Consider the following 72,089-nt stretch of genomic DNA (forward strand, 5'->3'; position numbering starts at 1 on the left):
CCGCAGATGGTGTTCAAACCCAAGTCACAACGCATCGGAACCAAATACATGGATTCACAAGAAGATCCACACCTTTTGATTATGGGTACAAGATTCGACATCAAACTGAAACAGGACCATTTCTTCACTGGTGAGTACTGACACCTAAAACTAGTACTGTGTGGTGATAGATTGTGTACTATCCCTCATGACGACTGGGGAAAGTAGGTTGGTGGATAGTCGCTAGTTCTCTGTATTCCATTAATTTTTTTTATCTCCGTAACAGTAGCAAAATTACTATCAATAAAAAAGTGTAAATTTTTCAGATATACAACCTGTTTGTATCTCAAAGTGGTGTTTTAACTTAGGTATTACTAAGAGATGATGTTAGGCAGCGTGATGCAACAAGGGGTAACAAGAAATATATTTTGGGTCTTGTTGTGGAGGGGAAATAACATGGTGGAATACGTCTATCACAACAGTGGGGTTATAGATGAAGGGAGGGTCTGTGTTTGGTCCCGGGCAACATGCATTATAGCGGGAAAAAGACTTGAAAGGTTTTGAGGGTCGTGTGAAAATTAGGCACCCTAGCTTATTTTCCCTGATGATTTAATACCCTAACCTAACCCTCTGTGTGGTTTTTTCCCTCCTTATTCTTGTTTATTTAATATTCGTAGATGATTCGGTAAACTGTGTGCGTGGGTCTGATACAACACCGTGTGGACTCGAGCTGTCTCAAGGGTTGTGATCTTGGGATGATAGTTATGGGGCAGTGGTGTCAGTCTCGTGTTTACCTTCTGAGAGCCCGGATCACCCACCAACAGGCTAGGTTAGGTTGGGTTTGGTTTGGTTTTATGATGTGTGGAGTTGTAGATCTTAACTAATGTTTCGTCTTGTAGGTTATAGGTAGATGTGTATGTGTGGATGTTTTAAAGTTCTATTTGATTCGAGTAAACACACACACACACACACACACACACACACACACATTCTCCATTATCAGTTAATCACACACAAACAACCAAACCTTCTCCCTCTTACCTCCTCACAAATACCACACACACACACACACTGCAAATGCATTCACCAAACACTGCACTCATCCCTTCCTCTCTCCCTCCCTCCATATCTCTCTTCCATCCCTCGACCCCCCACCTCCTTCCCTCCCACCAAGCGGCAGTGTGTCATCAGCATGCAGCAGCACGACTCAACCCAGCACTCATCTGATCCATAAATCATAATAATTCTCCCGTGTAGACTCTTGGCCTTTTAGCTAACCCCAACATTTCCACACCCTTGGAGTTATTCTTGCGAGAGTTTGGTTGTAAATTTGTCTAATGGCTTTCAACTGTCCTTCTCCTCCTCCTTCCTGAACATTGATGTGCAGGTGTTATCTCGTATGTGTGTATGTATGTGCTTATATCGAAAAGTTAAATATTTGTGATGTGTAAAACTAAATCAGAATATGATTATGAATCCATGTTTAAAGATCGACTACACAACAACAGTATGAAGGTAATAACTGAGATTTTTCACCTTCCACCTTCGTAAAAGAAAAATTTGAGATTTTTGTGATAGTTGATGTACTTTAGAGTTATCTTTTAATGTGGTCAAAGCTTCATGTTATATTCTGGGTCGACTCTTGTTCTCACTATCGCCAAATTTGATATACAGTATTGAGTGATGATCATAATTGTGCAATATTAAATGTACAGAGCCAAAAGATAGACTGTCAGGGGATGAAAATGGAGGTGTTTGTCTCGTGGTCAGAATTATAGGTAAATAGCGAATGGCCAGTGAACAGTTAACATAATCTTGTGGGGTAATTGGTCTACGGACTAATTCTATCAGGTGGTGGAACGAGGTACAGTATTTCATAAATAATGTTACCCAATTCACTGGCGAGTCATGGAACTGTTATGAAATATTGAATGTCTAGAAATATTTAATAGCTGGTCATGGCTGTTTTTATTGGGAAATCTAAGGAAGAGATGATTGGTGTGTGTGTGTGTGTGTTCAGGAGGCTAATTCTATTCTGTGGGTGATTTTAATTCATATTTAGGTGTTATTAATATTGGCCGTCATGATTATTTGGTTTCATTGAATTTGTATATAATCACAACTGAAATTACGTTTTTTGTTTGTTTTTTGCACTCAGTCTCCCTTGAAATTATCTAATCCTAATTTAACCCAATTCGTAATCGTGGTGATTTCATGCAGGATCACACAGTCTAGGTTAGATTCATCAGACTCAGTATTCAAAGCAGTTCGTCACATTTAATATTTGCTACAATTCGTCCTCTTGAAATCAGTGAAGCGTAGTGTAATGCAGTCCAGTTTGTAATGTTAATGATCTAATGTACTGTACTCTATGAGCACAACGACTTTTGTATGCAGTATTTATCAAAATCACTTATACAGCAGAACCCGACATTAATAAGTCGGGTTTCACATGTACTGTACAGCGTCCTGTCATACATACAGGTGAATATTAATATACAAACACCTAACCTGTAGTAAATTATCCCCTTTTCGTTCAGTCAAGTCAGTGGGTTTATCTGTTGTGGCAGCCAGACTATTAAATGTTGTAAGCCATTGTGAAAACTTCATAAAGATAAGGCTTTGATTAATGAGGATTAGGGTAAAAACTGTCTTTGTCTTTAAAAAAGCTGTAAACATTTTGAACCTTGAGTCTACTGTAATAAATCCAGCGGCGTCTTGGTATCGATAGGATAGTCTTAATAGGTTTAATCTTAATAAATTATCAACTTTTAATCTGTAAAGTTTGTCCTCAGTATTTACAACAGTCGTAGTCAAGACATTATGCTGTGTCAGTGTGAATGTTTCGGTTATAATACATTAAGGTGTTGTATCTATACCAGCATCTTCAAGCACCGTTCACCAAGACTTAGTTTCTCCACTAGACAGCCAACCACTTGAAATTACGGGAAGGTGTTGGGGATATTCGTTTGTGTTCTTCCTTGAATTGCAGTTTTTCCCCGCGTTACCATGTCGACGGGTATCCTGTAAAAGGGTAAATCAGGCGAGGCCATAAATCCTGTTATGACAACCAACAGCCCAGCAGGTCTCAGGGATCCATTCTAACCACAAATGGTGAGATAGAAGGCAAGATTATGTTGAAAGCGTCTTCCAATTATGTGGTGTTGTGACGGGTCCTATACTAGCCTCCTGTGATTCATTAGTTCCAAGTTCAGGTTAGGTTAAGTTAGGTTATGCAAGGTTATGTTAGGATTAAGTTGGGTTTTGTAAGGTTAAGTTAGGTTAGAGTAGGTTTTGTAAGTTTAGTTTAGGTTAGATTAGGTTAACTATTGTAAGGGTATGTTAGATTAGGTTTTCTAAGGTTATATTAAGTTAGACCTTCAGATTAATAAACCGTCGAAAATAGACCGGTAACCGTTGTGAAGACTGACAATATTTGCGGTACTAACCAAGACTGACGTCACAGGAACAGCCGCCATAAGAGGGGTTAAAAAGTACCCAGCCATCGGGCCGGGTACAAGCTCTAGTATAATTAATTTTCATGGGTTGAGGTTACTGTGTGGAATCTCTGAGTCACAAGTTGCGAAAGCTGGCTGAGGAGGTCTGCCTTAACCATTACTTGCAGCCGCTTGAGTATATAGAATAATTATATTTTTATTTGTTTTCCTGTTATTTTTGAGAGAATAATTATATTGTTATTAGTTTTCCTGTTATTTTTTTGAGATTATATTGATATTTTATTATTTATGGAATCGTATTGTTTTTCAAGGTGGTATGCTGAAGGTTGGCGACCACGGCCCTCCAACACAAACGTTTTCCGATCTTTGTCTCCCAATCCTCCCAAGTTTTGTATTTCTCCGGGTCGACAGCTTTTAATTTTAATCATCTATCCCATTTTCTGTCTTCTCCTAGCCCACCTACCCCTAATTTTACCTATTTTTATGAGTTTTAATCTATTGTAACTCAAGTAAATTAGTATTTAGCAGATAAGAGATAACCCAAATAATCTAATCTAATGCAAATAATTCAAACTAATTCAAACTAATTATAATTATTTAACAAGTCCTAATAACTTAAACCATTCAAAATAACTTTACTTAACCTAAATATCTCATCTACGTAAGCTCAACCTGAATGGCGAAGGATTTAACAGTAAGATTGTGTAAAGTTTCTCTTGGTGGTGTGTGAGGGAGGAGGGTTGGCACGTGACTACTGTACTGGCTAGACACAGTATATCTACCATACACTTCCGTCGGGTAGAGTTGGTTCCTCTCTGTTGTCAACCTCTCAACCAGTACCGTCGCCAGCCTCACGTTGTCTTATCTGCCGTCTTTAACATCTCTCTTTATAACCAGAATATTGCCTCACGCAGGACACGGCGCTGTTGGCTAGGTATTATGTTGGGGGTCTGTTAGGTGTACAAAACGAGCCCAGGTGTTTTGTTTGGTGGAGTAGCCCGTATAGCAGGTGGGGAACGTTGGTAACTGTGAGACGGAGTGCAGATCCCCCAGCCTGTAGCAACACTGAACGACCTGGTCAGCACAAGGCTGTCTCCCACACGCTGCTCATATATCTCCACTTTATTTCGCAACTAACATTCTTTTTAACTGCGTCCCCATTTTAATTAAGTAACAACCACTTAAATAGATGAACTAATCATGTGGTATTGTGGTAGATAACTGGGTTAGTATTCTTAAATTTATAGACTAGGCAGTGTATTGCAACCCCGTGAAGCTGGACTTGCATCATCATTGCCGAGTCGTGCCCAGTGTCACTTGGGCAGCGAGCGGGTGAGGAAGGCAAGGTTCGGTGTGGCCGCTCTCTCCACCACTTGCTCCAATAATTGTGTGTGAAAATAAATTGAAAAAAATTTATAACCTTGGAATTCGACTGTTGTTGAACGAGGTGAACTGTTATGAAACACAAACAGTGCTCTGTGATAATGCTATTCGTTTCTGCCGAACTGTTGATGGATTTATGACTAATGAAGCGTTTTTTGGGAGTAGTGTATAGCCTATGCCTTGACCGCACATGCCAGAGAGGTTAGCTTCTTGGTAGACGTGAGGCGAGAGCTGTTGAGTTAACATGTTACCGTCCTCTCACGTTACAGTGTGAAGGAGGACAAGGTGCAGTTAACCCGTCCGTCTGAGGTTAGTTACGTGGTGTGACTTCACCGATACCCGTTTTTTTTTTTTGCTATTGTGTCAAAAGAGAGAACAGCTGTTTAAACAGTGTAACATGTGCACAACATTACATCCTCTCGTGTCAGTGTGAGTGATGTTATTGGCATAGTGTTGTTGAAGTTCTCGTGGACGTGTTTGCTCTCAGCTGATGTTGAATGTTATGTTACACAGAAAGTTTGCCTCTCGTTAGTATGCAAGAGGTGAATTGGTTCAGGGAAAAAACAGAATTGCAAAGTCTGTTTTATAATGATAAACAAATCGAAATCACTTATGTAAATTTACGCTTGGCCCTCACCAGGAAAGTTAACTGTTGCAGTGGGAATCCAAGCTGCATATTTCACCCCCTTGTATGAAATAACTACCTCGCGTATCTTAAAACCTTGAAATATAAGGCATAGAAACATTTACCAAATATAAAGCATTTAAACATTGTAAACAACAGTCCCTCGTGAAACTTATATGACCTGACGAGTTTTGTTGACATTTGCCCCAATTTTTTTTGTTTCCGGTGTGAGAATTACTGTGACAAATTCTCATACATGTTGGTGAGACATATCCATTATAAACAAGAGAATTATGTCATATTTGTTCTACCAGATGTCTTAAGAACCAGTTTTAACGTTAATTGTCCTGAAGAGTCATTTTAGTTCGAACTATTTTTATTTCACTTCATGTTTTGATAAACCAATTATGTTATTAATTTTATCTAAAGTCTTGGCTGTAATTTACATATTTACATTAATTGCTTTTAAGAGTTTATGTTCTTGTTCTTAGAAGTACAGTACGTGAAGTAATGACGTGTGATATCTGAGTGAAAAAAAAGTTAAATTACAACCACGAACACGATCTAGAAACCATTATTTTTTGGGGAAGCTGACTAATCAACTACACGTCATTAGGTTGGCTTAGGTTCGGATGATCAGCTAAAAAAAAAGTTATCGGTTTTAGTGGTCATGTTTTCCTGAAGTGATGGCACAGCCTGGCCTGGAACGTGAATCGATTTACCATTGTTTACACTTGGTCTTGGAGGTTTGTTTATGGTGGAGGGAGTAAACGGAGGCTTTGAACACACCCGTTATACCTCAGCTCATGTACCTTGATGTTTAGTCGCTTTTCTTTATATATAGAATTACATATATCAGTTATTAGTTCGATTTCTCTAGTACTGTAACTAATCTATCATAGGGGAGTGTACCCTATATTTGATCTGCTTTTAAATGTTATCTTTGTAGGTAAAACAACATCTCTTGTAGTAATCTTATCGTTAAAAAACATAAAGTTATTAAAATATTATAATTTTCTCAGAATGGTATGGGAAAATGTACTGTAGTAGTGGACCATATGCGGTTTTTTAACTCATCATTGCGTGAACTGATGGATGAGGGTTAGTCATAGGACTGGACACTTATTGCGGGTTTTTTTTCAAATTACACTCGAGAATTTCTGGCAAATGACCCGGATTTCACAGTTTAACCGCAGTCGTTCAAGCTAAACCAAGCGTCGACGATGTAGCCTGGTGGTGGTGTGTGTTGACAGCCGTGGAGGAGATAGTTGACGTCATAGATGCGCCACATTTTCTGTTCATCTAACATTCTAACGAGAAATGGGAACATTTTGGCTTTTTTTTTCCTACAATTATTCATTCGTTTAGAATACTCTTTTTGAAGCCTATGTTAAATTTATATATATTTTATTAATATCATTTAGTAGTCTAGATTTTTGGTGTTTTAAGTATGAAAAGAAGGTGTGGAAATACGTTAATTTTTCCTCACGTTGTATATGGTACCTTATCCCCTCTCAGAAATTAATAACGACACGGGAATACTCAACGACGTAGCCCCCACGAACGATTCTGAACCACACGGAGGCACTGACGACCCATCCTGGCGTGAGGCTGCTCCCAACACTCAGGATGTGACGACACTTGACTTGACAGGTGTGGGCGGCAAATGTTGTCGGTTTGGTACGTGTGTGAGGGAGACTCAGAGCGTACCAGTGAGAGCCTTGGTTGTATATAGACTACTCAAGAGTTCACAAGTGTCAGCATTGGAACATTATGATAAACGGAATAATCAAATCAACTCAAAACATTCGAATTCTATAACCAAATTGATTATAAAAGGCATCTGTGTGTACAATAATATATAACAAACAGTAAATTATAACACCTTTGCAACCAAGAAACATCGAAGCCAAAATGTTTATGTATATGAGTGAGATATAAACATGTTATCGAGTTCCAAAGACCATCAAACGTGACAGAACACAACACGCATAAAAACTTGTGTTCACACCTTCGTCAGCGCGTCAGGAACCAACTGCAGACGAGTCACACAGTATAAACCGTCGCCTACATCCACCAACGACAGAGGTAAGACTAACGGGTTTTTGATTTATGACCAAACTTTATCATTGTGGTTTTTTAAGAATGGCGACTCTCCGTTCCTCTTATATGTTTATTTTGTGAATAAAAGTGTCGCCATTTTGTGATGGTTATGAGTTGTAGTGATTGATAATGGAACGGTAATAGCATTTGTGAGTTGCAAGTAACGATATAGAGTGCTCAAGTAACGATATGAGTTGTTAAGTAACGATAGGACTGCTTTAGTAACGATATGGGTGCATAAATAACGATTATGATAACGATATGAGTGCTTATGTAAAGATTAAGTAACGATATGAGTGCTTATGTAAAGATTAAGTAACGATATGAGTGCTTATGTAAAGATTAAGTAACGATATGAGTGCTAAGTAACGATGCGAGTACTTAAGTAACGATACGAGTGCTTAAATAACGACATGAGTGATTAAGTAACGATTATGATAACGATATGAGTGCTTTAGTAACGATTAGGATAACGATTTGAGTGCTTAAGTAGCGATATGAGTGGTTAAGTAACGATAGGACTGCTTTAGTAACGATATGAATACTTAACGATTATATTAACGATATTAGTGCTTTAGTAACGATATGAATACTTAACTAACGATTTGGATAACGGTATGAATATCTAAATAACGATATGAATACTTAAACGATGATGATAACGATATGAATGCTTAAGAAACGATATGAATGCTTAAGAAACGATATGAATATTTAAGTAACGATTATAACTATAATATCCCATGCAAGACCATTCATTGGTTAGATTAGGTAAGGTAAGGCTAATACTCACTATAAGTCGGGTTAAATCAGAGTATAAGATGCTACCTTACTCAGTGGGTTATACTGTACAGGTGACTTAAGTTAATAGGTGATAATAGATTTTATCGTGGGATTATGGCGGCGTGTGGATGAATGGCTGAGTGTAATAAAATCTTGAGCTTTATTGAAAGTTTGTTTACATCTTTGTGTCTGTAAGTTAGTGGCTCTGTAAGTCGTTAAAGAGTCTATTTTTCACTGATTGTGCCTATAGGATGTTGATAATATTGCTTATAGTACAGCTGAGTGTAAAGTGTATAAATGATTCAGCTTTAACTCGAAAGGACTAGGTGAGGTGAGGTGTGTCTGAACTCTCATCAGTAATTAAGTTGCACCTGGAGAACATGAGTGACTTCCTTATTCAGTTTAGTGTTGCCGTGTAATTAGTAACACAACACGGTGGGTATCGGCAGTAAAGAACACCACTTAATTGTTCTTAATTACCATAAGATGATATATAGAGTGGATTAGCACTTGGCATAGATTATTAAAGTCAATTAGAGGTTTACCGTAGCGAATGGTTTGTGTGCGTGTGTGTGTCGGTGTGTGTGTGTGTGTGTGTCGGTGTGTGTGTGTGTGTGTCGGTGTGCGTGTGTGTGTGTCCGGTGTGCGTGTGTGTCGGGTGTGTGTGTGTGTGTGTGTGTCCGGTGTGTGTGTGTGTGTCGGTGTGTGTGTGTGTGTGTCGGTGTGTGTGTGTGTGTGTGTGTGTGTGTGTGTGTGTGTGTGTGTGTTACAGTATATAAGGACAGTGTACATATAAAGTCCTTCAGCTGTCATCATACATCATACTGAGCGAATGATTCATCACTTAATAATAATAATGTATAGTATACCAATACACTCTTCACTGTATCCTTGGGTTATACAAGTCCACTTATTCATTGCAGTTGTATCTCTCAACCTATTATTTATTGAATGATGATGCAGTGAATAATAATAATGCACATTTAAATTTGCACTTCGAGTTTGTGAATTTTGCAGCTGTCATCATCATCTTCTTCATCAGTAACACGCCTTTCATGTCTTGACCTTCACTACAGGGTATTATTGACGACCTTTTGTATTGCAGTCATAGCCTCACCTACCTAACACTCCTCCTTCGTGACTTATTGCTGGTTTTTTAGCCTCGCTTACTCGACGCCTTCCGACACGGTGAGATTTGAATGAATGGTGCATAAATTTTCAGCGTGATTTTTTTTTTGGGGGGGAGAGGTTATATTGTGATTTAAATTGTTCCTGGCCTTAGTATTTTAAATTATGCCTTTTTTTAACACTAGTATGAATTGATGATATAGCTCTCTCTCTCTCTCTCTCTCTCTCTCTCTCTCTCTCTCTCTCGAACATTATGATATGATACAAGGTTAACTTTCAACACATAGGCGTAACCGAGTGTAGGCCCCATAAAAAGGCAATCCTCATTAAGGTTACCGAATGTATAGACCCAAGCAAGCAGTAAAATGCTCCAAGTTTCATCCGCATAGTAATTTTCAGTGTAATTACTTCCAGGAAATCGTAGACTATCGTGTCAGTGTGTCAATGTGTGTGTCATTATGTTTATTATTATTCTTGATGTTATTTTAGATCCTGGTGCTACTCAAGCAAGGAATTGGCTAACTGGTTTGTGTATAAAACTCTGAAGGAGAAACAGTGGTCCACGCGCCCCACTTCCCTTGAATTAGAATGAATAAAGTAACAGATTAAATGTGAATTACAGTAGTTAAGAAAGACGAGTGATATTATTAGCTGAAATGAGATACTGTAATTGGATGAGAGGGTGTTACAAAAGGCTAATATGGAGTTTTAAGTTGTTAGTGTGTGTGTTTTGTGTGTGTGTGTGTGTGTGTGTGTGTGTGGAGTTTTAAGTTGTTAGTGTGTGTGTTTTGTGTGTGTGTATGTGTGTGTGTGTGGTCTAGGATAGTGTTTAAATAATTACCAACCTCTTTTGTTTATTTATTGTAATATTACAGAGAAGATTAGTAGCTAAATGTTGATACCTATTATTGATATTTTTTATTTTTCTATTTCGTTTCGTTTTCTCATCTGGACAGTAAGAGATTAATCTATCAGACAGTACGTAAAACCTCCCCAGTTAATATTTCCTCACTTGTTTCAACATAACTCCTAACTCAACTTGGAATCTCTTCATAAATTTCACTTCAAGTTTAATTTTCCAAGCTTCTTAACCCTTTGAAGACGATGGTTTAACCCTTTGAGGATGGTGTTTTAACCCTTTGAGAACGACGGTTTAACCTTTTGAGACCAATAATTTAACCCTTTGAGGACGATGGTTTACTACTTTTGAAGACGATGATTTAATCCCTTGATAACGATGATTAACCCTTGATAACGATGATTTGACCCGTGATAACGATGATTTAACCCTTGATAAAGAAGATTTAACCCTTTGATGACGATTATGTAACCCCTTTGATGACGATGATTTAACCCTTTGAGGACGATGATTTAACCCTTTGAGGACGATGTTTTAACCCTTTGATGACGATGTTTTAACCCTTTGAGGACGATGTTTTAACCCACCAGCCATCGTTTAAACTTACTTACTCCTCCCTCCTCTTTATTATTTTGGTGTGACCTTCAGATAAGTTCCTCATCATTTGTCCACTTCGCCGCGGACCTGACCAAACAATACCTCATTCCTCCTCCCATTATCTTCACAGCTCACAGTTGCTTCCGATGGAGGTGTTGGCTTATGTCGTCTATAGTGTAAATATCTCTTTTCTGATTAATATTGTTATCAGTTAAGAAAATAAGATAACAGTAGGTAATATTTCTTTTTATTTACTGGTGATCACTTTCGTTTATGTGGGTAGTGATTCTGGCAACGTTAATCAGTTGCCAGTTGGGAATGACATTGAAAATTAACAATCATAACAGGATACATTTATCAACATGTAATTTGATAACTTTGAATAGATAAAAATGGTTCGCTAGTTATCAAAACATCCAAAAACTAAACTTTGTCAAACTATTTTTTTTTAATGGAAGACGTTAATGTGTATTTTGTTATCAGTGGATTTTATTTGCAGTATTAAAGAAACTTCAGACAACGGCACATATCAAAAGTTTCTTCTCTCATTGGTTCAGGTAATTGTCTGTTAGCCATGATCTTTGAATCTGATTGGTTAAAAAAACAAAAACATTGAAGGTACGAGACCATATTTAATATTGTCCATGACTGCGGGTCTCGATACATGGGATTTTCAAATCAACTTTTCATATAATGTTAGACACTTTTGGATGACAGAACTGAACCCCGAACCTAGAACTGGATACGAATATTTATACAGTACTAATTTTTTTCCTTAGTTATGTCATATTTGGATTAGATTAAATTAGTTTAGATTAGATTAGAGGTACATTAAGCTGAGTTAAGATTGGATGAAGCTTATTTCCGGCTCCGTGGATTAGTTCTTTTGTTGTTGAATTATCGTGTTGTGGGTTGTGGTGCTTGACTGATATATAATTCTGGTTGCGTTGTCAGCCTGGGAATGACACACTTCAAACTACCATTCCCAATTTTAACTCATTTTATTTTTTTACATTGTTTGTGATGTAGCGTAGGTTAAGAAATGATATAGTACTGTATTTTAAAATGTGGTACGATATTATTTAAAGGTAATAACGAGTGTTTGCTGTATCGTAACCTCATCCCACAAAAGATTTTCCTTGTTGATCACTCACGATCTTGGAGACTTGAATGTAGTGGCAATGAAGAGATATTGGGACATTCCTGTGTGTCCGGGTTATATTTACTGATTCGTATTGGGCTATCAAGGTCCAATCATCTTTAAATCATGTAAATATCAAATGCACTTTCATAAATATTGTCGTTAAAATTATGCAGTATTTTCAGTGGTGTGTAATCGTATTTTCGTGTGCTATAAATTTTAGTGTATCATAATTAAAGTTTATATTTACGGTGGGAGATACGTACGTTTGTCTCTCAAGTGTTTATTGTAAAAGTTCATGACTTTAAACATTTGTCATATCTTCAACCTGTAGTTTCATCTATGTGTGTTTACTGTGTGCGGTATTGACGTTCTGTACAGAGTGAATTCCAACCAACTCCTGCTTTAAGTTTTTCTCATCTCGCACTGTTTGGTTGGTCTTATAGCTCGCCGTATATATCGTCTCGCGTCTATTTTCTTTACAGATATTCCTTAAGGTACTCTCCACGACAAGTGAAATGAGGACTTTCTTACTCATGTTGTTGGAGTGAATGGAATGACCAATCGGATATTTTACGAGAGGGTTCATTCTGTGGACGACCCCCGTATCTCATGCTAGGCCACTCCCGACCGTGTTAGGATGCTATCATGACCTCCCGGGGCTTATTAGTAATCGCTGTGCTGACTTCATAACTCTGATACACTTCCACCTCTTGGTTTTAATTACTCTTAATTACTGCGTGATAAAAGTTAGAGGAAATACTTCAAAGGATTCAATTTGCTACGAACATTATCAATTTCTTAATGCTTAAACCCTCTTAGCTAGCGTTTTGCTCTACACCTTAACGTCTTCATCAAGTTTTTGTATTCAAAGTCATCCATAACCCAGCAGTCCAATTAATAATTTTGCTGTCACTTACCCCAGTGATCAGTTCTCGGTAATGGGGAGAGTTGTGTTGAAGGGAAGATTGGACCAAGCCTAGTTTGGATAGTTCATATTTCACCTCGAGATTTGTTACCTCAACAAAAAATATCCCCCCAGTTGGGTGCCTGTTGGCTGACACGAAATGCAGCACCAAAATCTGTTTCATAAATCTAATAGATGTGAAGGAGAAAAAAATTAAGGATATCAAAATCTGTCAAGGGATACAATATGTAACATTAGAATCTATTATAATAAATTTTTTTTGTAGGTATAACTGCGAAGAATCAGGCCAAAAAGTAGTGATATATGGTGGTAGGTGGTGGTGGGAGAGGTGGCGTACGACGTAGCAGCGCAGCAACCGGTTCCTGGGTGTAAACAAACAGTGAATACCAGTAGGACCTGTCAGCCGTGTTAAAACCCGCGACACAAAGACTTGCCCCCGCGCCCTTGGACTGAGATTATGTTACAGACAATCAACCTTCCTCTTTGTGCTCCAGCGGGACTTTTGTTCTGTAGAAAACTCTCAGAGGACGTCCCGGAGTCTCATATTCTCTCGAGTGGTTTCTAGTGGTCTCTAGTCTGCCACGAGTATAGTCCAGGGCTACCTCTGACACGCTCTGGTAGTCTTTGTAATAAGTGTCTTTCACCTGAGGAGGTGGAGGGGGTGTCATTTTAGTTCTAGCCATGTATGTCTTTCATCGTTGTCTGCTTGCTTGAGCCTTGTTTGACCGGTAATTCACGGCTATCTGATCGTTTCAACAATTTGTCTTTATTTTTCATCTCAGTTTTAGCATTTTCTCCACACATAGAGACAATGTTTATGCTCAGTTTACTCAGCATCAGCAAGGGTTGCAGCTGAACGTACACGGAATATATGGTAGGGGGGTGACGTGTCCTTGTGAGAAGTACTTGAGTGAAGGTTATGTCACACAGAGGCCATGGAAATAGGACCATAAAATCCCATAACTCGACGGATTAGACAGTCGCTGCCTGTTATCACCTCGATGTACTCTCTCTCTCTCTCTCTCTCTCTCTCTCTCTCTCTAAGTTCTCGTATTACAGCGGGTTACAGCGATACGTTTACAAGGGTACAGGATCGATTTACAAAGCCACCTCATTTACTGTACTTCAGAATACATAACATTTCAAAAAGGTAATGTTGTATAGCTCTTTAGAATCACGCGAAGATTAAGCACCCCAGCTTACCTGTAATTCACCTAATGATTTAACACTACCTGGGAGTGTTATTATTATTATTACTACTACTGTTATTGTTGTTATTATTATTATTATTGTTGTTGTAGGCAAGTTATAACAGAGATTCTTAACAGTACATATATACATATAACTTCTTCCTAAATGGAGACATAAGAGTGGCCATAACTGACCCACTTAAGCTATGACATGAAGATGGCGGACGAAATTATCCCGAAATTGCACCGAGGCAACCCAGACCAAGTACCTTCTGTGACGCGAACAGAACCCGCACTACGATACACATATCTCTGGGCCAGATTCATCTATGAGAATATGGTGAAACTTAGGCCTAGTTTATATCTTAAAGTCTTAGAAAGTTCTGATGATAAATAGGCCTATCGTAGTTAAAATTATAAAGTACCTAATTAGTTGACTTAAAAAAAAATATATAGCTTTCAGAACACAACTTGAGTCCCTCTATTAACTAGATACGTTCACACAGCATCAGTTAAGAGGTGAAATTAATATAGAGTTTTTGAAGAAGATTCTGTATTCTGATTTCGTGGTGGTAAGTGAACGTATCTAATTATAGTAGAGTCTTAAGTGTAATTTTTATGCGATTTTTTGTGCATAAGCTTAAATTTAACAGTTAAGTGTAATCTGACAGCTGAGATTACAAGGAATATCTGGACTCTGTTTACTTGGTTTAACTCATTGTTTTTGCTTCTTGACGGGCTTTTGTGGGTTACCATGGTGATGATTATATAACGGGTGGCGCCCTCAAGTGTTGGCCTGAGGCACTAGTCACTTTTTTGTGTGTATATTTATTTTGGTGGTCCGACTATGTATGTAATAATTCCATACTATTCTATTTCTTCGTTAATTTGTGTGAAATAATAAGTTAAACCAAAAGAAAGAGTTGTAAATACGATCACCTAAATAAATAACATTGTTTCTTGGTCATTGTTGTGGCGCGGTCTCTCTCTCTCTCTCTCTCTCTGTGCTGTCAGATGGTCGTGATGTCACTAAGGTCAAAAGTCAAGTAGTTATCTCTAGAATTACTCACGTTAATGGCCTATTATGGCGTCGTTACCTGTGTCGTCACCTTGATTATACCGTTACCTGGAGATGAGATGACAGTTTTTTTAAATGTTGCGTATGTTGTGGTGGTGATGACGTCATGGTTGTAAACAGCATTCAAAGCAACATGGGAAGTCTAAAGTGGCAACAACACCTACCTTGCTGTCAGTCAACCAGTACCGCCAGTGAGTCAGTACCGCCAGTCAGTCAGTACCGCTAGTGAGTCAGTACCATCAGTCAGTCAGTCAGTACCTGGTCAGGGCATCGAGAGAGCCAGCGAGGTGGTGTGAAACTTGATGCTGTGGCTCTTCCTCACTGCAGGTGTCAACATGCCCGTTACGTCACCCCTTCCCCTGGCTCAGCTGGGAGTTGTGTTGCCTGACATGAACCTTTTGCGTCAGGTTTGGTTAGGTTTGGTTTGGTTAGGTTAGGTTAGGTTAGGTTAGGTTTGGTTTTACAGGCGACACAGGAAGACATTTTTAATCGTTCAGGGTTTCGTTTCGTTCGTTTTAACCCAATGATTAATTCGTCTCCGTACTACCTTAAGAGGTTTGGTTTGGTTTGGTTTAACTAGTGAGGTCGATGATTTAACCCTTGAGAACATTAGGTTTAATCCCCCTGGTGAGGATGATTTAAACTTAATCTACTCTGGTTCACACATAATCCAACTCTTTCTATAAAAATTATCTTCAATGCGTCATTTAAATCATGGGTTAAAAATAAGTAGATCACATTGCCATTTAATCTCCCTCATCGCTCTTGTGTCTGTGTGAATGTCTGTAAACCTTTAGATCCTGTTGTGCTTGTTCCCTACCTTAACATAACCACTCGTGCTTCGGCAGTCAGACGATTATGTGCTTGTGGGAACGGTGGTGCTTGGTAGAATTGATCAAGACTCTGTGTAAACACCGACTCCCTCGTTATCATGCCGATCGTCGAAGCTTCAGGTGTAGTCTCAGTTCTTTTCGTATTTTGAAACATTTACTATATAATTTGTGTTCTTGATTTTGTCTCAGTTTATTTGTGTTCTTGATTTTGTCTCAGTTGATTTGTGTTCTTGATTTTGTTTCAGTTGATTTGTGTTCTTGATTTTGTCTCAGTTTATTTGTGTTCTTGATTTTGTCTCAGTTGATTTGTGTTCTTGATTTTGTTTCAGTTGACTTGTGTTCTTGATTTTGTCTCAGTTTATTGTGTTCTTGATTTTGTTTCAGTTGACTTGTGTTCTTGATTTTGTCTCAGTTGATTTGTGTTCTTGATTTTGTCTCGGTTGATTCGTGTTCTTGATTTTGTCTCAGTTTACATTAATCTCCCCGTTATTAAAGTATTTGAATTGAACTACGATGTTTTGATTAAGTTTTGATATTACGGTAGTTTTGAATCCTGGCAGTGGATGGCAGGTGTTATGAGTGGCAGTGGATGGCAGGTGTTATGGTGGCAGTGGATGGTGTTATGGTGTGATGGATGGCAGGTGTTATAGTGGCGGTGGATGGATGGCAGGTGTTACAAGTGGCAGTGGATGGCAGGTGTTACGAGTGGCAGTGGATGGATGGCAGGTGTTATGAGTGGCAGTGGATGGATGGCAGGTGTTACGAGTGGCAGTGGATGACAGTCAGGTGGTACGAGTGGCAGTGAATGACAGTCAGGTGTACCGTCGTGGCTAGGTGGTAAGGAGGACCCGGGGTCTTATCTCAGCACCTGGAGGGCATGGGATCGAGTCAGGCAGTGGGTCCTTGTTGCCCCTTATATTATCAGGGGTGAAGTTCAGGACTGAAAATGGCTGTGTTGTGTTGATAGTGCGGCTTGGTTGATGTGGTGATGGTATTGATGAGGTGGTGGTGGTGGTAGTGACCTGTGGAACTTGGTATACACGCATGGAAATGTATATGTACTCACTCGCTAGACTACACATATGCCTGGTACACACACACACACACACACACACGAGACCTGAATAACAATTTGGCCATTATGGAATACACAAACATTTTTCACTCTGTAATGAAGATAAGGTTACATTGGTAGAGGAGGGGGGGAGGGGGTAGGAGGGGGGGGGAGCGAAGAAGCGGGACTAGGGAGGGATAGGCAAGGGACGAGAGGGTTGAGATATGCTCAAACAACGAAGAACAAAAAGCACTATTCCTGTCATGCTCAACACTATACTAATTATATACTGTACAAATACCTTTAGATCACATGAAGATTATGCACTCCAGCTTAACCTAACATGACCTAACATAACTTAACATGACCTGACTTGGCCTAACCTAACTTAACATGACCTAACCTAACTTAACATGACCTGACCTGACCTAACCTAACTTAACATGACCTGACCTAACCTAACCTAACATGACCTGACCTAACCTAACCTAACTTAACATGACCTGACCTAACCTAACTTAACATGACCTGACCTAACCTAACATGACCTGACCTGACCTAACCTAACTTAACATGACCTGACCTAACCTAACATGACCTGACCTAACCTAACCTAACTTAACATGACCTGACCTAACCTAACTTAACATGACCTGACCTAACCTAACCATGGTGATAGTGTGATAATAGTGGTTGTGGTGGTGACAATAATAATAGTAGTAGTTGTAGTAGTAAAGGAGATAATGGTGAGATAGTACTGGTGGGATAGTGGTTGAGGTGGTGGGAATAGTAGTAGTAGTGATGGAGATAATGGTAATGGTAGTAGTTGTGGTGGGGGATAGTGGTTGTTGTGGTGGTAGTGGTTAGCGCATCAACAACTAGGGCCCACACTTGTTATGTTGGCATTTAATGACCTCATGGTGGTGGTGGGGGGCATGTGAATCACTTGCCTGGTAGGTGGTAATGCTGTTGTGAGCTGATTGTGTGTGTGTGTGTTGTGCCATACCTGCCTATTCCTGCTATCCATTCCCATTCCTTTCAACCATCTCCTATCCACTCCCTACCTATCCCCTCACCTCTCTCTCCTTATCCTTTTCTCCTCACCCATCCCCACCCAACCATTACCTATCAATTCCCTATCCCATATCTTATCCCACCCCCATATCCATACCTATCCCATCTTCCTATCCATAATACCCCCCCCTCCCCCACAACAAAACGAGTCTTAATCACAAATAAAATACTCATAAAAAAATCAACCTGTTTCAGAATACCTATACAATTTTATTCGTATTTAAATCAGAGACATTTTTAGGAAGGCATCTGTGTTATGACTCAAGACGTGGGGAGTCAGCCAAGGTATTGTAACCGGGATAACAGGGTCTAATATACATACGATGACTGACTATAGTGATTTGAGGAGGTTTAGGATCGTCTTGGTTTTGTTTTAAGGCTGGTTTGTTGTGGTTTGGGGTGTGAGAGTTGGTGGAGGTGTGAGGAGGTGGGGGTGGGATGGGTGGGAGGGTGGGTGTGGTGAGGGTTGATTAGGTCAGTTGGGCTCCCCAGTCCTAATTGGTTTCAGTCCTAATCGATCCAAATTTTTTCCAACCTAATGATTTGGATTGGGGCTTTTTAAGATGAAGGACAGTACCAGCAGGTTTTAGACAGTAACAACAGGTAGCAGACATACACACACTCCAGCGAACTGATATACCTGACGCAGAACTGACAGGTGACGGGACACAGGTATGATGGTGATGGTGTGGTGTTGGGGATGGTGGTGGTGATGATGATGGTGTTGTTTAGGGGATTGTGGTAGTTTGGTGTTGTTTAGGGGATTGTGGTAGTTTGGTGTTGTTTAGGGGATTGTGGTAGTTTGGTGTTGTTTAGGGGATTGTGGTAGTTTGGTGTTGTTTAGGGGATTGTGGTAGTTTGGTGTTGTTTAGGGGATTGTGGTAGTTTGGTGTTGTTTAGGGGATTGTGGTAGTTTGGTGTTGTTTAGGGGATTGTGGTAGTTTGGTGTTGCTTAGGGTTGTGTAGTTTGGTGTTGTTTTTAGGGGTTGTGTAGTTTCTGGTGCTGTTTAGGTTGTAGTAGTTTGTGTTGCTTAGGGATTGTGTAGTTTGCGTTGCTTAGGGATTGTGTGCTTGGTGTTGTTTAGGGATTGTGGGTAGTTTGGCGTTGTTTAGGGATTGTGGTAGTTTGGTGTTGTGTTTAGGGGCTGTAGCTTTAAGTTGTTTAGGGTTGTGTGCTTCTGGTGCTGTTTAGGGTTGTGGTAGTTTGCGTTGCTTAGGGATTGTGTAGTTTTGGTGTTGTTTAGGATTGTGGTAGTTTGGTGTTGTTTAGGGGATTGTGGTAGTTTGGTGTTGTTTAGGGGATTGTGGTAGTTTGGTGTTGTTTAGGGGATTGTGGTAGTTTGGTGTTGTTTAGGGGATTGTGGTAGTTTGGTGTTGAGGATGATGGTAAGTTTGTTGTCTTGGTGTTAACAGTAATGGTTGTTGCTATGGTGTATAAGTAAGATGGTGATAACATGTGGTACTCAGATGGTAGTTGTATGGTATGGTAGTTACATATATAGTACTGGTAGAACATGGTGGTACTAGTTTGGTAGTGAGATAAGAATGACATGTGATATGGTAGCAATGGTGTGGTGTTATGGCAGCGAGGGTGGTAAAGATGGTAGTGTAATGGTAGTGTGTGTGGTTGATGGTATCTTTCTCCCTGTACGTTGATATGGATGGCTATTATAGGAAGGGGTGGGGGGCGGTACCATACCACCTTACCATAATTTACCTGTGATTACTCATTATCTCACCTGCCAGTCTGCTCCCGTGCTAAAAAATTACTATAAACTTACTAAACTCTTATTCTCTCTTCTCTCTGGTGTGATAATTAGTATCGCGATGAGTTTGATAATTATAATTCATTTGGACTTGTAGTGATCTGATAATTGGGTTAATTTGATATGTGTAGAACGTGTGAGAATTATCATCATGAAATATCTTACTTGCTGCTGACACTTGCTGACACTAAACAGTCTGATCTAAGCTCTCCAGTGCAAAGGTAACGTTGGTAAAGTTCTTGATCGTCTATTCTTCCACATAACAGTATAACACTATGTAGCTTTCATATATTAGCATTTATATATAACGTGGATTTATATATATCCAGATAAATGTGTGTAATAAAGATTGTATTTATTCCCCGTTCCTCTTAAACACACAAGTGCTTTTATAACTTAATGCTTATTTACATAGACGTCAAGAACATCTCCGTCAAACACACACGACCAGACTGATATTTTTGTAGTTGTTTTTGGACGCTATTCCATCTCGTTCCAAGAACCAGATTGCATGTGCAGACGCTGAAGATAACCAATTTAGTATAGTCGTAGTAGTGGGAGGTGGGGTAGGAACATGACGTGTACCTAGTGTCTCCTCTTCCCTCCCCCTCCCTCGCTTGCTTTTGTTAATCTAGACAGGTATTCAGAGTCGTATCTATATAAGCCAGTGGGATCATGCAGTGTTCTCCAGTGCACAAAGTCCTCCACGAAACTAGGTTTGAGTAGTGTAGTTTTGGGTACGAAGTCTGTATCTGAGCTTATTCAGTGCCCAGTGCCATTTAGGGGAATCTCATGCTCGAGGTTCAACAAGGTCAACATTAGAGGTTTCAGATGGACCAGATATGAATTTTATTGGTGATGTGTGTAATATCTCACCAGGACCTTGCGTGGACACGGTGCCCTCAAGGAAGACTTTTGGTATAGTCCATTCTGAAGTACCTACTGGTTTACCTTCATGTGTCCTTTGAGAATAGGAATAAGTTGAGGCTGTAGGACTCTGCTTAAGGGCGTAATTTGATGTTTGTCATAGGATGTACTGAAGGATGTGAAATCCACTTTTTAAAGGACTCGCTACAGGGTTTTTCTGGGTGATTCATCGACTGTGTATGAGAGGTCTTGAAGGTTCTTCCAAGGTCTTAACACAAGGTCGTCAGGAAATGCTCTCTGGGTAATTATCATACATTCTCTCAGGCAAGTCTCAAGTACACAGTCGTATGTGAAGTGTAGGTTGAGTCTCACAAGCAAACAATGTCATCTAATCCTGCATAAGACTTCCAGGTCCCTCCCCTCCCTCACCCCACCCCAGCCCAGCCCAGCCCACTCTGTGATCTGTTATATAAGTGACGTATGAAGTCCTTGGAAATGTGAGCATGGTTTTCTGGTTCATTTGCATTTGATTGATCCAAAGACCTGACGTCGGAACCCCCAAGACAACTACATGGGTCCTTAAGGGAGAGTTTAGGCAAGGTGTTCCAGATTCCGAACATGATTCTTGCCCAATGTTTGTCTTCTCGACTGTCTGTGTTGAGGCTACCAGACGCTTGAGATGTTGTACTAGTTCCAGGAGCAAATGAAGAATGTTTTTGATGTAGGACATTTTTTGCCGGGCCAGATTAGGATATGCCAGGAACAAACGGGAACTTTTGAGAGTGAACTAAATCCATAAGCCAACGAAGACTTTGAACATGGTACAACACGTCATACATGAACAAAGGCAGACGGACTAATGCGTCATACATGAACAAACACAGACAGACTAATGCGTCATACATAAACACAATGACACAATGCGTGATCCATGAATAAGCGAAAATATAATATAAGAAGACATATTAATTATCCAAGAGGTGGCAGGGTTGAGGGTCAGTGCAGACAGTTTTAAGTGAGCGTGTCTTGGAATACGAGCCGTCGCTCCCAGTAATGGTACCGCTGGAGTCCTCCAAGCCGCCCGCTGTCAGCCGCTTGACAACGGTTCGCCGAACTGTGATGCAAATCTCGCTCTTTAAGGTAACGTGCGGATGCTGGCCTGTTTTTTTCCCGCCAGATAGGAGTATAGTTTGTCGATTACATCAATTTTTCCGTAAATTGTATCATAATCGGTATACTAATTCCTGTGCCTTATAGTGAGTAGGTGTAAAGATTTGGATGATAGCGAATTTATGATGGTATTTCTCGAGTCTGACGGGGATGCAAAGGTGAACTTATGTAAAACCTATTGCTGATGCCGTGGGTGATCTGCCGCAGGACGTGGGATGAGTACCAGGGTGGCGGTCGGGAGGGTCGAGTCAGTAAGATGTCATATATGTTCAGGAGTAGGTCATTTAGGGTCACAAAGGTCGCCCTCTCTCTTCGGGGCAGCAGCGGGGTGTCTCCAGATATGCTCGGGTAAGACACTTCCAAAATATTACGATAATACTGAACGAGGCGAAGGTTTTGGTGCTGCAAGTAGAAGAAGCTTATACAAGGATGTGTGTGTGGTGGTGGGGGGGGGGGAGGTTAATGGTCGGGGATTGGTTGGTAAATAACATAATACGATTAACTAGTGACAGAAGTGACCAGTATCTTAATATCTTGGTGAATGAGTGTTACAAAGACTCTACAGGATGGTCAGGCCTCTCAGGTACGATAGAACGGTTACACCTTGTTATCAAACGCGACCATCATCAGTATTGGGTTTGGTGTCGACCTTGACGGGGTTTGGCCTACACCTTCCATAAGAGATAAACTTACCCTGCTACCTGGGAGAGACAGATAAATCTATACAATTATTTACGAGTTTTAAGTTAGATAAGCTTATGTGTCCATGATAAAATATTCATATGACTGTGCAGGAGCAGATTTCATGGTCACGCAGTCCTTACATATCAGATCAGTTAGTCAAAGTGTCACCAGTTTTGAGAGATTGGCCTTCCTTCCACTCCAAATATTTTCTGGATGTGTGTGAGTCAATCCACCCAGGGTATATTTCTCTCCAGGGCTCCGGCTATTGGACCATACTTATAAAATGACTCAAAGGGCTTCCATTAAGTCGATTAAAGAATAACTGTGTTGTGTATGTTGATATTAAGTTACCGTATGATTTCTCGTAAGGTAAATCTACAGCCAAAATTCCCTCAAAACAAGACCCTATCGCTTGTAGACTTGTGGGTCATATGACTGGATTATAGCTGATGAATCCTGCTTTTTACGATAAGTTATACCAGATTAATAACAAAAATAAAAACTCAAGTAGGTTCCAGATATTGTCAAAAGTGTCGAGGGAATATTGTCCACTAGTGTTCAGTACATAATAAACTACCAAGGTGATCCAACTAGCTGTACATCCCTGCTAGGTGTACGTGATCATCGTGTCGAAGTGGTCAAGTAAACAGGACACTACACCACCAACACGGAAAGCATTCTTGGATCATGTAAGGTGAAGACGATGAAGGAATGATAGCTCAGGTAGCCTATGATTTGCCTTTGATTGTCACAGTGGATATAAATGCCATTGTCAGAGTGAAGGTTCCCGGCAGGTATATGATATTTAGTCTACTTGATGGTTGTGTTGGTAAAGGTTAGGTTAGGCTTGGTTAAGTTAGGCTGGGTAGGTTAGGTTAGGCTTGGTTAGGTTAGGTAGGGTAGGGTTGGTTAGGTTAAGGTTTGATGGGATGAAAGTTCTTCCTGCAGGGGCTAAGTATTGTATACCTGAAGCAGATTTTGGACTTGATCAAGGCTGTACCAACAGGAAGAAGCTCTCTCTCTCTCTCTCTCTCACCGATATAAATTCCTTTTTATATCTCCACGTCTTTATATCTCACATTAAGATTACAATATTGATATATCTTGTGTATCATATAGATACGTATTTGGTATTGAATATATGAATACGTTATAGGTCCTTATATATCGAGAAATATTTCCATGTTGATTTTATTCCTTATAGTTTATAGTTGTTTCTTTATAATTAGTAATATATCCTTATATCTATAGTTCTTTGAGTATTAAATGTCTTTTTTGTCTAATACATTCACGTGATTGGTGTTGAATATAAGGATATGTGGCCTTATACCATGTTTTAATTGTTTTTGTAATGAAAGCATATATAAAAAAATCGTAGGTAAATAATAGCGTTCTTTTGTTTATAAAGTTGCAATGTAATTTCCCGAACGTTCAGAAACACATTTTTATTTTGTGTCTTTGTTTAAGTAGTTTTTTCTTAGGGAGAGGAGAGGATGATAGTATGTTGGTGTTCGTAAATGGATAGATCCGCATTCTCCCTCACCGTTCGTTTTTGTATTATTGCCAAACGATGTCATGTTTTTCTATGTATGATCACTGTTGGGTTCTTGTCACATTAATCTAACCAGAAGTTATTATTTGTTTACACATAATCAACAGGTTCAACAAGTCGTTATTTTAATGTTTTCTTAAAAGGGACAGATGTTAAAAATATGTAATTATCTTCCTTTGTAGATTTTCCTTGATTTTTATCATATGAGTGTCTGTACATACGTCAGTCATATAAGATTAATTCACTTATGTATAATTCATGTTTTTTTTAGCCATTTGTTACCTGTTTTTGTTTTTTTTAATCTGTTTAAGTGAATTAGTAATTTTTTTTATATTAAAAGGTGGACGTTGGTATATAGTTGTGTATTACAGTATTATTATTATTATTGGATATTACTGTATGTTATTATTATTTTTATTATTATTATTTTCGTATTTCAATCAACCCACATAAAGTTAAAAAAAAATTACAGCTTATAGAATAATTTTATATTCTGTAGGTATAAATAGACATCTTAAATATATAAAATTTTAAACGTTTTAGATCTCAATAGGTTAATATAGAGGGTCAAACTGGTAGCTAAATTGTCAGGCTGTTTAGATCACGATAGGCAGGCGAGGCAGTTAATTTGCATATACGCTTAAACTTATCTCAAGCTTATCTTCAACCCCAAAATGGATTAGGGTATTCAGACAATGTGGCCGATATTATACTAGTGAAGCTTTTTTATACGTGTGTGTGTGTGTGTGTGTGTGTGTGTGTGTCAAAGTATCATGTGCGTGTCTGTGTGTTGAGCATGTGTATATTTGAGAGATAAGTGTACGTGTGGCTGTGTTTGTATTTATCTATAAAGATCTATGGTATGTATGTTATGTATAAGTGTATGTTATATGAAGACGTATGTATACCATCCGAGCGTATGTATGTATGTATTCTAAAAACACACATTTCATAGACCTCAGGATGACTATTGACAGTATACAGTAGACAGTCTTGGGGCAGCTGACTATCACAAGTACATATGAGAAAGCTATAATTATTTGTATATTTTGTTAGAGAAAGAGAGAGAGAGAGAGAGAGAGAGAGAGAGAGAGAGAGAGAGAGAATTCCCTTACTGGGTTCTTCAGGGATATGAAACTTAATGAGATAAAGATGTTGGTGATGTAAATAATGGTGATGCTGACGTGATGGTGATAGTGCTGATCTCTCTCTCTCTCTCTCTCTCTCTCTCTCTCTCTCTCTCTCTCTCTCTCTCTCTCTCTCTCACACACACACACACACACCTTGCACGTCGACGTCTGAGTGTTCCCAGGTCATGTTGGGCAATGGTGACCTTTGACCTGTGCTCCGGTGTGGTGTTGGTACATCCTTCCGGGTGTGTGTGTGTGTGTGTGTGTGTGTGTGTATGTATGTGTGTACGTAATTGAGAGAGGGGGGAGACTAATTGTGGTAGAGATAGTGGTAGCGATAGTGATGATGGGAGGCTAGTAGAGAAAGATGGTGGTAATGAACTGGTAATAATAGAAATGGTGGTTGATTGTGGTAGACTGGTAGAAAGGGACTTGTTGGTACGGGACTGGTGGTATATGATGGTAGTGATGGCGATGGTTGTAGTGGTGATTGTGGTAGGGAGAGGAAGGAAGTGGGGGGGGGGAGGGTGATTTTGTTACCTGGTATTTATCTGTAGTGAAAGCGAAGGTAATTGTTAGTAGTAATTGATTGCTTAACTACCCTGTATTACGATTTCTTCTTCTTCTTCTTCTTCTTCTTCTTCTTTCTCCCTAACACTAGAACCCCTGAAAGATATTTGTTTGTTTATTGTTTATGAATTTTGTTTATTGCCTTTATTGTTTAGACGATTAATCTCTCTCTCTCTCTCTCACACGCGCGGGATTAAAATATCACATCTTGACAGGCGTTAATGAGATGCACGTTAACGAGTTGATATCTCATTTTTAATAAGCAAGATATCTAGATTAGCGTGGATGAACTGATGACTGAACCCTAAGGCCCAAGAAACACGTGTGTGAGATATCAGGTGTCGGTGAAGTTGGTTGAGGATATCGTATTTCCTCAAGCAAGTAGGATTTTATGGTATCGGTACTAAATAGGATATCATTTTAAAGCAAGCAGGGGCGAGAACTATAATTATGATATCACTTTGATGTATTTTACGTTTGATATATTACTCTAGAATTATTATATCACTTGAGCATTGTGATATCACTTGAGCATTATGATATCACTTGAACATTATTATATCACTTGAGCATTAAGGTATCAGTTGAGCATTATGATAACACTTGAGCATTATGATATCACTTTGCATTAAGGTATCAGTTGAGCATTATGATATCACTTAAGCTAACAAAACTAAGATATCAGCCCCCAAAACAACTTAGGAAGATTACATATATTAATTAACAGTTCAGTATTAGGTGTCTTAACGCTAAGCGAATCTCTCTATGTGACCAATTAAGTTTATACAGGTAAATAGTATTAGGGGTCAGATATATTTAGCATTTTATAATTGAACTCACCTGGTTCGGCAGGTATCAGGTGACAAGGTAAATAATCTCTCTCTTTGGGGATGGGGTTAACCAATCTTCCTTGTTTTGGGGGTTAAACTAACCTCTCTTTTGGGGAGGGGGGGTTAAACTAATCTTTTTCATAACCCGGGACGAGACTCAACCCTAATGGCACAAGTCAACCTGTGGTCTGTGTACGTGGCACATTGTTCGTATCTATGACGCCTTAAATATTAATGTGAATTATAAATGGTAATTATGAACATTTTAGACCAGCCATCAAGAATCTTTATGGCTTAGCTTATATACCTGGGTGAGTTTATATACCTGGGCGAGTGTAACAGTAAAGTGTCGTCATCTTTCACTAATGTTTACAAACAGTGTTGAACTATTAAGACTTACCTTATGCAGAATTGCTTTATGTTAATTAAAAGTTTAATTTGATAATTTAATGATTTTGTAACTAATTTATGATAATTATAACTAATATTTGATAATTATGGCTTGTTATATAGTTTACAAGTACTGTGATAGATAGCAATTAACTAATACTTGTCTGTGTTTCTGTATCTAACGTATAAGAGTTAAAAAGAGTTAGGTATAATTAGAACTTGTGCGGTGGTTTAGAACTAAGGTGTATTTAGAACCTGATATAGAGAGTTCTTAACGAGGCTGGTTTGATGTTCAGCCGTGGCCCTGATCCTGAACACATAAACACCGTCTACTGTACACTCTGTGTTGTGTACTGATGCTGGCTAGTTTCTCTGAGGTTGGTTTGTTAGTTAGGTGCCTCGACTTGATCTGGAATATAGAAATAGGTAAGGGTCCAGTCGTAATGGGTACCAGCCCTTTTAGACCCCAATTCTAATATCCGCCAACCTAACTCAAGGGATAGGTACACCTCCCACTCGTTATGAGATTCAGTTTTAATAGGTTCCAATCTAATCTAACGAATAGGATTGGAACCCAGCCCTTATAGGAAGGTTAGGTTGGTGCTTGGTGACATGCAGGAGTTGTGACGCCATCAAGATCCCTCGGTGTGATAGTCTCCTGCAGGATCTTTATCGCCTCACTCCTTGCTCTCAGCGCCTCTGTTGTCCTGACGCGGCCACCAAGGGAGTCCTGCAACTTCTCGCCAGCGTCTCAAAACTTTATTTGTTTGTCTGTTTTCGCTAGCTGGTGTTAAGTCAGCGCCATTATTTTACGATTAAGTTGTGGTGAAAATTATTATATGAACTTTTAAGGATTTAGGCCTTTTGTGTGTCAACAAATATGTATAGTAATTGGGTGAATAAACATATAAAATTAGTAAATAAAGGGAGAAATAGGCTCCTGAAATTGCTTGCGTCAGGCAGTAAATAAATGAAGATCGAGTGACGGTGGCGGGTTAAAACAAATGACAGTCGCCTGTTTTTTTCTATGCAAATGAGGTGTTATTTTTGGCCGTCATTATTTTTTGTCCTGGCTTTAGTGATCCAGTTTGATGGGGTTTCATGTTTTCAGTTAGGGGAAATAATTCAACATGCCAACCTTTATGAAGTTGAGTTGTGATAAGCGTCGTGAAAGGACCTGCCAACCACCCGCCGACTGTCATTTGTTTATCCAGCCGCCATCACTCTATCTTCATTTGTTTATCGCCTGACGGCAATTTCTCGAGTCTATTCTTTGTTCAGTTTTATTTATATATTTATTCATTTATTATCTCTAAGATATTGATAAATATTCCCAAGTTTTTTTTATCGAAGAACATCACTTGAAGAATTGCGATACGGTCACGGCTAAGAATACCAAAATGGCCTCGAAATTACATTGAGACTAGAGTAATTAGATGCTTTATTCTATATCTACTTTAGGGGATTAGATAGTCTCTTATTCACGGTTAGAGGGAGATTAGATAACGAGCTAAATTCGGAGATTACGGACATGGGTGATTCGTATTGTACGTTAGTTTTGCATCTCGAAGTGTAAGCTGATTAGCGCGTGGAGAATACTAATGAACTTACAATAAGATCCTGTTTATTTTATTATCCGGGTGCTTATAAAGAGGATCAGAAGCGACTTGGGTGAACATGGAGACAAAATGCTGCTTATAAAGGGGATCAGAAGCGACTTGGGTGAATATGGAGACAAAACGCTGCTTATAAAGGGGATTAGAAGCGACTTGGGTGAATAGGGAGACAAAATGCTGCTTATAAAGGACAGAAGCGACTTGGGTGAACATCTAGACAAAATGCTGCTTATAAAGAGGATCAGAAGCGACTTGGGTGAACATCGAGACAAAACGCTGCTTATAAAGAGGATCAGAAGCGATATGATATGGTTTCAGCGCCCAAACAGGAGAATAGGCATCACTTTTATTTTATTATTTATTGATTTACTGTATTTATGTTGATTTTTTTTATTTTGTATCTGTATTCTGGTTAAAAATTTACTTTCGGTTTCAACTTCACCTCGTTAATGCCTTAGGTTTCCCATAAGGTACTTTACAATAGGTTAATTATGAAGGTTGTTGAATCTGAGCTGGAATAAGTGAAAATCTGATCTGATGGTTCATTGTTGTCGGTTTTCACCCCACCACTACCTTCCCTCACCACCACTACCTTCCCTCACCCCACTCACTCACCTCTCTCCCTCACCCCCCACTCACCACCTCTCCCCCTCACCCCCACTCACTACCTTCCCCTCACCCCCACCTCACCACCTTCCCTCACCCCACCTCACTCACCTTCCCTCACCCCCACTCACTACCTCCCTCACCCCACCTTCACCACCTCTCTCCCTCACCCCACTCACCACCTCCCCCACCCCACCACCACCTTCCCCCACCCCACTCACCACCTCCCCACCCCACCCCACCTCCCCCCACCCCACCCACCACCTCTCTCACCCCACTCACCACCCTCACCCCCACCTCACTCACCTCCCTCACCCCACTCACCACCTCCCTCACCCCACCTCACTACCTCCCTCACCCCACTCACCACCTCTCACCCCCACCCACCACCTTCCTCACCCCCACTCACCACCTCCTCACCCCTACTCACCTCACCTTCCTCACCCCACTCACTACCTCCCCACCCCACCTCACTACCTTCCTCACCCCACCACCACCTCTCCCTCCCCCCACTCACTATCTTCTCACCCCCCACTACTTCTTCCTCACCCCACTCTGTACCGTCCCTCAACCCTATCCACGCCCACCCACCCCACTCAGCATCTTCCCATCTTCCCACTCCACCATCCCACCTCTAAATCAGCTGCATATCAGATTTTTGGAGGTGGGTCAGGTTGTGCCTCCTTCTCACTCACTCCAACCCACCCACCCATCCCACTCTCCACCCCCAGGTGTTGCTTCTCACCCGCTAAGTCACAAATTGCACCTCCATAACTGGTTGACAGCCCTCTGCAAACTGTATGTTGTTTTCTGCTGCGTTGTTGACTTCTGGTGTGTGTGTGTGTGTGTGTGTGTGTGTGTGTGTGTGTGTGTGTGTGTGTGTGTGTGTGGTTGATAAGAGCATTGATTATATAAAAGATTGTTATTGTTGTTACTTTTATTATTAATGTGATGGGTTAATTTAATTTTCTCATTGCAGGTAAGTGTCTTGGGTCATCACTGTACCCACTATTCACAGGTAAAATCCAGGCAAAGTCTTGGTATACAGCTTGTTGTTGTGGTGGTGGTGGTGGTGGTGGTGGTGGTGGTGGTGGTGGTTGTGTTGTTGTGGTGGTGGTGGTGGTGTGGTGATAGTGATTGTTGTGGTGGTGGTGGTGGTGGTGATAGTGATTGGGGTTGTGGTGGTGGTATGATTTGTGGTGGTGGTGGTGGTGGTGTGGTGGTTGTGGTTGTTGTTGTTGTGGTGGTGGTGGTGGTAGTGGTGATAGTGATTGTTGTGGTGGTGGTGGTGGTGGTGATAGTGATTGTGGTTGTGGTGGTGGTGGTGGTGGTGGTGATAGTGATTGTGGTGGTGGTGGTGGTGGTGGTTCCTATAATGCTATACTATGCTATATAACTTGCTCTACTATTAAGTCAGATACGTCACCCCACAGGTTATAGAATTGAGTAACTTTTTCTTATTTCGATCTGTTGTCCAGTGTGTTTTTTAAAAGTATAGTTTTAGGTCAGTTGTGGTGGTAGGGCGTGTGTGTGTGTTTGTTTGTTTTCTTTAACACATACACACATACAGATAGTCATTATCGTCATTAATGGCTTATTACTGGTATTCATCATCATCATCAACATTATTATCATCATCAATATCACCACCAACCAACACCCCTCACCACCTGTACCCCACCCTCCACCACCCCCACCACCAACCACCACCCCACCACCAACACCCCCACCACCAACCACCACCCCACCACCAACACCACCCCACCACCACACCCCACCACCAACCACCACCCTCACCACCTGTCCCTCACCTCCACCACCCCCACCACCAACCACCACCCCACCACCAACCACCACACACCCCACCACCACCACCCCCACCACCAACCACCACCAACCCACCATCTCACCCCCCCACCAACAACCACCACCCCCACCACCAACACCACCAACCTTCACCATCCCCCACCACCACCACCAAAACCACCACCCTCCACCAACACCACTAACCTTCACCATCCCCACCACCAACCACCACCACCACCAACACCTCCACCACTTCCATCACTCCACCGGTGATTGAAGACCACCCTTATATGCATTCTTTCCACTATTACTGCCTTCAAATTTCCAGACTTCATTCATCTATCAAGTAATCTGTCTTTAAGTTGGCCTGCTTACCTCGTGGGATCCATCTAGGGCTCTTACTGGTCTCTAATCAAAGTGTGTGCGTTTGTTGTTCCAGAAGACTTGTGTTTGTGGTGGATTATTGCGATTATTTTGCCATGTTACTTCGCTGCTGTTGATAATGTACTGTGTAAAGGAGGGTAGACAAATGGAGAGGAGAGAGTGAAGGAGAGAGGAGGAGGTGAGAGAGGGGAGAGTGAGAGGAGAGGAGAGTGAGAGAGGGGAGAAGTGAGAGGTGAAGAGGAGGAGAGAGAGAGGGGTGAAGAGAGGAGGGAGAGGTGAGGTGGAGACAGAAAGTGAAGGGGGACTTAGAGAGATATATACTTTGTGTAAGAAAAAGAGAGAGCTTGGAGTTATATAAATAAATGGAAGGATACAGGATAGAGAGAGAGAGAAAGAAGAGATATTTAGGAAAAGAGATAGAGAACGATACAGTAGAGATATAATGAGAGAGAGAGAGAGAGAGTGTGTACAATACGCCCACCATGGCCACTGGTCTTAACAGGTTTTCCCATAAAAAAAAAATTATATCAATAATAAAAATCAAACAAAAGCCGATTCAAAAGCCTTTTTCCTTAAAGCATCATACACCCGTGAAATTGTTTGGCCAAAGTCGCTATTGTCTCGCCAGGGGAGTGTCCTTCAGTCTGCTCCTGCCCACAGACACAACCACTTGACAGAGGCTCACAGACTCACACTGACTAAACACAGAGGCTCACAGACTCACTGACTAAACACAGAGGCTCACAGACTCACACTGGCTAAACACAGAGGCTCACAGACTCACACTGACTAAACACAGAAGCTCACAGACTCACACTATTAAACACAGAGGCTCACAGACTCACTGGCTAAACACAGAGGCTCACAGACTCACACTGACTAACAGAGGCTCACAGACTCACACTGACTAAACACAGAGGCTCACAGACTCACACTGGCTAACACAGACAAAAAGGTGTGTGTGTGTGTGTGTGTGTGTGTGTGTGTGTGTGTGTGTGTGTTGGCTGGTGTGTATTACTGGGTGTAGCCGAAATGTTAAACAAGATACTAGCGATACTCAAAGGGCAGGCTCTGTGTTTTACGATAAGTGGCAGGATCCTAGAAACACATTATCGCCCCCCCTCCCCTCCCTCCCCTCCCCCTTTCCTCTTCCCCTCCCCCTTCCTTTCCTCTTCCTCCCCTTTGAGAAGTTCACGCTGATTGGTCGAGAGGAAGCGATAACTCATGTTCTTGCTTTGTTTAGTTGTTTCGTGTTTATGTTTTCTCTTGTGATTGGTTATATGTTTTGGCATGCAGATGGCCGGGCAGGTGTTGGCCACGTCACAGATAGATGGATAAAATCATTATTACTAGTTTATAATTGATTCAGCTTATATATTAAAATATTTAGACAATGCGGGTATACAGTTCAGCATGTATATAAACAATGCAGGCATACGAAAGTTCATGTATATAAACAATGCGGGTATACAGTTCAGCATATATAAACAATGCGGGTATACAATTCAGCATGTATATAAACAATGCGGGTATACAGTTCAGCATGTATATAAACAATGCAGGTATACAGTTCAGCATGTATATAAACAATGCAGGTATACAGTTCAGCATGTATATAAACAATGCAGGTATACAGTTCAGCATGTATATAAACAATGCAGGTATACAGTTCAGCATGTATATAAACAATGCAGGTATACAGTTCAGCATGTATATAAACAATGCAGGTATACAGTTCAGCATGTATATAAACAATGCAGGTATACAGTTCAGCATGTATATAAACAATGCAGGTATACTTGTTAGGATTATTTAAGCATCGAGTAGCCTTTGAAAAATATATAACCGCGTTTAATTAATAATTTATTCAGGAAGTTAATTTTGACGTTTGTGATTAGTTATATCTTAAGGTTTAAAGGTTGATGAGTTGTTAGAGCGGTAAATGATTAGTTAATTTGAAGGTTGTTTGGTCGTTTTTTGTGGCTTAATTGGGTGTTTACGTAGTTTTAATTGATGGATCTGTCTCTTTGTCTGTCTGTCTGTCTATGGTCACTATAGCGTGGAGTAATTCAGGGGAAATTTAACTTCACATTATTATTATTATCACTACCACCACTACCATCATCACCACCACTACCACTATTATCACCACAACCACCATCACCACCACAATCACCACCACTACCATCATTATCATCATCACTACCACCACTACCGTCATCACCACCACTACCACCATCACCACCACAATCACCATCACCACCACTACCATCATTATCATCATCACTACCATTACCACAACCACCATCATCACTACCCTATACCATTTCCCTATCAAATAAAGTCTTCCACCATACTCCCTACCATCTTAAAACTCTTCTCTGCTCAGTAAACACTCCCATGCTCCCATAATTCCCTCCTACCATCTCTCACCAAACGGCTTTATGGTTCAAGTCACCAAACTCATCCAGTGGTGATCATTAGTGAGTGAGGGAAGGTCACAGTAGAGAGATATAAACTGGTGATAAGTATTGGTCACCACCTTGAAATCTCTCTCTCTCTCTCTCTCTCTCTCTCTCGTAGGATGGTCTGGGTTAGAGAATTGAGGTGGTACTGTAAGGGGAGGGATGGCAGTTGTGGGGAGCTTAGACAGGGGAGAAAGGATGGTGTCCGGGGAGGATACATGGAGTATATTGTATGAGGAAGATTATTGGAGGGGAGTCTATGGGGAGTATATTGTATAGGGGAGATTATTAGGGGAGCCTATGGTATGGGGAGAGGTTGATAGTGGGTGGACCTAGGTGAGGAGGAAGGGGTGGGGAGGGAAGGGATAGGGGTGGGGAGGAGAGGAGCCATGGGGGTGTGGAGGAGAGGGGGGGATATGGGGAGGGAACCTGTCAGAGGCATCAGGGATAGACAGGTAATGGCGTCACCTGTCAACTAGACAAGATTAATTAAAAGTGGCTTTGTCGCTTCTGATTACATCGAGGTCGTCTATATTGGGGAAGAAGGGGAGGGGTGGGATAGGTGGATAGAGGGGGGGGTTAGTGGATGGGTGGGGGGTGGGTTAATGTATGGATAGGTTGGTGGACGAGGTGGCGGACACTAATAAGAGGTAGAGTGATTAGTTCGGCCACCAGTCTTTAATTAATGGGTCTTCATCTGTCCTAACTATTCAGAACGGGTCTCCACTCTCCACAGTCTTCAGGCCCTCTTAGTCAAGTTTCCTTTAGTCGTTCTTCTTCACCATTCACCTCCTTCATTCTTCACCCCTTTTCTTCTTGTCCTTACAACTTCCCCTCACTCTCCTCTCACGCCTCACCACTCACATACACACCTCACGTCTCATTAATTATAGTACCTACACTCATCTTTCCAGTAATACAACTAAATACAATCATACATCGCTGTCTTTCTAATCTATAATGTATAAGACAAGTTTTCCTTAAATATGGGTCATTTGTCTGCGATTATATGAAATTAGACGTAAAAAAACCTAAAACGAAATTAATCTATGAATATTTTCCCCTGATATTTTTCAGCTCATTATGAAATTCCTTCTAAATTCATTTCTACTCTTAGCCACGTGACCTGTAGGTAACTCCACACCTGTACAAAACACAACTGTTGGGAAAAATTAACATATGTGTCCCGGTAAGTGTGTGTGAGAGGTGTGGTATGAACCTTCGACCTTAATAACAGTACAGGTGTGACGTGTAGAAAAGGTGAAGGTGTGTTTGTGTGTAATGCCAAGACACTATTGCTTAATGCTACCTTGTGGACCAGGTGTATGTGTGTGTGTGTGTGTGTGTGTGTACTGTGTTAAATACCAGGGTTAGATTTGTGACTGTCTGTATTACAAACTCAGAAGTTTTTGTTTAAATAATATATATCCGATGTTTGTTTTTTTTCACTGGTAACTCAATGACCGCCTTTCCTGACTGACTCACTTGATTGTTTTTTCCTTCTGAGGGATTTTTTTTATGAATTAATCCTGTGTGTGTGTGTGTGTGTGTGTGTGTGTGTTCCGGGAATGTGTAATGGAAATGCAGTTTGTGTTGACCTGTGCCACACACACACACACACAGACACATACACACACACACACACAGATACACACACACACCTGATTCAGTGTGTAGGCGTGACACCTTCCTCCATACTCTCCTCCTCTCTCTCTCTCTCTCTCTCTCTCTCTCTCTCTCTCTCTCTCTCTCTCTCTCTCTCTCTCTCTCTCTCTCTCCCTCCTGTCTCTGTCTGTCTCTCTCTCTCTCTCTCTCTCTCTGTCTCTTGGCTCCCTCTCTCTCTCCTCTCTCTCTCTCTCTCTCTCTCTCTCTCTCTCTCTCTCTCTCTCTCTCTCTCTCTCTCTCTTCATTAAGGATTTTTACTGTAATTTAGAGAGAGGTTGTGGGGAGGAGGAGACAAGTCTTTCTTCCTCACCATGTCTTCTTCACACACACACGAGCAGTTGTTATTGTGAATGTTACTGTTATTATTTTTTTGTTATTATTATTATTATTATCATCATTATTATTACAGGGTATTATTATTTTTATTATTATTATTGTTGTTGTTTTGTGATTGTTGCAATCGTTGTTTTTGTTTTCGACATAAGTAACTTCACATTAACTTACACACGCACTTAAGGAACTCCCTGAGGCGAAAGTATTAAGTGAAAGCGATGAGGAACAAATCATGAAGACGTGGGCAGGAAGGTGGTGTGAGGGCGAGCGAGGTCACACCCTTGACCCGGCCACCGCCCCTGACCTCCCACGGCGAGATATGAGGCCAAGCGTGAACAAGACGAGCAACAAAGAGGCTGGAGTTATGTTCATTTTACTGTTATAATCTTTTAAACTTCTCACCAAACATTAATCTTATGTTTTCTTGTGTTTTAACTATGATATTATGGCCTGGATCCCAGTACTGCACTAGCTAATGTATTGCCATGTTGATATAGAACCCAGAACTTAACTGGTGTGTTATGTTGGTACAGAACCCAGAACTTAGCTGGTGTGTTATGTTGATATAGAACCCAGAACTTAACTAAGGTGTTGCTATGTTGATATAGAACCCAGAACTTAGCTGATGTGTTGTTATGTTGGTACAGAACCCAGAACTTAGCTGTGTGTTATGTTGCTATAGAACCCAGAACTTAACTGGTGTGTTATGTTGGTACAGAACCCAGAACTTAGCTGGTGTGTTATGTTGATATAGAACCCAGAACTTAACTAAGGTTGTTGCTATGTTGATATAGAACCCAGAACTTAGCTGATGTGTTGTTATGTTGGTACAGAACCCAGAACTTAGCTGGTGTCTTATGTTGCTGATATAGAACCCAGAACTTAGCTGGTGTCTTATGTTGATATAGAACCCAGAACTTAACTAATGTGTTGCTATGTTGATATAGAACCCAGAACTTAGCTGGTGTCTTATGTTGATATAGAACCCAGAACTTAGCTGGTGTCTTATGTTGATATAGAACCCAGAACTTAACTAAGGTGTTGCTATGTTGATATAGAACCCAGAACTTAGCTGGTGTCTTATGTTGATATAGAACCCAGAACTTAGCTGATGTGTTGCTATGTTGATATAGAACCCAGAACTTAGCTGGTGTGTTATGTTGATATATAACCCAGAAGTTGCTATGTTGGTACAGAACCCAGTGTAATTATACATAGATAAAACTTAATAATTTTTAGTATAATCCAGATAATAAATATTTAAATATTTCTACCAGTGTAAATATTTTTTTCTTATTTTGATCATAAAGTTTATATATATTTTTATCTTATCGACTTTTATTAAAATTTATTGATTATTATCTTGTTTATTGACTTTCTAAAGGTTTATTTTATATCAATATTATTTATGCATTGTTATTTTTTTTATTTAAGACAAAGTTTATTTAGTTTTATTTATTTATTTATTTGTTTATTCTGTTTATTTTTTTGTGTACAGGCGTTTGCTTCCTGACTTTCGTTGCCTTAAATAAAGATGATTTACTGCCGGGCTGTTGTGGTGTTGATGCTTTAGTGATTTATATTTATTGCTTTCAAACACACACACACACACACACACACACACACTGTTACGAGTTGGGGATTTAGAATATAGTTATACGTCTACCCAGATCCCAACAGGTAACAAAAAAAAAAACAAAGACAATCGGACTATAAAAGGGTAGACAAAGGATGCGAGTTTTCGTTGTGTATAATAAAGTACCATAAATCCCTTAACAAAATATTCAGCTTATAAATTACCCTTAACCAAACTTAACCTAAACATTAACAGTATATACATATTAATAAAACATAAAACAATCTTGAAGCAAGTGGACGCGGGGGAGGCAATACAAGATTACAAATACTTAAGTGAGGAGCTGAGATGGCTGACGAGTAAGGCTGAGTATTGTAGAAGACGGTAGGTAGTCACTGTGCCGTAGGTTTAGAGGATAGATGATCCTGTGGTCACTTCCCAGAGCCAAGTGCTCTCTCCTCGAATTGGAGCTGACAAAGAAGACTTGGAGGAAGTGACGCAACAACCAGGATATGGAGAAGGGAAACCCCGGAGTGTTAACTAAGACGAGTCATACTCGTGTCTCGTCCCTAGATGGCGTTGTTCGTGGTGCTGGGTAGGTAGATCAGGACAATAGATGGCGTGGTTCGTAGTGCTGGGTAGGTAGATCATGACAATTGGTGGCGGGGTTCGTAACACTCACACACACACACACACACACACTTCATAACGGGGTAAAGTTAAGCAACAGATCTAAAAAAAAAACAATTAGTTCATCGACCTTAATTAAAATATCTAGGTTAGACAGCTGGTTTTAGAACGTTGAATTAAAGGCTTTTATGAGGAAATACCACGAGTGTTTGAGTCTTCCCGTGCAGTAGTCTGGCCTTACCTTGTTATTTATATATGTGTGTCTGGGTGGTCCTTGGCTGGTCGAGCTTCCATCCTCACGCTAATTACCTGGTATTAATTCCCATTGCTAATTACCTGTTGTTAATTAATTCTCATTGGTAATTGCCTGGTATTAATTACTTTGTGTTTGTATTAGCTTGGTTTTTAAAGGTTACTTGGTGGGTGTGTTTTAATAGGTGTTAGTTGAGGAGGGTGTTTTAGATATACGTATTAAAATAACAATATGAATTAGGGAATTTTTTGGTGTTCATGTTGTTGTTATTATTGTTATTGTTTTTATTTTTGTTATTATTACTGTTATTATTTATTTATATTATTATTAGTGTTATTATTAGATAAATACAAATTACGAGGAATGTTGATAGTATTGACCTGACCTAACCTAATCTGACATGCCATGTTCTGTCTAACCCAAACTAACTTAACTTAACTTAACCTTCCTAACATAGCTTAACCAATTTACCTGACCTAACCTAACCAACTGAACTAAACCGAAGCGAACCTTTCTGAATCAGGACCGTGTTTTGCTTCACGCTTGAGGGGTGGGTGGGGGGTCAGGAGGAGGAGATAAGGCCTTAATGCTTGTCCTGAGTTATTGTGTTGCTTGAGGGTCTGTTCTCCCCTGACCCACATTATTAAGGGTCTGGCTCACTTATTAAGGGTCTGGCTCACTTATTAAGGGTCTGGCTCACTTATTAAGGGTCTGACCAACTTATTAAGGGTCTGGCCCACATTATTAAGGGTCTGGCTCACTTATTAAAGGTCTGACCCACTTATTAAGGGTCTGGTCCACTTTTAAATATGTTGACCTAGTTAGTGAAGCTGTGACCTAGTTCTTAAGGGTTCTGACCCACTTATTAAAGGTCTGACCCATTTATTAAGCGAGATGTTACCTAGTTAGTGAAGTGTGATTTACTTATTACACCTGAAGTCTTACAATCCGTGAGTATAGCCTTAAAACCCTTATTTGTGGTATTTTTAGCTTTCAATATAAGGTATTTAGCTTATAATACGCTTTTTAGCTATTACTATAACGTTTTTGGAGTTTCAGAAAGTATTTTAGCTTTAAACAAAATGAAAACATTTTTAGCTTTTTCTTAAGATCAGTTATATCAGATTTTTAGCTTTTGAATAAATGCTTTATAGCTTATCTTAAAGCTAATTTATCCTTTAATAAGATGATTTCTCTTATAATGATACATCTTATAGCTGTTAATAAAGTTAAATGAACCTTTTATAAAACACTTTAGCTTAAATAAACATTTCGTAACATATAATAAAGCCAATTTAACCTTCAATAAAATACATGAGCTTTGCCTTGCTTACATGAACCACAACCTAGACGGTCTAATGCAACAAGCTTGTTAAGAGCTCGTTAGACGGTGTGCTGTAGGTCATCCATCTGTGAGAGAGGGAGGGAGGATAGGAGTAAGGGGAGAGGATAGGAGTAAGAGGAGGGAAAGGGGGTGAAGGAGGGAGGATATAAGTAAAGAAAGGAAGATAGGAGTAAGGGGGGTGAAGGAGGGAGGATAGAAGTAAGGGAGTCAAGGAAGGAGGATAGGAGTAAGGGAGTGAAGGAAGGAGGATAGGAGTAGGAGGGAGGAGAAGTGAAGGAGGGAGGATAGAAGGAAGGGGGGGGGGATGGAGGGAGGAGAAGGGGTGAAGGAGGGAGGATAGGGAGAAGGTGAAGGAGGAGGAGAGAAGTGAAGGGGGTGATGGAGGGAGATAGGGGTAAGGGGTGAAGGAGGGAGGATAGAAGTAAGGAGGAATACAAGGAGGATACGAGTAGGGAGGAAGGAGGGAGGATAGAAGAAGGGGGTGACGGAGGGAGATAGGGGGAGGGGGGTGAAGGAGGAGGATAGAAGGAGGGAGTGAAGGAAGGAGGACATGAGTAGAGGGTGAAGGAGGGAGGATAGAAGTAAAGGGGGGGTGACGGAGGAGATAGGGGTAAGGGTGATAGGAGGGTAAAGGAAGACGGAGGAGATAGGGTAAGGGGGGTGAAGGAGGGAGGATAGTTAAGGAGTCATGAATGAGGATAGGAGAAAGAGGACAAGGAGGATAGGAGTAAGGGATATGAAGGAGGATACGAGTAGGAGGGTGAAGGAAGGAGGATAGGAGAGAGGAAGGAAGGAGGATAGGAGTAAGGGAGTGAAGGAAGGAGGATATGAGAGAGGGTGAAGGAGGGAGAATAGAAGTAAGGGGGTGGATGGAGGAGGAGGAGATAAGAGGGGGTGGGCAGGAGGATAGGGAGTAAGATGGGGTGAAGGAGGAGGATAGGGAGTAAGAGGGGGGTGACGGAGGGAGGATAGGGAGGAAGAGGGGGGTGACGGAGGGAGTGATAGGGAGCAGAGGGGGGTGAAGGATGATGATAGAGCAGAGGGGGTGAAGGGAGGGAGACAGATAAGAGGGGGGAAGGAGGGAGATAGGGAGTAAGAGGGGTGAAGGGGAGGGAGGATAGGAGAAGAGGGGTGGGAAGGAGGAGGATGAGGAGCAAGAGGGGGGAAGGAGGGGAGGATAGGAGTAAGAGGGGGGTGAAGGAGGGAGGATAGGAGTAAGAGGGGGGTGAAGGAGGGAGGATAGGAGTAAGAGGGGGGTGAAGGAGGGAGGATAGGAGTAAGAGGGGTGAAGGAGGGAGGATAGGAGTAAGAGGGGGTGAAGGAGGGAGGATAGGAGTAAGAGAGGGGTGAAGGAGGGAGAGATGGTCGCGTCAAAACACCCCTTGTTCCTTTAACTTTTAGATTATGCAAATGAGGACAAGCTACTTAACACTGGCTACCTTGTATGTTGATTATCTTGTGTGTGTCCTGCTACCTGCTCTCTCTCTCTCTCTCTCTCTCCTTCCTGGATGCGAACCAATGACCCTTAGGACGGGAGTCGAGTATTGTATTGACTCTACAGCGGCACACCTCATTATGTTATTCTGTAATATTAAAGACAGCTTAAAATAATATGTCTGTGTGACTTGTTGATGTCTTTATGTCTATGATTGAGTTGATAAATATTAGACATTAAAAAGACAAATTATCGTTGTTTCTCTGCGTTAAATAAAAGGAATATTATCTTATCTTTATTAAGTAAAAAAAAGATAATCTGTTTCTTGTTGTTTAAAGTGGTTTGTTTTTGATTTGTTTTGAAAAGCGAAAGAAAATATATATATATTTATATATTTATATATATATATATATATATATATATATATATATATATATATATATATATATATATATATATATATATATAAATATATATATATATATATATATATAATATATATATATCTTGTTGTTTACATTTTCGTGTTTTCCCTGGTGTTAGTGATCGTGTTAGGGCGTTCCTCCTACCCACGCCCACTCCACGCGCCCACACACTCCTTTCTTCCTGTCTAGGCCCACTCACTATCCCTCCTACTCACGCCCACTCCACACGCCCACACGCTCTCCCTTTGGTGAATGATTTTCTCGCTGAGTCAAATTGTCACTTTTAGCTTCTATTTTCATATTTTTTCTCGTCGTCCACAGATAGATAATGATGAGGTGCCTTGTGGGAGGGAGGGGGAGGGAGAGAAGGAAGGAGAGTGTAAATGACGGTGAGAGAGTGGGAGGATAGGGAAGAGGGAGATGGTGTGAGAGGAAAAGGGAGAGGGAGGGATAGTAGGGAAGAGAGAAGAGATGTGAGAGAAAGGGGAGAGGGAGGGAGAGTGAATGGGAGAGAGAGCAGGAGGAAATAAGTGAGAGTAGGAGGGTTTCTTCACCTTCCGTGCCCTGACTCACAACCCTTACTTTGTCCACGCCCACACATCACGCCCACACACCACGCCCACAATCTCATGGAAAGGAGGGAGGGAAACGGAGGGAGTGTTTGATAGCCCTCCCTCCCTCCCTCCATGCCCCCTTCTATCTGTCCACCCTTTCTTCCCTCCAACACCCCCACCTTCCCTCCACACCCTCACCTTCCCTCCACACCCCCACCTTCCCTCCACACCTCCACCTTCCCTCCACACCCCCACCTTCCCTCCACACCCCCACCTTCCCTCCACTGTGACCTTTTACATCTTACAAGCAATTTACAGATGTATTATGATAAGTTAAACCTAAGTCTTTTTTAACCAACTTATATTTTTACATCCTCCTCTTCCTCCTAAACCTCTTCCTCCTCCTCCTCCTCCTAAACCTCTTCCTCCTCCCTCCTCCTCCTCCCTCCTAAACCTCTTCCTCCTCCTCCCAAACCTCTTCCTCCTCCCTCCTTCCTCCCTAAACCTCCTCCCAAATCCTCCTCCTCCCTCCCTCCTCCTCCTCCTCCTCCTCCCTACACCTTTCATCATATTCCACATTATATCTTCACTATCTCGTCCATTCTTCCATTTCTTCTTCATTACCTTCTCCTCCTCCTCCTCCTCCTCCTCCACAGATAAACCAAATAACGGGTCTTAATAACATTTCTCCTCTGAACAACACACTGTACCCGGCTCACGTCTTGGAGAACTTGCCAGAATTCATCGTCTTGTTTACTGAATGTATTTGTTTTGATTGTTGTGTTTGCGGGTCAGTTTTTGTTTACGCTGTGGTCGTCTTTCCTAACTGACTGACTGACTGATGGATGGTGTGTTTTTTCTTCAATGAGGATGTTGATCTCTCTCTCTCTCTCTCTCTCTCTCTCTCTCTCTCTCTCTTATATGTCGACGCATTGCCTACCTTTCCTGACTGACTGACAATAATAATAATAAATAATAATAATAATACAATAAACAGATAATTAGAAACAAAAGAAATAAGTACAAATTATAATAAAAGTTACAAAAAGATAAAATCCTTAAATGAGGGTTGTCTAATTCTCACGTGATATCTAATTAAGGTGTTCCAGGTGTGATCTCTTCTTCAGGTTCCTCCTCCAGGTGTAACTGAGGTGGGGAGGGAAATATATGTGGTGATTGGATGAATATACCAAGTGTGACGGGTGGGGCAGGCGGTGGGCGGGGGATATATGACGGGCGTAGTCACTCATTGGGGGTCACACAGGGTATATGACTGGCAGAAAGCACGACTTGAACCCCCCCACACCTTCTTGGAATACCCTGTACCCACCCACTCGCCCACTCATCCGCCCTCTCACCTACTCACTCGCCCTCTCACCCACCACGGCACTTGTTCAGAATATGATTAATAAGGCACATACAGTATTTAGTCTCATGTTCAGCTGTAATGATGAACATATTAATAGTGATAATGCTAATATCGTCATCATCATCGTCATTATCGTCATCATCAGCTGACTGGAGAGTATAAACAAACCAACACTATATATAAGCTGTAAGGCGGGTTTACCCTCCATCCACCCACCCACCCACCCACCCACAAGCACGCCCACCCGCCCACCCCTCCCACCCCTACCTCACAGCTGCCTAACTAATTATCTCACTCATCCACTCGCCCACACCTCTCCTCATCCCACTCAACCACACCACATCACCCCACTCAACCACACCTCCCTTCACCCCACTCATCCACACCTCACCCCACTCAACCACACCTCACATCACCCCACTCATCCACACCACATCACCCCACTCAACTACACCTCCCCTCACCCCACTCAACTACACCTCAACTCACCCCATCACCAGATCCGGCTTCGTTTTCTCAGATATTCACATCTTTATTTTTTCCCAGTAAGTAATAACATAATTAACTGATATCAAAAGTTCGTAAGTTAATTTTTCTCCCGTAACTGGTTGTAAAAAATGCATGTGATTATGTTAAAGGGCTAAGTTTCTCAAAGGGTCGTAAGTTAAAAATAACATTCTCAAGGGTTCGTAATTTAAAAGGTTCGCAAGTTCGTGAAGTTCGTACGTTAAAAGGTCAAGATTCTCAAAAATTCTCAAGTTAATGTCTCGTAATTGAGGAATAGAACGTATATGAGTCAGCTAGATTCTCAAAGATTTTTATTTTTTTTATTTAATTTTCTCGTAACTGGAGAGGTTCTATGAAGGCAGCTGTGTGGCTCACTTAAGATAAAACATAAACAGTGTTCATAGTCCCTGTGTGTGTGTGTGGGAGGGGCGTGCGTGTGTGTGTGTGTCACTGAATAAAACAGCTCATATCCCCTGTTATTGTCAGAAAACAGCTGATATCCTCGTGTTATTGTCAGAAACAGCTCATATCCTCGTGTTATTGTCAGAAAACAGCTGATATCCTCGTGTTATTGTCAGAAACAGCTCATATCCTCGTGTTATTGTCAGAAACAGCTCATATCCTCGTATTATTGTCAGAAAACAGCTGATATCCTCGTGTTATTGTCAGAAAACAGCTGACATCCTCGTGTTATTGTAAAAAAAACCCTGGTATCCTCGTGTTTTCAGAAACAGCTGATATCCTCGTGTTATTGTCAGAAAACAGCTGATATTGTCAGAAAACAGCTGATATCCTCGGCAAGTTATTGCCAGAAAAACAGCTGATATCCTCGTGTTATTGTCAGAAAACAGCTGATATCCTCGTTATTGTCAGAAAACAGCTGATATCCTCGTGTTATTGCTAGAAAACAGCTGATATCCTCGTGTTACAAGCAGAAAACAGCTGATATCCCCTGTGTTATTGCCAGAAACAGCTGATATCCACGGTATTGCCAGAAACAGCTGATATCCTCGTGTTATTACAGAAAACAGCTGATATCCTCGTGTTATTGCCAGAAAACAGCTGATATCCTCGTGTTATTGCCAGAAAACAGCTGATATCCTCGTGTTATTGCCAGAAAACAGCTGATATCCTCGTGTTATTGCCAGAAAACAGCTGATATCCTCGTGTTATTGCCAGAAAACAGCTGATATCCTCGTGTTATTGCCAGAAAACAGCTGATATCCTCGTGTTATTGTCAGAAACAGCTGATTCTCTCTCTAACATTATGTAGCGGCTTTTAACACAGAGTAAATTATTAATTCCGGCTTGTGATGGAGATAATAAGACTGAGTGGATCTTTAAAGCTCTGGGTCGATGAGTGGAACTTAAAACCGGTTCATATTATTCGAGAGACCGGTTCTATGTCAACCAGTGGATCGGAGTAAAGTATCAATTAGAGATTTGTCTATTATGTAATCTTTATGTATCTAGGGTAAACGGTTCAGTAACAGGAAGTAGCCGCTAACTTGACCTGACCTGACCTGATTTAACTTAACCCAACCCTACCCTACTTTCCCTTAAACCTAACCTAACTTACCTTACCTTACCTTAAACCTAACCTAACTTACCTTCCCTTAAACCTAACCTAACTTACCTAACCTAACCTAACCTAACTTACCTAACCTAACCTAACCTAACCTAACTTACCTTACCTTACTTTAAACCTAACCTAACTTACCTTACCGTACCTTAAACCTAACCTAACCTAACTTACCTTAAACCTAATCTAACCTAACTTACCTTAAACCTAATCTAACCTAACCTAACTTACCTACCCTAGTCCTAACACCCCACATACCTAATAGGCCCGGGTTGGGTTGGGTTAGGTGGGTTAGGTTAGTAGTGGTGAGTGGAAGAACGCGATGCATATTAATAGTGACTGCTCAGCTGACTCACTATCCAGGTGTATGCTATTTCCTGCAACAGGTGTGTGTGTGTGTGGCCCTCCAACCAGGTGTGTATGTATACGTGTGTTTATAGGGCGGGCATAACCAGGTGTTTATGTATGTGGATGTATCAACTAGGTGTGTTTATAAAGTCAGTTACGTAAGGAGTCAGATGTTTGGGAAGTGAGTTATGTAGGGAGTCAGGTGTGCATTACCTGAGGATGGTCATTAACCTGGGCACAAGCGGCGTGGATCAAGGGGGCTCGGGACACCATACTCTGAGGAACAGGGAACTTTCACCTTCACCTACAGCTAATCCACACCTGAAGGAAGGGGTGACGAAGGGAGGTATGGAGAGGGAGGAGGGGGGTGGTGACGAAGGGAGGAGGGAGGGAGGGATGGAAGGGTAGTGGTGATGGAGAGGGAGGAGGGAAGGGATGGTGGAGGGAAGGAGGAAAACGTAATAAGATTGTATTGGAGGGAACAGGTGTGTGTGTGTGTGTGTGTGTGTGTGTGTGTGTGTGGAGAATGTATGATCGCACGACTTCGTTCCGCCATACTCTCTCGTCTATACTTAAAAATGTATGACATGTTTACGTGGTATGCATAATGTATCATTGTATCGCTTACATACATACATACATACACCTGCGATATATTATCAAGGTTTGTGTATACTGTATATTATAAATTGATATACTGTATTTAGTAATTTATCTGTATACTGTATATGTTTGTCAGTGGACAGGTGGAGGAGCGTGTATAGACAGTGATATTGAACAACCAATTTAATAGACAGATGAGACAGCCATTTGTAACAGACAGGGAAAATAACCACCTATAACAGACACTAAACAGACGGGTGACACCAGCTGCAACAGACGGGTGACACAACAGCTGCAATAGACAGGGTGACACAACCAACTACAACAGACAGATGTAACAGACGGATGAATCAGAGAACAAGCATCAAAGAGTCAAGGGACAGGTGAAATAGACAGGTGAAACAGACAGGTGTATGAGACAGGTGGGAGCAATAACCTAGGCTAGACGGGACGCCCTCCTAAGAACAGCTGACGGTGGCAACTTTCTCAACACACGGCGATTGTAAGCTTCGTAATTTTTTTTGTGTGTGGGTGTGAGTGTCCGAATTGATTTTAGTACTCTCTCTCTCTCTCTCTCTCTCTCTCTCTCTCTCTCTCTCTCTCTCTCTCCTTTTATCTTCCTATTTCCTTTTGTTTTCTTTCTCCTCTTCTTCCTATTCCTCCTGTTCAAATATACACTTTACAACACTTAACAAAACTTATTCTTTGACCACTTATACTTTTTATACTTTTATTTTGATCAAGAACGAAAAATAAAACACGAAAAAAAATATCGACTCAATTTACTGATATTTTTAATAACGAGTTTGAGTGAGATGATCGATGCTCATGTAAACAAACCGCATTCATAATTACTGTACAGTATTTTATTTATTACTGATAAAAGGATAACCAAATTGTTTTTTTATAGTTGATTTAAATGTTTTTGGTTATGATACAAAAGCTGAGGTGATTTTTTAAAGAACAATTGGACTTTATTGATCAATATTTTATCTTGTTCACTTACAATGTCCAACAGGGAAGTATTGTGTGTGTGTGTGTGTGTGGGGGGAGTATTTGTATGTGTGTGTCAGTGTGTATACCAGTGTGTGTATATGTTTATGTTTATATATATATGTGTGTGTGTATGTATATGAGCCAGTGTGTATACTAGTAACTGTGTGTGTGTGTGTGTAGGTCATTGAACACGTCCACAAATACTTACAGGAAGTATGTCACGGTGCTTCAAGGCTTGAGTGAAGAAGTGGTTTATAGAGCCCCTGGTTAAGAGAAGCCGGTGGGGGGGGGGGCTGTTCAGTGTTCAGTTTTATTTAGCTATGTTCATTATTCAGTATTGTTTAGTTATGTTCAATTTTCAAGTTTTGTTCAGTTTTATTCAGTGTTCAAAATTATTCAGTTTTATTCAGTGTTCAAAATTGTTCAGTTATGTTCAATATTGATTAAAGTTCAGTTATGTTCAGTGTTCAGGGAGACAATGTTGACGAATGTAAAGGTACGGAACTGACTCTGGTAGAACAGGCTTGTACTTGTAAAAAAAGAGGGGGGGGGAGCTGACCAGATCATAAATATTAGTGTGTTAACATTAGCGTTTGCTGTTATGTAAAAAAAAAAAGTCTGGATTTAAGTTTTCAAGTAAATAATAATTTTTAACCTGGATGTAACGAGTGTGTGTAGTGGTTAGGTAAAATGGGTGATTAGTCTTTCTGATTGAATATTAAACTTGATAATTATTATACTTTAGTCTTTTGCACTCTGGCACTTCGTATGTTAATGTTAGATTATAGTACATTTACGTGTATCTCGAAGGCGTAGCAAAACCCACGTCAATGAGGGCAGGACGTATATTGATTGGTCTTTACATTCCTTGGCGTCAGCTAGTTTTTCTTCTCCTTAAACTTGTCATAAACCTGTATTTAACTTAATATAATCAATAAAATTTACATCTTTCTTGTTCTGGTATCGAGAGAGACGCTAGGGGTCACATCATGGTGGGCGTCGTTAACCAATCATTGATGACTATGCCCGCATATGAGTGGGTTTTGTTTTTCCGAGGGTGGGGCGGGGTAGGAAAGGGCTATCTTGATTGGTTGAGCTGGTGATTGATAATTGTTTGCTGGTAATAATGTCTCTCATTATTTATCCCCTTCCCCCTTGATGTTCTGTTTATACACATGTTACTCTGTCTGTCTGTCTGTCTGTCTGTCTGTTTATACATTCAACCCGTCACTTATGTGTTTACTCTTGCAGTGATTCGACCACTGTGTTTGTTTTTTGTGTTTTTTACTGCGTTTTGTTGTGTTTGTATTGTGTTTGATTCCCTGTTTTAGTGATTTTATTTGTCGTATGTGGTTATGTGTGTTTTAACCCTCGGCTTTCGTTGTGTATTTGTTGGTTTGTCTGTTTTGTTTTGTTGTTTTTGCTGTGTTTTAAATCAGGTTTTTATTCTGTTTTTGTTTTTAAATTGTTCTTCCCTACAGAAAATTACATTATGAAGTTTATTTATTATCACAGAAAATTACATTATAAGTTTATTTATTATCACAGAAAATTACATTATAAGTTTATTTATTATCACAGAAAATTACATTATAAGTTTATTTATTATCTCCTATAAGCTGCCATTAATATCATTCATCATCATATTATTATTCATCATACATCATACAGCATTAGTGAAACACATGAAAGCATTGCAGAATTTTGAACGAGTCAACACCTGTTTTCCTTGGAGTACCTCTCACTTACAAACACTAAGGTAATATATATATCTACACCCCAACCCTCACCGCTAATACACTATCGCATTAATCATTCATATCAACTATTTTTATCTTTATGTTATGGTATAGATATATATATAGAGAGAGGTTATATAGAATCAATGGTCTCTGTACTTCTTCACTCCGACCCACTAACGTTGCAACACATCAAGCGAGGAGGCCCACAGTTGCCACATGTGACCCTTCAACTTAAATACAACATGTAACTTCTAAGGGGTTTTCCTCTTCGTTATTCAATCCATGGTGACTTGGCAACGTTGTAGGATGGTTCAATTCATGTAAGAAAGATGGTTGAAGGTTGTTAGATCGTGGTGGTGTTTGTGGTTGGGGTGATAAATGGTGTGGAAGTTGAAAGAGAAGGCGTTATGACTGGGTTGGGAGCTGTGTGTGTGTGTGTGAGTGAGTGAGTGACCCGTTCCTCCGTACTCCCATTAGCCTTTGCAGTTACTGGGTAGAGAGGGAACAAGTTTATCACATTAATATCTCATTTGTCAACAATATCAGCCTCCGTGTATAAATTCTCTCTACCTAAAGTAACTTACGACTGTTTTAGCATCAAGGGAAGAGCGTGATAAGATAAGGTTCTTGTAGGTGTTGAAATATCGTAAGAAAGTAAGAGGTACTGGATATTGATGCTGGGTGGTCGTAACAACATTCTCGTGTGTGTGTATGATGAGTCACACACACACACACACTTGCATATCTGATAATATTACAGAACGTAAAGTATTTCAACATATCGGTAAAGAATCCTAACCTAACCTAACCTGATTTAAGTATAAGTAGATCTTGACCGTTTGTGGATGTGAACGAGAGGGCAACGACACCCACGGCGGTCATGAACCAAGTTTTTGTTTCCACTTTACCAAACATTGAGGCCTTAAACCCTTAGTCAGTTTACGTGAAGGGGAGAGAGAGAGAGGAGGGGTGGAGGAACAACCGCTCGTGGCTATAAACGAGTATTTGGGGGGAAGAGGACAGAGACACTCACGGTGGTCATGAACTAAGCGTCTGTTTACACCGGAGAACAGTGTATATATACCAGTGAATCGGGACTCAAAACTTGGCTCAGATTACACCAGACACGAGAGAGAGAGAGAGAGAGAGTGTGTGGTTAGGTTATACCTACGAGAGCATCCTCCCTCTTATAAGCAGAGATAAAGTAATGGGGATCCTAGCAACGTAATGGGGGTATTTGAACATCCACCACAGTACGTATTTTGTGCTCCATGATACAACGCGTGACCTTAAAAATTATGTGATTCTTTGTAAATGAGTCAGACATTGAGGAATACAGGTGCCGTAATTCACACTCGGGTACAGTAAGGTCAAAATACAGGTTACCTTTACAAAGACAGGTACAGCATCCACAAGACTACGTCCCATTCTTCTATCTAGGCTAAAACCTCACCCTATTCGCACAGTTATGGTTAGGTTAGGTTAGTTAAAGATTTTTCCCAGAATCGTATATGTTCAGTTTTCCTCGTAATTGGTTTTAATTTAATGCATTTTGGTGTGGTGATGATGGGCGGGGTTTGTTGTTATGGTGATGGGCGGGGTTTGTTGTTATGGTGATGGGCGGGGTTTGTTGTCATGGTGATGGGCGGGGTTTGTTGTTATGGTGATGGGCGGGGTTTGTTGTCATGGTGATGGGCAGGCTTGTTGTCATGGTGATGGGCGGGCTTGTTGTTATGGTGATGGGCGGGGTTTGTTGTCATGGTGATGGGCGGGGTTTGTGTCATGGTGATGGGCAGGGCTTGTTGTATGGTGATGGGCGGGGTTTGTTGTCATGGTGATGGGCAGGGCTTGTTGTCATGTGATGGGCGGGGTTTGTTGTCATGGTGATGGGCGGGGTTTGTTGTCATGGTGATGGGCGGGGCTTGTTGTTATGGTGATGGGCGGGGTTTGTTGTCATGGTGAGGGGCGGGGCATGATTGTCATGGTGTAGGTGGCATAAGATAGTACTGGGCGGCTGGTGGGTGACAAAAGAGAGTACTGGGTGCCGTAAGATAGTACTGGGCGGCTGGTGGGTGGCATAAGACAGTGCTGGGTGGCTACAGCGACAGGGAGATAAGCTCACCTCGCCACCCCTCACCTGCATAGTAATGACCATCACACTTGAGTTACCTGATACTCTCTCTCTCTCTCTCTCTCTCTCTCTCTGTGGACATATTCCACACTTGTAAACAATTCGTAATTTATTCCAATATGCATTAAACAAAACAAATCCTCATAAATAACATGGCGGAAAATTGGTTACACAAGACCCATATAGAGTTTTATTTTTTATATTTGATTATTTTTAAAGGGAAGGTGGTTTAAAGTTCCTCTCTAAATGATTTAAGGGAGCCAGACTGGTTTAGGTTTATTCCTTAAATCGTCTTGGTGTAAAATTATTCCTTTATTCTTTATGAAACTTAAAATAAATCCTTGACGAAACTAAATATTTAGCTTTATTTTTTGGTAAAAGTAAATATTATTTTTTTTTCTGGGTTTTTAATAGGTAAGTGACGGCCCCCTTGTGATCTTACTGATAGATGATTCACCCCTCGGAGGAATATTATTATTAGTAAGACGCAAAATACCTTATGACGCAACCTTGAGTGGAAGTAGATGTTGTTTTAATTTTTCCCATGGCGTTGACTGCTATACTATGCTATGTAACTGCTTCTGCTCTGTTAACCTTCCTTCCTCTTCCCCCTACCCCTCCCCCACTACCCCTCCCCTAACACCCCCCACCCCCTCCCCACCCCAGCACACAGAACAATATAGTGTGTTCCCCCGACAGCCTCCTAAAAGACGCCTCTATCTATCAGTGATCTTGGGGCCGCATATCACTCTTTGGTAACAAAATTATTAAGAGTATGTATGTAGTCTACCTCCTCCTACTCCTCTTCCTCCTCCTCCTCCTTTCCTCTTCCTCCTACTACTCCTCCTCTTCCTCCTCCTCCTCCTCCTCCTACTCCTCCTCTTCTTCTTTCTCTCCTACTCCTCCTTTTCTTCTTCTTTCTCCTCCTCCTCCTCCTCCCTCTTACCTTGTTCCTTCTCTTCCTTGCTCTTTCCTTATTTCCTCCTTCCTTCTATCCTCCTGCTTTCTTCCTTCTGCACCTTTCATTCTTCCTCCTCTCCCTTCTCCTTCTCTCCCTTCCTTCCTCTTGTCTTCTTTCCTTCTACATCCCTTCCTCCTACGTTATTCCCTCCTTTCCTTCCTCCTTCCTTCATTCCTTCTTTCCTTCCTTTCCTTCTTTCCTTCCTTCCTTTCTCCCATAATTCCCGTCATAAAAATTGGAGTTTCAAAAGTTCACACGCTAAAAATATTCCTCCGTAAAAAAGTACCAATGTGTCAACAAACCAAGACCTTACTGAGTCATTTTAAAGCAGTCATACAAAGATGGCGACTTAAGTACTCAACGACTCGAGTTATTAACAAGATATGTGTAGTAATCTCCCCTCGCCCCCCCGTAAGAGATAAAATAAATAACTTGAGGGATTTTTTTAGAATCTCGTCCCAGCTGCTTAGTTTAGGGAGTTTTTGGGTTGGATTATCAGCTGAGCAATTTCGGTTAAATGGCCACTCAGGGAGGCTGGTTCTTGTTTAATTCCCACCTGCAAGAAGGAGGTGGGGAGGGGGGGAGAGGGGAGGGGTGTAGGTTGATAGAAAAAGTGGATGGTAGGGAAGGGGATGGAGGGGTTGGTAGGGAAGAGGAGGAGGAGAGGGGAGGGTGTGGTAGGGAGGGGAGGGTGTGGTAGAGAGGGGAGGTGAGATTTGTGGGAGCCAGTAGGAGAGAGAAAGAGAGAGGGGGGGGAAGGAGAAAGGAATAAGATAAGTAACTGGAGGGGAAGGGAGGTAGAGAGGGGAGGAAAAGAGAACAAGAGAGAAAAGAGGAAGTGAGAGGGGAAGGAGAAGGAAAAGGGAAGGAAAAGAGAGGAGAGAGTGTGGGAGGGAGAGAGGAGGTTATCCATGGTGAAGTAGGCAGGTGATAAAGCCACTTGAGATGTTCTTAACCGCTAAGGACACGAGAAGCTGCTAAGGACAGTACGTGAATTCACACCGTTTGTTTTTTGTCTCCTAACTGGTGCTAAGTGAACGTGTCTAGTTAATATGGTCTCTTAACTGGTGCTAAGTGAACGTTTCTAGTTAATATGGTCTCTTAACTGGTGCTAAGTGCACGTGTCCAGTTAATATGGTCTCTTAACTGGTGCTAAGTGAACGTGTCTAGTTAATATGGTCTCTTAACTGGTGCTAAGTGAACGTGTCTAGTTAATATGGTCTCTTAACTGGTGCTAAGTGCACGTGTCTAGTTAATATGGTCTCTTAACTGGTGCTAAGTGAACGTGTCTAGTTAATATGGTCTCTTAACTGGTGCTAAGTGAACGTTTCTAGTTAATATGGTCTCTTAACTGGTGCTAAGTGAACGTTTCTAGTTAATATGGTCTCTTAACTGGTGCTAAGTGAACGTGTCTAGTTAATATGGTCTCTTAACTGGTGCTAAGTGAACGTGTCTAGTTAATATGGTCTCTTAACTGGTGCTAAGTGAACGTTTCTAGTTAATATGGTCTCTTAACTGGTGCTAAGTGAACGTTTCTAGTTAATATGGTCTCTTAACTGGTGCTAAGTGAACGTTTCTAGTTAATATGGTCTCTTAACTGGTGTAGAGGTTAAGTAAGGCTAGATTAAGTTTGGTTAAAGTGGCTTAGGTTAAGTTAGGTTAGATTAAGTTAGAGTAGTTTAGTTTAGGTTAAGTTAGGTTATTAATATTCTTTTCCAAACCATACCATTTGGTTAACTTAAGTTAGATTAAGTTGGGTTAGGTTAGGGTTAAGTCCGGATATTTAATATTTTCCATACCATACAATTTGGTTAGGTTAGGAGGAAGACATAAAGGGTGTGGATGAAGGGAGGGGGGGGGAGGCATAAGAGGCATGGATGTTTGGAGGGAGGAGGAGGCATAAAGGGGGTGGATGGATGAGAAAGGAGGCATAAGATGGATGGATGGAAGGTGAGGAGACATGTGTAAGACCCCGTTTGCTTTCATTCAGTATTTTGTTGCCTGAGAGACGAGATAAATGCCATGGTCAGATCTATTCACTGAGGCGTCTCCTTGCTACCGTGAGCTGATATGAACCCATGATGTGTTGAAGGTGTGTGTGTGTAGTGTGTGTGTGTGTGTAGTGTGTGTGTGTGTAGTGTGTAGTGTGTGTTTTCAGGAAGTTCCACACACTGTTAGTTGAGGATTATAAAACATGTAGACTATAACAGGACAAACAAACATACGTCATAAGTCTCAGCTACACACGTGAATGGACCTTGTTGTAGAGTCTTAGTACAATTCTGACGCCATATTGGACACTATCAATTTAAACGAACCAGTTAGTTGAGAGAGATGGTAAAAAAAAATGTCACTCGGGGAGAATTGTAGCTACATGATGCAGTAATTTGAGGTCGACAGCCAAGTGATTCTTTTGATGAAGGAATTGGGTCGATTGAACTTCTGAAAGGGTCAAGCCATTTATAGTGACAGAGCCATTTACAGCTGGGGCACTTGTTTGGGGGGGAGGGGAAGCCAGCTGTGTGGTGTGTTTCCGGAGGTCAGCTGAGGGCGTCCTAGAAACTTAATCTAACCTAATCTACCCTAACCTAACCTAATCTAATCTAATCTAATCTATATATTTACATGTTGAAACTGGCTGATTTAAACCACGATCCTCCCCCCCCCACACTACCACAAAACACACACACACACACACACACACACACACACAGCTGTAACCACGTATGAATTATGTAACTTTACTAAGAATTACACAGACCAAAACAGCACCACCACTGTCTTAATGTCATCATCCTCGTTACGGTAGAGTCTCAGTACATGATGGATACCATTTTGGATGTTGTGCCCTCTCCCCGCCCCTCATTTCATAGGTCTTACGTGTCTAATGTCCTCTACCCATGTCTTCTGTGAGCGATATAGGGTACTCCCATCTCTCTCTCTCTCTCTCTCTCTCTCTCTCTCTCTCTCCACGTCCCAGATACCCTCCCACAGCCTCCCCCAGACTCCCAATTTGCACAATGACCCCCAATTAAGGCCAGGGAGTGACCTTAATTAGTACTTGATTGGCAGGGGACACTTAATTAGGGTGGTTCAGTGCGGTTAAAGTTACTATTTATTGTCGACCCTTAATGTGTAGCGTCTCCACCCTTTCTCCTGATGTCTTAAGGGGTAGGGGGAGGAGATGTTGGGGAGTTTAGGGGTGGTGGGGTAGGGGAGATTATGTGAGGGGAGATTAGGGGTGGTGGGGTGATGGGGAGATTAGGGGTGGTGGGGTGATGGGGAGATTAGGGATGTAGGGGAGATTTGGGGTGGTGGGGTGATGTAGGGGAGATTAGGGGTGGGGGTGATGTAGGGGAGATTAGGGGTGGGGTGATGTAGGGAGATTAGGGGTGGTGGGGTGATGTAGGGGAGATTAGTGGTGGGGTGATGTAGGGAGATTAGGTAAGTGATGTAGGGGAGATTAGGGGTGGTGGGGTGATGTAGGGGAGATTAGGAGTGGTGGGGGTGATGTAGGGAGATTAGGGTATGTAGGGATAAGGGGTGGTGGGGTGATGTAGGGGAGATTAGGGGTGGGGTGATGTAGGGGAGATTAGGGGTGGTGGGGAGATGTTTTGGACCATGATTTTTAAGGAAGGACCTCTGAGAATGCAACGAGAGGTCAAACACGGGAGAAAAGGTCACAGGAGAGGTATTCTGGGGGTCAGACGTGGAGGTCATGTGGGGGTGGGTGGGGGGTGGGTAGTGGTGATGATGGTTACAGTGGTAGTGGTGGTAGCTACAGTGGCAGTAGTAGTTGTAGAGGAGATACAATAGTAGTGATAGTAGTGGTAGTAGCAGTAATAGGGATAATTAGTAGTATTTAGAGTGGTAGTAGTAGTAGTAGTAGTAGTAATAGTGATAGTAGATGAAAAACTGTAGTAACCGGACTATGGAGAGAGAGAGAGAGAGAAAAAGAGAGAGAGAGAGAGAGAAAGAGAGAGAGAGAGGGGCGTATCCACTTCTCAACTGATGTTAACTAAGTCATTTGCATAATAGATAAGGCTATTCATTTTAATACGAGATGGTCTACTGAAAACTACCTTTAGTCCCTTAGTGATGTATCTACCTCTTCCTGTCTACCTGTCTATTCTACCTTCCTTCCTCAATCTATCTACCTCGCCGTTTACTGTCTACGAGAATTAGATGATTATGAGTTAAAATTAATGTGTTTGTATGAATGTGGTTTTGGTTAGGTTAGGTTGGGTTAAGTTAGGTTGGGTTAAGTTAGGTTAGGTTGGGTTAAGTTAGGTTTCATTATTAGATAATTTTTTTTATTATTATTATTTTTAAGTCTGCAAATTAATAAGCATTGTAATGATGATGATTATGATGAAGATATGAACTAATTATGATAACAGAAATGATAATTTTAACAATGGCAATAATGATAATAAATATAGTATGATATAAGTAATGCTATTGACAAGAGTGAAAATAATAATAATAATAATAATAATGTGGCAATACTGTAATGATAATAACTATGTATAAAATATTTTGAACATATTATCATATGTTTTAGTTCTCTCTCTCTCACACACACACACACACACACACACACACACACACACACACACACACACAAAACATATATGCTATGATGGGCGTCGAACCAACATACTTTTAAGTCATTACGGACACCTGCGCCCCTTCCCCACAACACCAACCACCTTCAGTAAATTACAAATATTTTAAAAAAGGCCACCGATTTGATTTATAGCTACAAGAGGCGGGGATGTAAGGTGAATGAAGATATTAGTCAGTAGTAAAGGTAGAATTTGTCTTCCATTTATGAACCCGTCGGCTACAGGTTAAGAAATAATGTCACTTTTATGACCTATGATTTGGGGCGTCGAAAACCTCTTGTAACCCACGAGCGGGAATGACCTGTCTTGGGGGGGGGGTGGGGTGGCTTGGCTTTAGTACCACAGAGACGTCAAGAATTACGGCTCTGTGTTTTGCATCTCATGAATAGTAGTTTATGCATCCGAGACTAGTGTCATATTTAAGATGTTTGAACCATGAGATTTTTTTTTACCTAGTTCGTTATATTGAGTTTTTTAACAGACCTTTTATATTACGGATTTTCTTCACCATATAGCCCGTTAAATAGAGGTTACACTATACTTCACTATCTATAACTCTACCAATACCCATATAGAAGAACCTTGTCAATATGGGGTCAAAATAGCCCTCAGACTGTACCGTAAGAGGAGTCATTCTTATCCGGAACAGTTACAGGTAAGAGGAGTGAACGAACGAATTATTGAGAAGTGGCAAGTGCTTAAAACATCTCCTTTGTTTACTATACGATTTTGAACCTTGAGTGTACTAGTCTTAAGGTTCATTGTTGTCCAGAATATGGTTTTGTTTTTTAAGGCAATGTCCCAAGTTGTTGATCTCCCTGTGTGTGTAATAATAATGCCTCAACAACTTACGAGCTGGTGTATATATCATGGTACAGTTTGTTGTATTTTCATGTTAACTTTAGGAGTCGTGTTCAGTTGTGTAGTTAAAAAAAAAAGTATTTTAATTTTTGTTAATTTTTGTTTTTGTGAGGTATTATGGTAAATTGTCATAATTGTACTTGTCAATACTGTTTTTATCCCACTAGATTTATTTGTTTTTCATTTCAAGTCGTATGCAAATTACTCAATCAGCTAATTCGACACGGCATTTGTTGTCTTGTTTACTCTTTCGTGCATTTGTTTTGGTCAGTTAGGTGTGTTTGTTTACCTGCTGAGGCCACGTGCACGTGTTTTGGTCCGTCAGCTGATACGACGTGGTGTTTGTTTACTTACTGTGTCCACGTGCTAATGTTTTGGTTAGACAGCTGATCAAGATTTTGTTTGTTTACATATTTGCGCCACGTGTGTGTGTGTGTGTTGTGGGTGATCTTTGTAGTATAATCTGTGTATAATTGTTTCATTGGTGTATATCTATATACATAATCTCTATTGGTTATTGTATATTAATTTAATTTATCCCGGCAGGTGGTGGGGAAGACCGAGGAAGAGAAGCTGAAGGCCTCAAACACTTAAGGTAAAGGAACTTAATTTTATTGTATTTTTTGAAAGACTTTTCCCTGAGTCTGATTTTGAGGCAATTTAGTAAACGTTAATTATGATATTTGTGAGTTTGTGTGTAAATTCTGAGTTAGGGTTTGTATTCCTATAAAAAAATCAATATTATTGTTGAAACGGATTAAAAAAAAATAGAAAAAATCACTTATTGGAAACGGTTAAAAAAAATCAATTTGCTGATGTGACGTCAAGACCCAACCACTAACCTGACGTCATGACTCGACCACCAGCAGTCACTCAGCCTTAGTCAATTGTAACAGTTAACGAGGAGGCCACATTGTTATTGTTTGTTATTTATGCATCACAGGAGAAAAACATTAAATTGTATGGATGAAGAATTTTCCTCGTACGGTAAATAAAAGTGATGGTGTTAAGGTTAGAGGTGCTGTGGCTTTCTTGATTACTGCGCCTCAGGGTTAGGAAGAGAGGGAGGGAAGGAGTGGGGGAATGGAAAGAGAGAGTGAGTGGGAGGGTGGAATTTGGGTGAGTGGGAGGGAGGAAGTGGGAGGGAGGAATTTATGTGTGTGGAAGGGAGGAAGTGGGAGGGAGGAATCAGAGTGTGTGTGGGAGGTAGACTGGAGTTATCAGTTTCTCAGAGTCTCTCAGTGGAGTGTGTGTGTGTTGGTTGGCCATATAAGGGGAAGGTCTACAGGTAAGAGTGTGGACAACGTGCGCGCCTTTCTGGCCTTTGTTGACAGTGGCTAACACCATCTAGCGGCCGCTGCTGTTACTAACCACCCTATGACGTCACGCTTTGTTTACCTTCCTTAATTTATTTTTTTAAACTTCAAGTACCTTAAAATTTACTTATATTATCATTTAAGTAATTTTTTATCTTTTCATTTGATTTACTTTCAAGAATATGTCGAGTTTAGTGGGTGTTTGGTTATGACAGGACTTGCATTTGAACTGTGTCAGGTTCGTGTGGGTAGCGTGGTGAAAGTTAAGGTCAATATTTGGGAAACGTATGTAATTTTGTTCACACGTGGACATGGGATTTACTCCCTAGGAAATGGGTATTTTACATTACGTTACGATTATGTTGGGGGGGTTAATTTTCAGGTGTGTACAATGACTTTTTATACATTACGTACAGATGTGTGTAAGGGTAAACATGTATTCAGGTGTGTGTATAGGAACAAAGTACAGGTGTGGATTAAGATGTGGAAAGTGATTATGTACAGGTGTGCAAAGGTGATGATGAAGCAGACAGGTTTGGTTGGGCTGTGAAATACGTAGATAACAATATTGATGGTGGGTGTTTAGTCTAGCCCACCGACCCACCCACACGCCCACCGACCCACCCTACCTGGTATTGAACTATGTGTGTGTGGTGTTGTGGGTACTGGTCATGCCCGTAGCTAATACCAATACCAACAAGAGCGCCACACACACACACACACACACACGTACAACACTATCAACGCCCTCTACGCCCCCCCCCCTCCCCAGATAAGGAGATAGAGTGTGTGTTTGTGTGTGTGTGTGTAACAGGAGCGGACACTAAGTGTATTAGACACGAGGCTCCATTAATTAATCAAGGACTAATGATCAGTGGTACAGGGGCGGGGTGACCACACACACACACACACACACACACACACACACACACACACACAGAGAGGGGGGGACGTTCAGGGTTCAAATATTTTCCTTTCAAAATCCCGGTCTAGAATCCGGCTAAAAAAAATGTAACACACGTACGGCGGAGACTACTGGTCCACGGTAACCGGAACTACCCGCAGGCCGTAGAGTCGGGGCTTCGGTATCGGTATCCCCATCGAGAACCGGATCCGATCACGGGCAGCCCACGTGAGGCCCGCCGGGTAACGTGTCCTGTCCGATACCCGATACTTGACCTGTAATGTAGCATGGTGAGGGGGTGTTGGGGGGCTGTTAACTGTTGGAGGAGGGTGGTGACTGTTGGAGGGAGGGTGATTGGTGGTGGAGGAGGGGTGGACTGTTGGAGGATTGTGTGTGGAGGAGGAGGAGGACTGTTGGGGAGGGGTGATTGGTGGTGGAGGAGGGTGATTGGTAGAGGAGGGGTGACTGCTGGAGGAGGGTGATTGGTGGTGGAGGAGGGGGTGACTGTTGGAGGGTGATTGGTGGGGAGGAGGAGGGAGGACTGTTGGAGGAGGGTGATTGGTGGTGGAGGAGGGGGGTGACTGTTGGAGGAGGGGGTGATTGGTGGTGGAGGAGGAGGGAGTGACTGTTGGAGGAGGGGGATTGGTGGTGGAGGAGGAGGAGGACTGTTGGAGAGGGGGGTGACTATTGGAGGAGGGGGGTGATTGGTGGAGGAGGGGGTGGACTGTTGGAGGAGGGTGATTGGTGGTGGAGGAGGAGGGAGGACTGTTGGAGGAGGGTGATTGGTGGTGGAGGAGGGGGTGACTGTTGGAGGAGGGTGATTGGTGGTGGAGGAGGGGTGAGGAGGAGGTGATTGGAGGAGGGGTGACTGGAGGAGGGTGGTGTGGGAGGAGGGGGGGACTGTTGGAGGAGGGTGATTGGTGGTGGAGGAGGAGGGAGTGACTGTTGGAGGAGGGTGATTGGTGGTGGAGGAGGAGGGAGTGACTGTTGGAGGAGGGGGGTGACTATTGGAGGAGGGGGTGATTGGTGGTGGAGGAGGGTGTTAACTGTTGAAGGAATGTGGGTGGTGGTGGTGGCAGAGGATATTCACTGTTGGAGATAGGTTTTGACTGTTGGATATGATAACTTAACCCTTTAAACACAAAGAATTAACTCTTTGACCACCTTGAATTAACCCTTTGAGCACCTTGAATTAACCCTTTCAGCACCTTGAATCAACCCTTTGAGCACCTTGAATCAACCCTTTGAGCACCTTGAATCAACCCTTTGAGCACCTTGAATCAACCCTTTGAGCACCTTGAATCAACCCCTTCAGTACTCAAAGGGTTAAGGAATAGAATTAATCATTACGAACGTTTTATTTTTTTCTAAGAATCACCAGGTAGGAGAGTTACTGCAGGGAGGTGCTTAGTTACAGAGGCTGAGAGAGTTTTGCTGTAGGTCGGGATCTTGTGGAAATTGACACTGAAATCCGAGTTACAGCTTGGGGGGTACAACCACTCCTTCCTGTCCTGATCTTAACCTACATGTGTGTGTGTGTGTGTGTGTGTGTGTATGTGTGTGTGTGTGTGTGTGTGTAAACTTCTGAGTACTTCACCACATTCTTAAAGGTTGTGTGCTACTGTAATAACGACAATGTCCCCTTATAATAATGGGTTCACATACACACACACACACACACACAGAGTCTTAGGTGTTCCTATTATCCGGCTGAATATTTAATGGCATAATCTCTTGCCCGACCCTCATTTAGCGAGGGAGGGTGGTGGTAGGGAAGGGGTGGTGGTAGTAGTGGTTTTAATAGTGGTAGGGAAGGGGTGTTGGTAATAGTAGTGGTGGTGGTGGTGGTAGGAGAGGGGTGTTGGTGGTAGTAGTGATGACAGTAGTAGTAGTAGAAGTAGTTATAGTCGTGTTACAAACCAAACTAAACACATTCTTCCATATCTCGTCACTTTATCAACAATATCTAAGTTTCTTTTCGTTTTTAAATTACAAAATATACCTTAAAATACGGAAATAGAATGAGATGAAAATTACATGTAAATTTGGTCATAATTCTATATGTATTTACTAATATCATGTAAGTCAGGTGATTGTAGTCTAATTTATTTAATACCTGTAATTAATTTTCGTCAGGTGAGTCTTATCTCTCTTTCTCTATTATCTCTATCTTATTCTCTCTCTTCCTCTATGACTCTTACCCCTCTCAATCACTTTCTTGCATTTATTCTCTTTCTCTCTATCTCTCTCCCTCTCCCCTATTGTGACGTCATTGGACACACCTGGCCGGGGACTTATTGATTGGACCATTACCTGAGTCATATAGTGTTGCGTAATGCACCAGTTTGGGTTACGCAGAGGCACTGACCCCCCCTCTTTGAGTCAGCTGGTGTTAATAACTAAACCAGCTGTGACTCATCTGGTGATATTGAACCATCTGTGAGTCATAACATTCTCCAAACATACATACTTTGGGTCCCAGCACTCATGAAATAACTGCTTTCATTTCTTGATTAATTTTCTTTATAAATTTTACATTCAGGAAGTTCTACCACTCCGCTCCTTCACCTATCCGGGTCACTGTGTGATCGTATGTCCGTCTGTGGTGACCTGATATGATCCAGGACACACGCAGCTGATCAGTGTCAACAAAGGTGTACCTGTGAGGGCTGAATCTCTTGTTACCTTCATGGTGGGTCCAGGTATTGACGTAGTGTGTGTGTGTGTGTGTGTGTGTGTGTGTGTGTGTGTGTGTGTGTGTGTGTGTGTGTGACATTATAGTGAACAAAGATCAAGTGAGTGAAAATCTAGATATATAGACGAAATAGGTCTTAGTAACCAATCATGTTATATTTATATCCTGTACAAATATCGACTTTCAGTAATTACATCATGTTGTGTGTTAGTATGTCAGTCTTAAGTTGACTGACACCACCAAACATGAATTAATCGATGATATTGAAGAAGTAGAGGACTTATCACCTGTCAGTTGTGCCTCACGCTGTAGTACCTTCGTCAGGATAAAGGTACTGTATTGACACATAGCATTGAGGTGTGTTATTGGTCACCTGATCGATAGCATAACAGGTGAAAGATTTAGTACCTGGGTGTGTGAGTCATGTTTTAATTTCCTGGGATTATGAGTCAATTTGTGTTAATTTCCTGGGATTATGAGTCACGTTGTGTTTATTTCCTGGGTTTATGAGTCACGTTGTGTTAATTTCCTGATAAGTTAAGTATCGGTGTCCAGTAAATGTGTTAAGTTTATTTCTTAGTGAGCAGCTGACAAGAAGGGGGGGGGGCATCAGGTGACTGGGAAGGGAGAGGGAGGGAGGGATGGGGAGATGGGAAGGGTGATTCACGTTTCATTATACCGTGTGAAGGAACAGACCAAGTACTCAGCTCTTTTGCCTTCCTGATGTTACCTGCAATCACCTCTTTAGTTTTCATAGTTGATTCACTGTTATCGACGTAGTTTATGATGATCTGTAATGACTATAATGTTGTTTGGTGTGAATTGACCTTAAATCACAACAAATGTCATTAAAAGGTCACCAGAAATTGCCGGTAATGGACGTTAGTTGATGTGGAATTATATTTAGGGTTTTTTGAAAGAATGAAATTATCCCGAAACTTTCACGAGATAACCTGAAGTAAACACAAGTGAGGTGAGTGTGTTGTGGGAGGTGAGTGTGTGGTGATAGGTGAGTGTGTGGTGGGAGTGAGTGTGTATTGACAAGTGAGTGTGTGGTGACAGGTGAGGACAGCTTCCAGGTGGTGACAAACACGCATCATCGATCACCACTACCAGCCACAGGTGGTCTGGTGGGTCCGTCAGTAGGGGCCCCTTATAACGGCAGTAGCGAGGGGGGGGGGGGCCTACCTGTCACGCCAGCGCCACACTGTCTGCCAGGGAAGGCCTCTTATTCACGGTGGTGTCGTGCGCCGGGCTACTGAGGTGGTAGGGGTCGCGTGAACACCTCCTGGCTTTGTGTGTTAGCCAGTGCTGTGTGGGGGAGGTGCGTCCTGCTGCCTAGTGAAGAGTGCCACTGCAGAGGCTGTTTAGAGGGGAACATAGTGATTAGCGGCACTAGTGAGGAGTAAAGGTGATTGGCTACTGGTGTTAGTGAATAGTGGCGATAGTGTTGACGAAGAGTGACATAGTGGTTATTGAACACTGGATATTTTATGAATAGTGCCATAGTGGCTTGTGAAATATAAGTAAATGATCTGTTGATAGTGTGTCAAAGGTGTAGTAATTAGTGAATTATGGCACTAGTGTGAAGCAGGGAGGATTTAGTGACTATTGAAACTAGTATTTAATAGTACCACAGTGCCTAGAGAAAAATATACTATTGAAACTAGTAAGTAATAGTACCGCAGTGCCTAGTGAAAGATTACACGTGAAGAATAGCAATATATATATGAGAACTGCCATACCGATTAGTGAACAGTGCCATTAGTGTAATATAAGAGTGCCAACATAATGGTAACTAGAGTGGCACCTTCATGTTTATGGGAGGGGGTGCCACAGTCCCAGTAGTGTTATAGGCACTAGATGGACAGTGCCGATAGTGTGTGTGTGGGGGTGTGTCGTGTGGGTGTTGACGTGGTACTGTGGACAACATTACACCAGCTGTGATGTGTAGGATGTGTGGCCTCTGTGATTGGCTCAAGATGCTATGGGTAAGTGGAGTCAACGATAGCATGAATTGGATTGTTTATTGTTTCTGTCCATATTAGGTACATCTGTCCGTCCACCTGTCCGTCCACCTATCCGTCCACCTGTCCACCCACCTATCCGTCCACCTATCCGTCCACCTGTCCGTCCACCTACCTGTCCACCTGTCCGTCCACACCTGGAGTAATTGATTATATTCTCAAGGACTTTTGAAATATTTATGGAGTACTGAAGACGTGTGTGTGTGTGTGTGTGTGTGTGTGTGGCAATGGTAAGTTATATGTAAAAAAAAATATTAAAGGAAAATATATTCATCTGGTTAAGTATTTCAGAGATAGACAACCATAAAACCAAAACAAACTTATATAACACAGAGTATACTTTATTACCTCCATTTGCATTATTAAACTACCTTGTTACACCCCCAACCATGTAATAGACTTTAATGATCATGGTAGTTAAGCCTCCCCTCGTTGTGTTACATTATTAGATTAGTTGAGACGTACTCTATGTGTGTGTGTGTGTGTGTGTGTGTGTGTGTGTGTGTTCTCTCAGGTGGATTGATGGACAAATTGATGATATGTATGGATAGATAGATAGATAGGTGCCATTGAAGTAAACTGATGCTTAGTGCCTACCTACAGTGCCATATACCCTACCTACAGTGCCATATACCCTACCTACAGTGTCATATACCCTACCTACAGTGCCATATACCCTACCTACAGTGTCATATACCCTACCTACAGTGCCATATACCCTACCTACAGTGCCATATACCCTACCTACAGTGCCATATAAGCTAATTACAGTGCCATGTAAATAATAATCCGTTACGTCATTAAATACACTTTAATTAGATCCCATGTTAGGCTACTATTGCGTGGTTGTGGCGTGTAGACGTGGCGTGTAGACGTGGCGTGTAGACGTGCCGTGGTTGTGGCGTGTAGACTTGGCGTGGTTGTGACGTAGACTTGGCGTAGACGGGCGTGGTTGTGGCGTGTAGGCGTGGCGTGTAGACGGCGTGGTTGTGGCGTGTAGACGTGGCGTGGTTGTGGCGTGTAGACTGGCGTGGTTGTGGTGTGTAGACCTGGCGTGTAGACGTGGCGTGGTTGTGGCGTGTAGACTTGGCGTGGTTGTGGCGTGTAGACTTGGCGTGGTTGTGACGTGTAGACTTGGCGTGGTTGTGGCGTGTAGACTTGGCGTGGTTGTGACGTGTAGACTTGGCGTGGTTGTGACGTGTAGACTTTGGTTGGACGTGTAGACGTGCCGTGGTTGTGACGTGACTTGGCGTGGTTGTGACGTGAGCTTGGCGTGGTTGCGACGTGTAGACTGTAGTGGCGCGTGGTTGTGGCGTGTAGACTTGGCGTGGTTGTGACGTGTAGACTTGGCGTGGTTGTGGTTGTGACGTGTAGACTTGGCGTGGTTGTGACGTGTAGACTTGGCGTGGTTGTGACGTGTAGACTTGGCGTGGTTGTGACGTGTAGACTTGGCGTGGTTGTGACGTGTAGACTTGGCGTGGTTTGAGGCGTGTAATTCGCGTGGATTTCTGTGTGTGTGTTTTCTCAGGTGTTTACATTATAGCGAGTTTGTTTACTTGGCGAGTAAGTGGCGTGGGTCTCGATTCCTCATTCCTTACTATTTAGGAATGCGTATATACTAATCATACGCAAAGGTTACGCACATCACACATTCCTTAAAATCGTAATCCCAAACGCACATGTGGAGGAGAAGTAACTTAGGAGCTTATCAAGTAAAACAAACACACACACACAGATTATCCCTCAATATAATTCCCTCACATGTGCGTATAAGAATGCGTAACTCAAGATGCGTAACTCAGAGATTATCAGGTAAAAACACATACAGAATATCCTAATATCTACAGTAGTCTACCATTACCTGTATATAGTATTAGTAAAGAGTGCGTACAGTGAGCCCTCCATATAGCGGACTTTTTTCCGTATAATCCGTTAAATGGAGGGTTTCATATCTAACGGACCCTCGATATAACGGACTTTTCTCCATATAGTCCGTTAAATAGAAGTTTCACTGTACCTGAGAAATTGTCACGAAAAGCTCATAAAAAATATCTTTCAATATAGTTCACTCATACGCGCGTATAAGAGTGCGTATATTTAGATATTAATGAGATCACCAGGTATGTGAGAGTGTACCTGTAGCTGATAACGAGAGGTGTCGCAGGTAATTACAACCTTGGAGTAGTGTAGTGGTGATGGAACTGAAATTTACCTGTGTGTGTGTGTTTTGTGTGTGTGTGTGTGTGTGTGTGTTTTGTGTGTGTGTGTGTGTGTGTGTGTGTTGTACCTGATGTTCTATTGTAGTTGTTTTTCTTGTTGTTTTGGTCGTGGTTTGTCGTCAACATTAACATAAAGTCGTAACCCAGTCTTGAGAGAGAGAGAGAGAGAGAGAGAGAGAGAGAGGAGAGAGGTGAGTGATGTAGACAGAGAGACAAAGAGACAAAAACAATATAAGTAATCTCTAAAACAAACACCCACACTCAGCTGTAAAAAAAAAAACACGCAATAAAACATGATTCATTTCACACCTAATGGCTCGCCTGTACCCACAAACATAAACAAACACACTCACGCAATAAAAACACACTCATACACTTTTAAAACACACTCACACACCTAGAAGTGTCCCTCACACACACACACACACACACACACACACACACACACACACACACACACACACACACACACACAAGACATGTACAAAAGCAAAGTTTATGGATCTTGTGGACCCAGAACCATTTATAGCACAGCTGTCAGAAAATTTTCCACCCATTTTATGTAGAGTGTCCCCACACACACACACACACACACACACACACACACACACACACACACACACACACAATACATACGTAGGTGTAGGTCAGCAAAAAACTCGAACCCATGTACCCTAGTTTTCCAGACCATATTCGTGGCGATTAAAACCCACTCATGCTATTTATACCTTCAACTAGCTCTGTGTCTTGTAAATAACTCGTAAACAACATCTTGAAATTGTTCTGTTTACACTTTGATCTTTGTAAATTAGTCCTAGTCTCGTGGATTTACAGTTTATTGTTTGTAAATTCATCTAAATCTGTTCATTTACATATTATTGTTTGTAAATTACCCATAATCCTTTTGTTTATTTTATCACACACACACACACACGCACACACACACACACACACACACACACACACACACACACACACACACACACATCTCCAGCTTGCATGTCCCGGACCATCACATGAGAAGGACGCACTTGAGGGCATAATCTGAGTGTACTTAAGATCACAAGGCTGTGTTGTTGCTCCTAGGATCGTCTTAACTAACATTTGTCACGTCTTGCGGTCGTCAACACAGAGGAGAGTATTGTGTGGTTTTTTTTCACTCTCTGGTTTAGCTTGTGAGTTATGTGAATTGGTGTGTGTATGTGCATTGTTTATCCACACACACACACACACCTGTCAACTCACATATATACACACCAGTACACATCTGACGCTGATAAACCTAGACACCTGAATTAGATCATTGGCGGACGTGGGTGAGGGAGAAATGGGGAGGGTGAGGATGAGGGAGATGGGGGGGGGTGATAGTGAGGGGGGGATGAGGGGAAGGGCCTCTTACCTTACCTTACCTTACCTTACCTTACCTTATCTAACTTAATGACCAGGTTAGACTGCTGTTCCATTAGCACTGAGGTCAATTAGCATCAGGACATATTAGGAACTGCAGCCTAATAGGAATCGGGACTCATAGAATTTAGACCAAAATGGTTCTGGTGACTAATAGCCTTGCGGACTAATAGAACTGAGAACTAATAGAACTAGAACCTAATAGCACTGGGGCCTCAAAGCAATTAGACTAATGGAACTAGATCCTCAAAACACTAAACCTAATAGCACTGGGGTCTAATAGGAATAAAGACTTATAGCAATGGTGACTAATAGCACTGAGGTCTAATAGGGACAAGAACTACTTGCACTGCGAGACCTAATTTTAACCAGGAAGCTAAAACCTAGACTGCATCTGGGCTAAAACGAATCCCTTAACACACACACTCACACACACACGCACACACGCACACACACACACACACACACACACACAAAGATCCCAATGACACGGAACTTCAATCAACACCTAATATAGCAGGACTTAACATAGCTCCTCTGATAGATATATTACAGGTGGTGGGCGAGGTAAAGGTTATGTTGAAATGGTTTTTGTAGTGAGGAAGAGAGATCGTGGATTTGTTGTTTTCAGGTGAGCTTCTTATAGGTGTTTGTATAGTGGTTGGGGTGATTTGTGTATAGGTAATGAGGTGATTTGTGTGTGGGAGGGGGTTGAGTTGGGTGATTGGTTGTTATTGTTGTTATTACTACTACTATTTATTGTTATTATTATTTACACTCATGGTTAGCACACATAAAACTCGAACAAACAATAACAAAGGGAGCAGGAAATCCTCAATAACTGAATTAAACCACACTTGAAAAAATAAACCGTCACGCTTGAATAACATGAATCAGTCAAGTCAGTAAGGATGAGATGTGGGTTGGCAAGAGTCTGACAATAACAATGTATTAATAAAAAGAAAATGAGAGGTAACTTGCATAAGGGGTCACTTAGTTGATATAATTATGTACGAGAGATGTCATTTTGATATGAATTAAGATCTCCCCCTCTGGTTATGTGCTAAAATCAACCCTTTATATCGTAAGATCAACCCTTTATTCTATTTTACCCCTTTTATGTACTAAGATTCTTCCTTGATAATATACAAAGATGAAGCCTCTTTCCATTATATACTTACACAATGTCTGATGTACCAAGATGCTCTCCTAAATTACACACAGCCACCCACCTTCATTGTACACCCAAGCCAGGTCGAAGATTATGCTCAGTGCGCGATGGGGGCAGATTTTTACCTTGCTTGCTGGAGGATAATGGACGTAGACTGCCAATTGTTTTCTGAGAAGAACTGCCTCGTAAAAAAGAGGCCTTGATACTCCTCTGGTGGTTTAGTATTCTGGTCGTCTCCTAGTTGTCTGGGTGTGCTGGGGAGAGAGCCTCAGGACGGGTGTTTGGGGGTTCCAGTGTGATGCTATGCTGGGAATGTGTTTGGGTTAGTTTGAGGGAACACTACGCGAGGTCTTGCTAGGTTAGGTATTGGATCTCTGCTGTTTTGTACTCTCGCTATATGCTGGTTTGGGTAATAGAATCAGTTCGTTGGTGTTTGAAGGACCCAGGACTCTGCTTCTTGGTGTTTGAAGGACCCAGGACTCAGTTTGTTGTTGTTTGAAGGACCCAGGACTCAGTTTGTTGTTGTTTGAAGGACCCAGGACTCAGTTTGTTGTTGTTTGAAGGACCCAGGACTCAGTTTGTTGTTGTTTATAGGACCCAGGACCCTGTTGGTGTTCAGAGGTCCCATATGGATAAACATCCACAGGAATAATTGGCTTGAAGGAACACTACACACGGGGTCTTGCAAGGTGTGGGGCTGTACCTCTGCTATTTTGTACTCATTACTGGTTGCTGTTTGGCACTCCTACTTTATCGCTGTTGGAAAGAAAGCCTTACACATGGGTATTACTCCAAAATGACATTAGGTTAGGTTAGGCTAGGGTATGATGTCAGGTTAGGTTAGGTTAAAATGTTAGGATAGGGATAGTATTTTAAACTTGATGTAAACAGAGTGAAGTGCGTCAGGAAACTGTACTTTACCTCCCATAGTTCGTCTCCATTATTTACCGTTTGTCTTAGGTACACAATACATCATAGGAGGTAAACCATTAAGGTATACATCATAGGAGGTAAACCATTAACGTATACATCATATAGGAGGTAAACCATTAAGGTATACATCATATAGGAGGTAAACCATTAAGGTATACATCATATAGGAGGTAAACCATTAAGGTATACATCATATAGGAGGTAAACCATTAAGGTATACATCGTATAGGAGGTAAACCATTAAGGTATACATCATATAGGAGGTAAACCATTAAGGTATACATCATATAGGAGGTAAACCATTAAGGTATACATCATAGAAGGTAAACCATAAGGTATACATCATATAGGAGGTAAACCATAAGGTATACATATAGGAGGTAACCATTAAGGTATACATCATATAGGAGGTAAACCATTAAGGTATACATCATATAGGAGGTAAACCATTAAGGTATACATCATATAGGAGGTAAACCATTAAGGTATACATCATATAGGAGGTAAACCATTAAGGTATACATCATAGGAGGTAAACCATAAAGGTATACATCAGGCAAAAACCATATATATACATATAGGGAGGTGGCACCATGGGCAGCACATCATATAGGGAAAACTATAAAGGTATACATCAGGAGGTAAAACCATTAAGTAAGCACATCATATAGGGAGGTAGTAATCATTAAGTACATCATATGGGGGAGGTAGACCATTAAGGTATACATCATATAGGAGGTACACCATTAAGGTATACATCATATAGGAGGTAAACCATTAAGGTATACATCATAGGAGGTAAACCATAAAGGTATACATCATAGGAGGTAAACCATAAAGGTATACATCATAGGAGGTAAACCATAAAGGTATACATATAGGAGGTAGACCATTAAGGTATACATCATATAGGAGGTACACCATTAAGGTATACATCATATAGGAGGTAAACCATTAAGGTATACATCATATAGGAGGTAAACCATTAAGGTATACATCATATAGGAGGTAAACCATTAAGGTATACATCATAGGAGGTAAACCATAAAGGAAAGGGCTATCAGGGAGGTAAAACCATACAGCACATCATAGAGTAAACCATAAGGTACATAGAGGTATCATTAAGGTATATCATAGGGGAGGCACACCATTAAGGCAAGGGCCATCATAGGGAGGCAAAACCAAGGTATACATCATAGAGGTAAAACCATAAGGTATACATCAGGGTAAACCATATATACATAGAGGTAAAACCATTAAGCGTATACATCATAAACCATTAAGGTATACATCATAGGAGGTAAATCATTAAGGTATACATCATAGGAGGTAAACCATTAAGGTATACATCATAGGAGGTAAACCATTAAGGTATACATCATATAGGAGGTAAATCATTAAGGTATACATCATAGGAGGTAAAC

The 72,089-nt window shown here is 41.3% G+C and overlaps 1 long non-coding RNA gene across 1 annotated transcript; it reads left to right on the forward strand.

Annotated features, from left to right (window-relative positions):
- The first annotated feature begins 4,746 nt into the window (after positions 1-4,746).
- On the forward strand, positions 4,747-58,591 carry LOC121856184. The gene is made up of 3 exons (XR_006086916.1): positions 4,747-4,824; positions 6,964-7,533; positions 58,540-58,591. It is a non-coding gene; the product is annotated as an uncharacterized LOC121856184 (long non-coding RNA).
- Positions 58,592-72,089: the final 13,498 nt, after the last annotated feature.

The sequence above is a fragment of the Homarus americanus genome, unplaced genomic scaffold (assembly GCF_018991925.1).
Source record: "Homarus americanus isolate GMGI-L3 unplaced genomic scaffold, GMGI_Hamer_2.0 scaffold48016, whole genome shotgun sequence".
In the NCBI taxonomy this organism is placed as follows: Eukaryota; Metazoa; Arthropoda; class Malacostraca; order Decapoda; family Nephropidae; genus Homarus; species Homarus americanus.